Here is a 71,591-nt window from a genome sequence, read left to right on the forward strand (position 1 = left end):
TAAATGCCAGCAAATACAATTCAAGGGGGCCCCCATATCGGTATTTTACCTAGGGCCCCCAAATGGATAGAACTGGAACAACACTCGCCTGCCAGATACTGTGTGCGTTCCAATATGCGACCTTGCTTCCTCCACTTGTGCTTGTGGCCCCGCCCCGCCTCCGTGGAGAAAACAATAAAGTTTCCCAGCTGTCAGCCCAGCCACAGTAACTTTTGGGGGACTGTTTTTCATTCACCATCACAATTGCAAATGAGAAAAATACTTTACAATTCAGCTTTTGCAAGATATTGAAATATAATGCTGTTGTCAGTGATGTCATCATGACGTATTACTTTCTGGTACGAGGCCACAAGCACAAGTGGAGGAAGCAAGGTCGAATATTGGAATGCACACAGTGTGGTTTGCAGTAGTATTGGACAACAAAAAGTTACTGAGATTTTTGAGGATTATGCAAAGAACTTTTTTATATATATACCAGTGTGTAACAGGACAAGGTGTGCTATGTCAACTCAGTCTCTTTTGTGTCTATGATGATGTACACTACATTTGATGTTTTTCTTTCTTTTTAACATGTCTGTATGTTTGGGAAACCTGTCTGTGTGGGGATACGTTAGATCAAAGTTGGAATTAGCCTGGAAATCAAAAACATTAACTTTGGGAGACAAAATCATAATGTGTAGAAGTTTACAAATATCTTGAATATGAAGATGAAGTGCAACTTGATTTTTATACAATACAAATACAATGTTTAATCTCTGTGTTATCTCACTCCTGTATCTGTACCTCAGTTCTTGTATTGCCTTTAATAATTGTTTACATTGTTGTGTCAAACTTTATTAATCTTAAAGTGGCCCATGTCGACTTGAAGAAAAGTAAAAAGTAAAAAATAATGAAGCCGGAGTGCCACAGTTTCCTCGTCTTTATTTTTTGATGTCTACTACTACCCACCAAGACTGTAAGAGCACCTGCTTGAAAAGTGCTGCTGCTTTTCCAAAAAAAAAATATATATATATATTGAGCATCTGTAAGAGTACTTCTATTTCTACTTCATACATTTCTGGAAATTAAGATTTGGAAGTCTGTGGCCTCTGTTGCCTTTGGCATGGCACAGTGTCTCCACATTCTGCAGTTGGCAAATGTGCATCCACACATACTTGTGATGTGTGGGGAGGGGACCCTGGCACGTTGTTTCAATTAAAAACCCGTAAATCACTCTGAAGGGAGAGGTCCCCCTCCCCCGATGTCATTCTAGATCAGGGGTGGCGAACCCTTTTTCATTCAAGGGGCCACTTCAAAGTTTATAAAGTCCTCCAAGGGCCGTACTATGAACACAAACTAAGATTTCCCCCTGCACTCTAGGCCAATATTGAAGGCGGCCACCTTTACAACAAATCCCACTTTCAAAAGGTCCCCCTGAAAATATACTGAATTGTATTGCAAATGAAATTTCTGTAATTTCTTTACAAAACATGTCATATTTAATGTGAAAGTGCATAGCATTGAAATTATGTAGGGGGCCAGATGAGACTGCCTCAAAGGCCATAAATGTCCCTCGAGACATACGGTAGGTTCCCCACCCCTATTAGAGCCTCTGACATCATTTTGCATCCTTAAAGGGACACTGTGAGATTTGTAGTTGTTTATTTCCAGATCTCATGCTGCCCATTTACTAATGTTACATTTTTAATGAATACTTACCACCAGCATCAAATTCTAAGTATTCATTATGACTGGAAAATTTGCACTTTTCATACATGAAAAGGGGGATCTTCTCCATGGTCTGCCATTTTGAATTTCCAAAAATAGCCATTTTTAGCTGCAAAAATGACTGTACTTGGACCATACTAGAAAATATTTGTTTATTACTTAGTAAACTTTCATGTAAAGATCAAGTTTGACAATAGGCAGCCCAGTTTCAATGAGCAGCATAGTTGCAGTACCTTTTTTGTCCATTTCCTGCACAGTGTCCCTTTAAACAAGTCTTTCTCAAGGATGCAAAATGAATTTCAGTGTAAACTGACAAAGTATCGTATTGTAATCGTTGGCCCTTTCATCAGTAATCGCATGATGACTAAGACGGTGGGAGCGTTAGGTGTTTAATGACTCATACGCACACACTCAGACCTTTTTAGACATGTTTAGGTGTTTAAATACCTAACACACACACACACTTGTCAAACCTGGAGTGATTGATTTAATATGAGTGCCCAATTGAAGCCGCTAGCACTATGTAGATGCAAGACAAGACATCCTTCAGCTTGGAGCTCTTCACTCTGAGATATTAAGTGCATTCGATTAGTCATCAAGGCATGCATGCGCATTTAGACAGCAATGCACTCTGGATGAAAATACTGCATGACGGTTAGATAAACTGTCAACCTTCAAAATTTCAGTGATGTTGCGTCGACGAGGTGACATGTCACATGGTGTCAAAACTATCGCGGGATGAATGCGACTGCAGTCAGATCTTGCAACCTCTGCAGTTGCTTACCCCCTTCAACGCTCGTCTGCGGACTGCCTCCGAGGTCACGCGCCCATGAACTGGTTGGTCAACAACTCACTCACGTGTGTATATGAGTCTTGTCTCACACCTCTACACAAGTTTGCGCAGGTCCCCACTTCAGCTCCTCCTCACTGCCTGTCCCCCCACTCCTCACACGCGGTGTATTAGTAGAGCAAACTGGTGCGAGCTCATGGTCTCGTTCATATTTGTGGCCGACTTTAAAATGCGCTGTTGTAATAACACCCACATCGTGACAACAAGTTCTCGCTCACGTGTTTTCTGTCCATTGGTCGACAAAATTCTAAGTCGATCGCACCCACTGAAACTGTTCTGGTGCTGGACCAAACTCTTTTTTTTTTAGAAAAGAGCCCACACCTTGCATATCTTGTGTTTTTTATTGTACAGTGATTAAGATATGCAAGGTGCAGGCCCCTTTTCTGGAACCAAACACAAGTAGTCATACGGAGTGGAAGTCTGCTTGTGGTGCCCCCTTGTGGCGAAAAACACAATAGTGTGCTCAATGTCAACCCAGGCAGAACATCTTCTGGGGAGCCTTTCCCTCGTTCAACATCCCAATTGCAAATGAGAGAATGACCTTTGAATTGTGCTTTTGTGAGATATCGTATAAAACGGCATTGAGCCTGGTATCACAAGGCCACACTCAACAGGACAGTACAGAAGGAACTAGTTTGACTTGCACCCATGAACTACTATGGTGCGTTGAAATATGCGACCTTGCTTCCTCCACTTGCGCTTGTGGCCTCGTACCAGGAAGTAATACGTCATGATGAAATCACTGTCAACAGCATTATATTTCAATACTTCGCAAAAGCTCAATTATAAAGTCTTTTTCTCATTTGCAATTGGGATGGTGAATGAAAAACAGTCCCCCAAAAGTTGTTGTGGCTGGGCTGACAGCTGGGAAACTTTATTGTTTTCTCCACAGAGGAGGGGCCAGGAGGTGGGGCGAGGCCACAAGCGCAAGTGGAGGACGGGAGTGTGCATGTTGGAATGCACACAAAGAGTTGTCAGGAACACTGCTAGAGCGGTGGGGAATGGGTTTTCTATGAGGGGGAAGAAAACCCTCCTGTCTCCTCCTGCAACAGTATTTCTAAAGCAATGTGGGTACTCTGCTGTTGTTTTTTTCTTTTTCTTGTCTTTGTTCTTCCCTGTGTCTGATTTCATTAATTCGTCCCTTGAGATCTTTGTAAAATAAATCTTAAAAATGTCTTGTATGCCAAGGCCTCGTTTTCTCTTCTTCTAGGAAGATTCAAATGTTTCCCTTCCCAAAAGGTCTCTTGCCTGGTTAACACCAAACCTAATCACAAGTGAGATTACAGATCGAAACGATTATGTAGAACTAAAGGCAGTATGGGAGTTCCCAGGCTAAAAGGTCTCTGGACTTGGGATTCATCCAGATCTCTATCGTAAATAATTATACTATGTAGACAGCCACACTCCCCTCCTCAAAATTGACTTTCTGCTCTTGGAGGGCGGCGCAGCAAAATAACTTGTGCCGTACACTCTGCAACCAGATATTTTTTGGTCTTTTTTTCACTTTATTTATGATTGGACAGTGAAGGTGGTGACAGGAAGCGAACGATGAGAGAGATGGGGAAGGGCGGGCCAAGGACCCGGGGTGGGGAAATCGAACCCGGGTCAGCCGCATGGTAAACAAGTGCCCTACCGGTTGGCCACAGCAGGGCCAACATTTTTGTTCAATTGAAGTGTGGTTTTACAGTACTGTGCTGTAGCCACTTTATCACCCCACAAATTTCAATGTTTTTTTGTACTCCCACTGCATTTCCGGCCTGCAAGTTGTGGTTAGGCTGCCCATGGCCATTCTGATTCTGCACTAGCAACTACTTCCCAAACAGTACTTGTGCCGCACTTGTAACCATTACATTACATTACATTACACTTAGCTGACGCTTTTTATGCAAAGCCACTCATAGACATTCTTTTTCGGGGTATTGGTTACAGTTCCTGGAGCAATTTGGGGTGAGACCTACTTCCTAACCAATAGGCTATGGCTGCCTGCCCTCGATACTGAGGTAGATGTTTTCACTCTTACTCTTTTCACACACTGCTCGTAGTCATTATTTTATGATCAAATCACACAGGAGACAGGACTTTCACTTGCAGGTTTGTTTATTTCTTTGCTTGGTGTGCCACGGGAGGAGAGAGGACCCACAGAAGGACATGAAAGCAGGTCTACGGGTTAGTTTAACAGAACATCTCTATGTAGAGAAGGCTCACAGATGGAAGTTGCTCGTTATTGCCAACTAGCTGCAGTGCCACCACAGACAATTGAAAAATTACTGGGTTTCAATGCATGCATTTCTTTTTTTTACCGTTGTATAATGTTTTGCCCTGAAAATATGTTCAAAAATAACATATTGGAGTATTTTTTAAAACATTTTGTGCCACTAGTCAGGAAGGTGAATTTATGAGGCAAAATCCATATACATTAGCAGGGTGTTAGCCAGTAGGCTACAGGTCGGAATGTTCTGCCCTGCTGGAAATCTAAACACCTAAAAAAATTGACAATACAGCCCCTTGCATAATACCAGCCATAGCTTTTTTGCATAGGATTTTTATTCATTTATGAGGTTTATGACTGGAAATTGCAATAGAAGATATTTAATTCCACTTGCCTGCATTCGCCAACTAGGCAGAACTGCAATATTATTGGCTACAATGGGAACCAATCAGAGTTGAGTCTTCTCATCTATTCTACTTTCTCTGGTTTAAAAGCAAAGGGCCACACAACACGACACAACCAAGAACAATCGGGGGGCAACTAGGGGTTGTTGCCATGGGTCAAGGTCATCAGGTCATGGAGGTCAGAGATGAGGATGGGGGGGGTTGACTTGTGTCTTCCTCAAAGGTTGTCATCTGCGGCCCCAGAGATTATTAAGGTTCGTTCCTGTGTGTCACTCTGCATCATGTTCTCATTGGTCTTAACTGTTCTGGGGGGGAAAAGGTCGGTTAAACTCCTGCGGATGTTTGTGTGTGTATGTGTGTGTGCGTGTGTGTGTCTGTGTGTGTATGTGTGTGCATGAACGCGCATACGCAGTGTATGTGCATGTGCTTGCATATGACTGCGTACATTTGTAAACCATGAAACACATTGACAAAAACCATTAGTGATGTGATAAGTGACTGAGTCTACTAAATACTTCCTCTCCGTGCTCTGAAGTGACCAAGCATAAGACATGCAGTACTTGCACTTTGTTTATGTGTGTTAGTGTGTACGTGTGTGTGCAGGGCTCTAAATTAACTTTTTTCATCACTACCCAAAATGTGTGTTTGTGCAATAGATCTCACTGGCCAAACACACACTCACTAATGGGTCAAAGTGGCTTTTACATACTGTAGTACAGTGTTTCCCAACCAGGGGTACGTGTACCACTAGGGGTACGCGAGCACACCTCAGGGGGTACGCGGAAAAATTGAATAATAACAAATATATTGACTGTAGTCACATTGGGATAGAGGAACAGAGCATGAGTGAGGGCGAGGGGGTACTCATCATATCACAAAATGGCTTGGGGGTACACAGGACAAAAAAAGGTTGGGAACCAGTGCTGTAGTACATTGTCTGAATCTGAGTGTTGGTTCACATTGACTGCAGAAGGGTTGTGAGTTACCAACTATTTCTGTGAGACAAATACAAATATTTGGTACATGTAATCTCAGCAAACTCTACTGTGTTTGTGCAGTAGATCTTACTGGCCAAACATACACTCACTAATGGGTCAAAGTGGCTAGTAAGTTTTCTTTTTCTTCACCAGTATTTGACCGTTTTAGGGTGTTAATTTAGAGCCCCGTGTGTGTGTGTTTACCTCATGAGCACGGTCTTCCTCTAGATCACCTCTACGGCCTGCTGCACGGGGAAGGATGAGGAGATGGTCTTGACCACAATCTTGGGCTCCATCTCCACGAAATGACCGTTTACACCGTTTAACACCTCGCTCACACCATTGGACACACCGTTCACGCCATTGGACACACCGTTGGTCACGGAAGCCGATTCAAACGTCAGGCTAGCACGCTTTTCGGTAGCTGACACGATACTTGCACTCACAGATGACGCGCTTTCCAAGGCCATCATGCCAGCGCTGCCCATGAGGGGCAAACTGCTCACCATGCTGTTCATGCGGCTGTCCTCACCCTCGATCAGTTTCCTGCAGGACACAGTAGACACAAGAGCAAATATACAGTAAGAGTATGGCCTTCGTTTTTAATTCAGTGTGAAAATGAATGTGTTTTACATACTGTAGTACATTGTCTGAATCTGAGTGTTGGTTCACATTGACTGCAGGAGGAGGGTTGTGTGTTACCAACTATTTCTGTGAGGCAAATACAAATATTTGGAACATGTAATCTCAGCAAACTCCCAAAAACAGACCGCTTGAGCATCTGCTGTAGATTGCTCATCATGCAGACCTACAAGTCATTCATCGTAACATTAACATGAGGTTACAAGGAGGGCATGGAGACATGTCTGACCTGTAGGTTGTGATCTCCATCTCCAAGGACTTCTTAACATTCAGGAGGTCCTGGTATTCCTTCAGCGTCACTGTGATCTTGCCCTTGATGGCACTCAGCTCCTGATTGAAAGTATCGATCCTGGCCTGGAGGACACAAAGAAAGCTCATCTATTTCAAAGTTGCCAAATGGAAGATATAAGTAGAAGATACAAGTAATTATTATGCAATCCAAATTGTGGTGTATTGCGGAAAATTGAAGAAAGAGGACTATTAATCACAATTTCATTGTGTAACACATACTTGTAGTATAATATGGCCAGACTATTCACATTCTAAAACCAAATGTAAAGCTTGTTTGTTCTACATGTGCTTTATTTTGCCATTTTGCTTTTTCCTGTGAAGAACATTTTATATTATCGGCAATTTGTTATTTACAGCACCTGTTTCCACTGCATTTAAATGTACACTTAAAATGGATTATCAGTGCACCTGCAACCGTTTAATAGTTTAATTGTGTTCCGAGCACCATCGGTCATCTGTCTAGCACCATCAATGCTGGTGGTTGCCGTGGTGACCCTGGGGGGTGGAGCTTACCTGGAGAGTCTCTTCCTCGTTCCTGTAGCGTTCGGTAGCATCACGCAGCTTTGCCTCCAGAACCTCGTTCCTGGTCCTCAGCCTATCCACCTCCCACTCCTGACTACATATCTAAACACACACACACACACACACACACACACACACACACACACACACACACACACACACACACACACACACACACACACACACACACACACACACACAGTGCATGAGGGGACCAAGTAGATGCTGAAGATGGCTTAGGCTGAAGCACCTGTGTATTTATAAATATAGTAATTGCAGATGACATTGCCGTTTTTCTCTAAACAAATGTAATGATTACATTTCCTCAAAAAGTGTGGCATGAAAGCATCAGCTAAGCGTAATGTGATGTGAATGGGTGTTTTGTGCGTTTTTTGCCTTCATTGGACAGGACAGTTTAAGAAGGGGTAAGAAAGCATTGGGAGAAAGAGGAATTCAGGAAACACCAGACCAGAATCGGACCTGGGTCTCCCGTATAACAGTCAGTGCCCAAGGCGCTTGTGCTTTCTAAATATGATCTTTTCATGAATATTTACCAAGAAATAAACTAAAATTTACTACAGTGAGCAAAAAGGCCCATTTCTGGAAATTCAAAATGGCAGAAAATGAGCAGCTCCACCTTTTGAAAGTATGAAAAGTACCACTTTGGCAGTCATAATGAATACTTAGAATTTGATGGTGGTGGTAAGTATTCATGATGAAGGTAATATTGTAGAATGATTAGCATGTATTCTGGAAAAAATGTACTTAAAATATTACCCAGTGCACCTTTAAAGAGAAGGTCTGTGTTGAGAGCCCTGCCTCACCTCTGTCTTCAGCCCTTTGATCTCCTCTCTGGCGCTGCAGATAGATTCCACGCGTCTCGTTGACTTCTGCGACATGCCCTGGAATTGAGTCTTGTACCATGTATCCATTTCCTGCCAAGAAATCAAAAATATTAAATGACGTCCTGTTACTGTTTTTTTCAATGCTAGAGGTCACATTTATACATTTAACTTAAAATCCTTATCCAATTTTCATGTGAACTTTAATATAATAATATATAATATTAAACTTTTCACTTGTCATGATGTAATTAAGCAATATGACATGAGTGAGAGGATTGATATTAACTGACATCCTCCCCGGTGTGGTTCGTCCAATCAGATATCGCAAAATTCATTGACCAAATCTAACTATATATATACTATTATATATTTTTTATTCAATTTTAAACTTCGAATTCGTAAATTCAACATTAAGTCTGTATCCTTGTAAAATCTTTAGTCTCTCAATTTGTCTAGGAGATGTCTGTAGCTCGCTCCATTGTCAATGAATTTCCTCCTGGGGATCAATAAAGTTACTCTACTCTACTCAGGGCCGGTTTTTAGCATAGGCCGGCTAGGCGGTCGCCTAGAGCGCCATGTGAAGAAGGAGCGCCGAAATGGCGCTCTCCTATGCGTAATTTTGCGATATGAAGTTTTTTTATGAAGTCGCAATCAACAAAGAGTGGCGAAAGCGCTCCTCACGGCAAAGCGCCCCTCAGCCAATAGTAATATCTCTTCCAACTGTCTCTGGGAAGTCTGTGAACCAATAAACAGACAGTTCTGAGAAAGGGGGCGGGACGAGTGACAGCGTTCGATCTATTTTGAATTTGGAGACTCACTCGAGAGACAGAGGGGGCAAGCGCAAACAGTAGTGCTGCTCTGCTGTATGGAGATTGTTCTCATTAAACCACTCATTGCATGATGCAGGAGTTTCAGAGGGTGTTTTGGAACTATGTGATGTAATCAGCAACCGTTTGTGATTATGGAAAGCCTAATCGTTATGAGGTTACTATTTGGAATTAGAGAGAAAAAGAGCTTTGTTTTTGATCAGAGAAATCGCTAGTTAGCATGCTAACATTAGCCAAGTATGCCAAGCAATGAAATCCAGTAAAGTAGCTGTTAGTAGCCTACTCACTACTCACTAACACCCACCTGATATCATAATACTTGCTTAGGTTGACAAGCAATGTAAAGTAAGACTGGTGCAATGTTTAAAACAATTTTAGCTGCCATATCTCCTTCCATCCACATGAATTACCTGCTTGTTGTAAGCTTAAAAAAACATTAATTTCCAGACCAGAATGACATAGCCTACATTAATCATGTAACAGAACCATGCACAGCAGACAAGTGAGGCTATTTACTATATTTTGTATATTATGAAATTGAATAGCGTGACAGCTCTTCTCCCTTTCTCTCACCCTGTCCCTCCAAACACATAGATAGCCCCCTTCTCATTTAATTCTCCTACTCACAAATGCACCACTATTTCCAGTCCAGAAATGAAATTGGTTTGGAAGACAGCACAAATGTGTAGCTTATTAAAATTGTTATGCTGCCATGCTTTGTGATGCTGTAGATAGTGTAGATCAATGCAGACCTCCTTGGTAGGCTTATTGTCTACACATGCATTTTACATGCAAATGTACTGTATCACTCTCCTGGCATTTCAATTTCACGTTACAATTCAAACACATTGATAACCTCCCTCTCATCTGGGGTTGGGGGCCCCACCACCATCACATCCAACACACCACACAGTGAAGCTACTTTCATGCGACTCAATCTGATGTGTTGGTCGCCTGTCAAAAAGAACCACAAATCCATTTGATGAAAAACGGTTATTGTTCTTGATGCTATTTAGTTAAGCTTACTAAGGATATTAGTCTTGTGTTCTGTGAGGTATAAGAAAGATTTTTTTTTTCTTTCAAAGGTAAGGGGGGGGGGCGCCAGAACTCAAACTCGCCTAGGGCACCAAATAAGCCAGAACCGGCCCTGACTCTACTCTAAAGGAATATTTTAATTCCTGCAACGCTGCTAGTCTGTGGTGTTTTAGGAAGGTAAGGCTACTGTACCTGTAACTTCTTTGACGCCATGCTGTCGTACTGTGCCTGGATGGACTTGAATGCAGTGCCGAGGTTGGGCAGAGCAAACGCCATATCCCCCTTAGCCATCCAGCTGTAGAGCTGAGCCTTCAGCTCCTCGATTTCCTGTGCAAAGGAGACACTTTTATTTTTGGGGGTTTTACACGTTTATTAACCAGAGAAGGCAGCGAGAGAAACAGGAAATGAGTAGGGAGTAGGGATGCAAATTATCGATTAATTCATTAATCGTTAGTTGATAGTCTTATCGATCGACTTACGATTAATTGATAAGCGGCGTTTTGCCTCCAAAATCTTTTTTCTCAAAACAAATCTTCTAAATCTAGAAATTTAAATAAAAAATTGAGATAAAATACTAAATTCAAATTAATTCTATATCAATTCTTTAATACAAAGGTGATTCAAATCTTCCCACTATTCACACCCCTCTTCACACACTCTTCACATGCCCATTTCACCTGGGTCTCTTGTCAGTTGAATTGGCGATTCATTGCGATTAATGTTTTTTAATCGATTAACACATTCATCGATTTAAGTCGATTAATCGATTAATCGTTTGCATCCCTAGTAGGGAGAGAGACAGAGAGAGAGAGAGAGAGAGAGAGAGAGAGAGAGAGAGAGAGAGAGAGGTTGTGGAGGATCAGGAAATGACCTCAAGTAGGGGATTCAGGCCGACCAGAATGGAGCCGGTGTCGGTGCCCGCACCAGTTACGTTCGGCACTAAAGTGCTTACTTGCGAACTCCCGTGTTCATACCGGGCTCAGAACTTTTCCCGCACATGACTCTGTTACCCGGATGAACCTGCTGACAGCCACGTTGTTGTCACAGTTCGCAGAGAAAAAACAAGTATTTTGCGGTTCGCAAACCATCTTTCCAGTTTGTGAACGTTAATACCTGTGGCATGAACACGACGGCCAGCTCGCGATTTGGTGCAGGAACGGGCTCCAGCACGGTTCTCAGTCGGCCTGAACGCGCTAAAGTTGGAATATAACCTGGGTCCCTTGTGTAAAAGTATGGCGTTCTCTAGGTCGTCCTCAGACGAGCCTTCCATCGTTGCTTCCAGTCATCCCGATTCTCCATACATCTTTTCAATTCACTGGTAGGCCTACTCCCCCCCCCCCATGGCCCCATGCCCCCATGTCATTTCTTGAGTATGTCCACATATATGTATGTTAGTGTGGGACGTCCTCTTAACCGGCACCCTCGTGATGGTTCCCACAGCGCCAGTGAGCTGGCTGGCAATTCTTGGTGCCTTTGGCAGTGTCCTGTAGGTCTCATTCTCCTTACAGCAATCTTCTCACTCACTCTTGGTATTCCCTCATACAGGGTTTCATTGGTTACATATGCACTACTGCTGATGTTAAGCATTGCACGAAGCATCCTGGTGTAGCACCCATCAAGGGACTTCTCTAGGGTTGGCTTAAGGGTCCAGCATTCACTGCCATAATGGAGAACTGACTCTACTGTCGCATAGAAGAAGCTACGTTTTATTTGATGTTTTATTTGGAGGAGATTGTCGTTCCATACAGGGCCCTCCATGCAAGTGCATTCCTCACTTTTAGATCTTGCTCAGTTGAGTTGACCCATGAGCCCAGATATTTGCACTAGTTGCTGGATTATCATCGAGTTTGAACAACATGATCTCCAAAAATTCCGTGCTCCTGGACACGGATGTTAAGGGCACAAAATCCGTGTCCAGGAGCACGGACATTCTAATGAGTTACACAGTGCTGTGGTAATAGCCTATAGAAAGCACTTCCGTGTGCCCATCACAGAAAACAATTCTGTGTCCAGGAGCACGGAAAACAATTCCGTGTCCAGGAGCACGGAGTTTTGGCAAAATCCGTGCTCCTGGGCACGGATTTCATGTCCTTAACATCCGTGTCCAGGAGCACGGAATTTTTGGAGATCAGGCTGGTTTGAAATCTCTGTTCGAGACATAGTCTGACCTCGTGCATAACGATTAACGCTTCCCAAATGGCATGGTTGACCAGCCTCCCTCGGTTTGCTACTGGTCGATGCCATTAAAAGCTTTGTTGAAGTTTAAACCAAATATATTCTTAGTCCCAATAGAACGTCTCTGCTTAAACCACATCACTGCCTTGAACACGCCTCTACCCAGGGCCGCTGTAGTTAATTGTTTTCAGACAATCTGGGTGTTCCCGATTTTTAGCTCAGAAACTACATGTATGTTCCTTTTGGCCTGACTAGAAGTAACGCTGAAGGTGATGCGTCACTAGGAGGGCGTAGCATGGCTAGCACAGTAGCCCACTGAGCTATGTCACCGCAAGGGGGACAATTCCACATGAGCTACTGTATGAAAGCCACCTTACATTCTCATCTTCACTAACCCAGGCAGTGTAGAGGTAGGTACAGTAGGTGGGGGTGGGGGGATCAGAAATTGTATGAGTGTGTGTGTGTGTGTGTGTTTGTGTGTGTAACACCTGCTTGTGGACCCTCTGTAGGAACTCCCGTTGGTGCTCCAGGTTATCCAGCTGTTTCTCCAGGGTGATGCGGCCAGCAGTAGCAGCATCCACATCCTGTGGGGAACAAAGTCACAAACACACAGTCAGAGATCTGTCCATCTGGCTCATACTTTACGTTACCATTACCCTGTACAGTACTATTGGATTTCACTTGCAGGGCAGAAGGCTTTACTGTCCATCTGGGTCATATGTTTAAACGTTGTTGTTGTTGGTTTTTCTTCCAACTTACGGGGCGGACAGCTTCGATGTCCCTCTCGGCCTTCTTGTGGGCCTCCAGAGCCTCACTGTACCTGGCCTTCAGCATCTCCACCTGGACACCCATGGCATCCTTAGCAGCAACCGCCAGGTCCTGCAGGGAAGAGAATATTTACTTGTGCTTACTTGGTTTGAACAGGACTGGCCGCGCACGCCGACGCTGTCAGTGTGAAAGGCAGAGTAGAGCACACCGGCCGAAACTAAGCTGAAAGACCCTGTTCGTCTCGCTTCGGTTCGGTCTTGGTATGTCTGACACCTTACCCTCTGTGCCCACCCATACTACCTGTACCTCTTATCGCTGCACAAGAGACTTTCAGTTGTGATAGCCAAGCCACCCTCACTCACCCTCTGAGCCATCATCTGGTCAGCCACCCTCCTCATCTCCCTCAGTCGTTCCTCGTAGAGCATGTGCAGGCCTGAGGGACTGTTGAAGCGGTTCTGCATCGTTTCAATCTCCGTCTCCAGAGTCTTGTTCTGAGACTCCAGGGAACGCACCTGTTACACACACACACATGTGCGAATTACATACACAAGCATCAGACATACACATGCATGAACACACATCATGCACACACACACACACATATGCGAATTACATACACAAGCATCAGACATACACATGCATGAACACACATCATGCACACACATCATGCGCGCGCACACACACACACACACACACACACACACACACACACACACACACACACACACACACACACACACACACACACACACACACACACAATGGCATGAAAGTGGTAAATTGAGAGAAACTTGGAGAGTTGGGGTGTAGTCTGTTGCTCGCCTCACCTTCTCAATGTACTTGGTCAGACGGTCGTTAAGGGTGATCATCTCCTGTTTCTCGGAGGTGCGAGTGTTCAGGAAGGCCTGGTTCTCTGCAGACGCTGCATCCAGATCCCCAGCCCCAGCCCCAGCCCCAGCCCCAGCGGCACGGCTCAAGTACCGGGCTCTCATGCTCATGAATGTACTGCTTCTGTGGTGAAGAGCATACAGCACATGGGTCACTCACTAGGTCACTATAGGCTAAGCTGGCATGCATCTCAATTCAGGGGGTGCATTTATCAAAACCAAAGTTGCTTACTACATTAGCTACTTTGTTGTTTTCAATGCATTTTCCCACTGGCAAAATTCCAAAGTTGCTAACAACTTCTCTTTTGAGAAATGCACCCCAGAATAGTATACAACACACATTATATTTCTCTCTTGCCTCTGCTGCTCTGGTGGTGAAGATTATCAACTCTGAAGTCAGTATTTGGCTAGTGATCAGTTGTGTCATACACAATAATGTTTTTTTTCAAATAGCAGCATTCTCAGATACATTTCTCATGTTCACACCAATATAAAGAGACGACATTGTCAGGTGCTTCACTAAATTTGGAAGTCTATGCGTTACCCTTATTTTCAAGTATCAGACACAGTAGGCTACATTTCCCCAAAGTACCATGCTTTTTTGGAGGCCGTAAACTGTCGACCTTTTCACACTGAAAACAAGATGCACCTTTGCGCCTTATCTTGACTACAGTTCTGCAGTTCCCAAAGTGACAGGTCACCGAGCTGAGAGAAAAGGTTTAGGCTAGTCTTACCCAGTCACCTGTACCCTGCTGCGGGAACCAGGCAGTGCCTTGCTCCCCACGACAGTATTACGATTGTAGCTCGTAGCTTGATTGTAGCTTGAGAATCCCCGGTTGCTCCACTGAGTTGAGGAGGGGCTGGAGACGCGGCTCTGGAGAGAGGGGGATGAGGAGGCCAGTCCGCTCTCGAAGCGGCGACGGTAGGAGGAGATCCTTTCCGGGTTATAGCTCATGATGACTCCCTGGGGTTGGTTGCTCTTGTGTTCGATGCTGTTCGTGGAGGGCACTGCAGTTGTCTCTCCTCAGAACCCCTTATATACTCTGACCAAAATTCTCACCCAACCTATCGGGTGCGAATCTTGTACCTCAATATGGCAGGAGAGCCAGAGTGCCCCCCTTAGTTATCTCACAGCCTCCCGCGAAGAAGATTCAAAATACTGGGGTGAGTGAGCACAGGAGAGGGGCCGTCTTGGCCCCTGATCGAAGGACAAGTGCTAAGCCCATAGTCATATATGTCACATTGGTATGACTTTTGTTACCTGAACAGCACCAGGCAAGAAGGCCTACATCATTATTCCTATTTTAAGATGTTGTCATCTGCAAAGTTAGTCATAATATTTTCAGCTCCATTACCATACATGTCATAGCTCTGGGGTTCCCAAACTTCACCATGACAAGGCCCCCATATACCAGTAGATTCCAACCAAGACCCCCCTGACATGAGCTTTCTGTGCACCCGCCTTCATAAGTCAATGAATTTGGTGCCTTCCTAAACCCATTCAAGTAGGCTACTACAGAAAGTACAATAATAAGTACAATACAAGTACAATAATAATAAACATTTTAAAGAAGAAAATGATTCCACTGGAATTGTTTAACTTATTTTTGTCTATTTTGGCTACTTAAAGGGACACTCCACCCATTTGCATTAGGCTTTCCATTGCTAGACATCCAGTCATACTTTTGAATGTGCAACACTTTCTCAATTACCCCTGAGACAGGAGAAATCTGTATTCACCTCTTAACAGTTCCTCCTACAATGATGTAAAAATGGTAATTTTGCATCATTGTAAGAGGAAGTGTAAGAGAGGTGGATTTCTGTTGAGACTACAAGCCTTTCCCCCACCCTTTCAACCCCGCCATTAGGGGGTTGGACCTAATGCGCTAACAGACCTATCACAAATCAGTGTGCCAGTGCTTTTGAAATCACTGGCATTGAGGCTTCAGTAAGTCACTAGGTGCGATCGACATGTCGTCAACACATGCATGCGCATTTAGACAGCAATGCACTCTGGATGAAAATGCTGCATGACGGTTAGATTTCCAGTCAAACTTCAAAATTTCGGTGATGTTGCGTTGACGAGGTGACATGTCACATGGTGTAAAACTATCATGGCATGAATGCGACTGCAGTCAGATCTTGCAACCTCTGCAGTTGCTTATCCCCTTCAACGTTCGTCTGCGGACTGCCTCCGAGGTCACGCACCCATGAACTGGTTGGTCAACAACTCACTCATGTGTATATATGGGTCTTGGCTCACACCTCTACACAAGTTTGCACAGGTCCCCACTTTAGCTCCTCCCCACTGCCTGTCCCCCCACTCCTCACACGTGGTGTGTTAGTAGAGCAAACCGGTGCGAGCTCATCGTCTCGTTCATATTTGTGGCCGACTGTAAATGCGCTGTATTTAATAACACCCACATCGTGACAACAAGTTCTCGCTCACGTGCTTCGTCAATGTTGATCGACAGCAACGAAGTCGTACGGGGCTATTGGCAGGGCTGCCTGGGTGTGGCCTGTGGAACTTGAGCATTGCAATGCATTATGGGGATTGTTGACACAAATCCACAAGCACTAAAAAGTCATTTTCTACCTTTTTTCGGCCAAGAAGGCACCAAATTAGAAAAGTATGCTACTATTTTACTATATATATGACCCACTTTCAATACATATTCATGTCTCCACCGGTGGAATGCCCCTTCAATTTATTAAATTATTCATTTTAAATCAGTATATTTTTCTTGCCAACTTGCCGCAGCCCCCCTGGCATACCTTCACGGCCCCCAGGGGTCCCCGCCCCCCACTTTGAAAACGTCATAGTTCATGGGGAGTCTTCAGTAGTATTTCTCAATGGGGGCCTCCTGGGGGTCATGGGAAGGATACAGCTGAGAGGGGTGGTGCTTAGTCGCCAATGGGGGGGAGGTAGTGGCATGATGGCTTATGATGAGGTCAAGGGAGCGTTGGGAGGCTTATGGTGAGGTCCAGGAGGCATTTATATATTTTTTAAAAAGTTGAGAACCACTGGTGTATAGCAACCCTTTTCTTTTTCTTCACGCAAAAGTTGCTTACGTCACATTCGGCCTTTTAAGACAAATGCCACTTGTGGTGTAATTTAAGTAACCTTTTAAAAAGATTGTTGTACCTTTATTGATAGGAAAGTAGAGATTATGACAGGAAGTTAAGTGGGCAGAGAGAGAGACGGGGCAGGGTTGGGACTAGCCAGGCTGTGCCCTCCAAGTGACGCAACAGCTTCAGGTGTTGCTGAAGTCAATGATAATCAGGCTAGGTTGGGACAAGACGTAGGCTCAATTCGAAACAGGGAAGGCAGCTGTCCTTCCAGTGAGCTAACTGGACATCGAGTCGTGAAGTGTGGATCGAAACGAAAAATTGCTTTATTTCCTCCCTCGGCAGTTGACTGCATTTGTGGGCGTAACGGGGATATTTGAGGTCAGCATCAGATGCTGACTTCGCTGCCTTGGTACCCAACATGCTGTGCGCCACCTCCCTGAAACCTGAAAAACAAACATGGCTACTACCCAAGCTACTACCTTATCATACTCTTTATTCTGACACTTATGTATGTAGATATTGAAAATCGAATGGATAAATCAACATTGTAGTATCTAAATATGCTGTCGCTAGATCTATTTATAGCCTATTTTACGATTCCGTCGTCTGACGATCATTCACTGTTCAAATAGCATGCGTAAGCTAAGGGCTAACGTGATGAGCGTAACTCCCGCCATAGAATCGCCGTAACATCAAATGCGCAAGGTAGCGAACTCGTTAGTGCCGTTCGTAACGGCTGCCTCATCAGCTAACTTCACCTATCTGATCAGTGACCTGTTTATGTAGGAGGAGAGTCATCGAGTCACTGCCTCCCGTTTCGAATTGAGCCCTAGGCAGGGCTGTATTATGGGCGTTTTGGATCCCAGCAGACAGGGCTTGGCAAACCAGATATTATAACCAGATATTATAACCAGATACTAAGTAATAAACAAATATTTTCTAGTATGGTCCAAGTACAGTCATTTTTGCAGCTAAAAATGGCTATTTTTGGAAATTCAAAATGGCGGACCATGGAGAAGATCCCCCTTTTCATGTATGAAAAGTGCAATTTTTCCAGTCATATAATGAATACTTAGAATTTGATGCTGGTGGTAAGTATTCATGAAAAAGGTAAGATTAGTGAATGGGAAGCATGAATTCTGGAAATAAACAACTAAAAATCTCACACAGTCTCTCTTTAACGTGTAAACATGACGTGGATAAAAATAAACTTCATTGTTACAGGTGTGTTTTAGCCCCTTAAATGGGACATTTGTTAGAGCAGAATTTTTAAATGCACAGGCCAAAACCAATGTGTTTCCAAAAATATCCATATACTTTTAGTGTAAAACAGCTTTGGAAATGAGAGGTGTTTCAATTTCATTGGTTCATTTGGGGTAACGGGTGTGAGACATCTTAACACAGCAGGGCAATTTTATTCTCTTGGTCTGCGGAGGAACAGTGTCAGAGAAGTTCTTGCACCCTTGAAGGAATTTAACGCATAAGTGATGTGTCAGCTCTGCTTTGCTCTCTGAGTCTGCCAGTGCGAATTTTACCTCCAATCTAGTAACTAAAATTGAATCCAAGGTAGCAGGAGAAAGGTGAACCTCAATCATATAACTCAAGGGGAGGTGTAAAATAAGCTCACTTCCAAAAATGGCACAGTATCGCTTTAAGTGGAGTATGAGCAGAGGCAGTGGTGTAGTCTACTTTTTATGGTGGGCATACTGTATATTGAGCATTTTTTGAAGTGGGTATACTGAATATATTTGTGCTATTCAAAATAATGGATCAATTTTAAGTGGGTATACTGAAATCCCTGAAAATTTGAAGTGGGTATACTCCGTATACCTGCGTTCTACGTAGACTACAACACTGAGCAGAGGGACAACTTCTCACTAGCTCGGCAGGCAGCTGCTTGGGCCCAGCAAGCCCTTGGGGGGTTAATATGAGCTCACGCTTTGCTAGAGTAGTGGAAAATTTCTTTCAAATATTCACTCTTTTGACATTTCGCTTGGGTGCCCCATCTGAGCCTAGAGTCACCTCTTAGTATGAGTAGAGTTGCTGATTCCAAGGGATTTTTTTTTTGTAATTTGTGTAATTTGTCTTTGTAATTTTGTTAGCTTTGTTAGCTTGGATTTTTCCTGAGATGTGACAAGTCAGGAAAGAAAAATATTCATATTCATATTTTAGCTTAAATCAGCATTACACCCCGTATTGAACCGTTTGGTGGGCCGCATCCGGCCCTCGAACCCCTGTTCCTAATGCAATGGGGGGCACTCTGCTGCCGTTTCTGTTTTCATTCAAATAGTCTCTTGAGATCTTAAAAATGTCGTATGACAATGCCTTGAATTGTTTTCTGGAAAGATTGAAATGCTTATACTCCCTTTCCAAAAGGGGTCTGGACTTCTGGTTCATCCAGTTGTCTATCGTCAAGAATCATACCAAAGAGAATGGAATTTTAATAAAGAGGATTCAAAACACGGTCACTAGTGATGTGTCGGTCGAGAACGAAACGGCTCTAAGAACCTGGTCTTTGAAGTGAACGATGGGAACCGGCTCCACAATGGGAGCCGCTTTAGAAGATTTTTTGGGAGCCGTTTTTTTTGTTTGTTACCTTCGCCAGAAGGTTATGTTTTGACGGCTGTGTATTTATTTATTTATTTATTTATTTATTTATTTGTGAATATGTCTGTTTGTTTGTACTTCGTATAACTCTGGTCAAAGGTCAAAGGTCAAGGTCAAAATGTTTGTTTGTACTTCGTATAACTGAGACAGAACTGAGCCGATTTTTATGAAATTTAGTGGGATGATTGGTCATGACCCAAGGAACAATCGATTCGTTTTTGGGAGTCATTGGGTCAAAGGTCAAAGGTCAATGTCATGAAAAGGTCAAAAATGTAAATTGAGCCGATTTTTATGAAATTTACTGGGATGATTGGTCATGACCCAAGGAACAATCGATTACTTTTTGGGAGTGATTAGGTCAAGGGTCAAAGGTCAAGGTCACGAAAAGGTCAAAAACGTAAATTAAGCCGATTTTTATGAAATTTAGTGGGATGATTGGTCATGACCCAAGGAACAATCGATTACTTTTTGGGAGTGATTGGGTCAAAGGTCAAGGTCAAGGTCACGAAAAGGTCAAAAACGTAAATTGAGCCGATTTTTATGACATTTACTGGGATGATTGGTCATGACCCAAGGAACAATCGATTACTTTTTGGGAGTGATTGGGTCAAAGGTCAAGGTCTAGGTCACGAAAAGGTCAAAAACGTAAATTGAGCCGATTTTTATTAAATTTACTGGGATAATTGGTCATGACCCAAGGAACAATCGATTGCTTTTTGGAAGTGATTGGGTCAAAGGTCAAGGTCAAGGTCACGAAAAGGTCAAAAATGTTTTTCTTTGCCAAGCACTATATGCCAGAACTGAACAAAGTGTGCATGCTGAATTGAATAAGAGGTCAAGACTGGGCCAAAAATGTAATATTACGATATTCCGGTCAGATTTCAATGAAACTAACACCAACATTTGGAGAATATTATGCCCCACACTCTGAAGATGGCCAGAAAAAAATAAGTGGCGTAGGCGAAGGTTTGCGCTCTACCGAGTGCCCATTCTAGTTTGTTTGTTTTATCCTTCTCTCCCCCTCCCTCTCATTGTGTGCATCCTCTAAAAGTGACAGTGGTTACAGCGCAGGTCTTACAGACACATGCACAGCGATCAGAAATACATAGTATTAATACCTTTTAAATATACTTTGTATTTGGGTATGTTGGGTCATTATTTAACGACTAATTATAATAAAAGTATGATTCATGAAGGCTTTTACACAGCATGCGCTGTCCAAAGTGCTTCACAATGTCAATAATGAAACAACATGTTGTAAAATAACGTTAAAACTATCAATTTATGAATAATATAAACATATATGTAGGGAGCCGTTTGGGAGCCGAAAGAGCCGGCTCTCCATAGTAAGAAGAGCCAGTACAACCGCATCTCAAAGAAGAGCCGAAAATCCCATCACTAACGGCCACTCAATGCAAAAGCGTGTGCTCAAGTTGGGTCTCCTAAAGGGGCGTTGTCCCCTCCTTCTTCTCTTTTGAGGTGTTTGCACAAGACGTGTGCTACCGCCATCTACAGCGCTAAGGAGACATCATTTATTCTCAACCTCAGGACTCCGAAGGTCTCCTAAATGGCCATTTACCCGACATAAAAGTGGATACCCGAAAAGAAACAAAACGACGTATCTCTGTCTAGAATATCTCTGATCATACCATGTAGAGACACTCTAGTCCAGGTGTTCTTAATTAAAAGTCCCAGAGGGCCAGTTTCTCAATTCCAATAAAGGGCAGATATTTAGTTTCCAATGACAGAAGGGGAAAAAAACCTCTCATACTGGGCCTACCACAGACATCATATATGAAGACTAGATACGTCATCGCGTATTTCAAGCACGTCCGCACAGGTCGGCCATATTAGAGCAGCCTAAACTCTCCACAGACCCTCCGTTACAGCTGAAGTAAAGTGAAGAGCTGAAACGTTGGGATACTTAAAAATGTATTCTGTTGCTTCGCTGAAATATTGACACGTGTTTATAAATGGTAGGGCTCCTTAAAACGTAAGTGTAGACTGGGGTAAAACGGCCAGGAGAGTAATAGGCCTATGCTTCCCACTTAACCTATTTGTCCAAAAAATCAGATAGACCTACAGCTAATACACATTTTAATCATTGCTGTGCATTACGTTGACGGCATGGATATATTCATTGCATCAAATTATAGACGACAGAGATGACGTACTGGAAGAGAGATGTAGCCTACAGCGCAACAAGTTAATTCTATCTGGATGGCTTTAGCGTCACGACTCATTTTGAACGGCCAAGGCAGCTCCAAGGTGGAGCTGTCGAAACCAAAGTAGAATGTAGACTAAAGTGAATGTTTATTTGTTATTTTACTGAAAATATAAAAGATTACTTTGTGCATTTGTTTATGGGGTCTATTTAATTACCTGAATAAGCCTGCTGAATTATATTATACATGATTTTAGACCTATGAACATTATGATATAATGTAATATAATATAATAATAATGTGGATATGCATCACTATGCAGTATCAACATATACTTTCGTTTGGAATTTTTTATACTGTGTAAAAAACCAACCCTTTCGAAAATCGAAATAAATTTGAGGGAATTATGGCCATCTGAAGAGTATACAACACCAAAAACTCACTGCAACTGGTTGAGCCAGCAGGCTGCTCTAACATGGCCGCCATGCGCGGACGTTCGGCTTGCATGACGGGAACGCGGACGACGCATCTAGTCTTCATATATGATGTCTGTGGGGCCTACATTTTCCTGGAGCAGTGTGGGGTGAGGTGCTGCCTTGCTCTCATTGCCACCCTTCAGTATTTTTTAAATGACGTAAGATCATCTCATCTGATGGCCTATATTTGCAGAGTGCATTCATAAATGTTTATTTTTAGTGAGAAAACCAATAAGTCTGAAGATGACACTTTTCAAACAAAGCTCAAATGTTGCTTATGACTTCATTAATGCAGCCCTGACAAGCATACTGAGAATTTATCAGTGTAGCTGCAATAATATGGACCCAGCAAAGAAGAGGACACCTCAGTTTTTGTCAACAAGAAAATGGCACATTTGATGTAATGTTCATTACATGCAACAGCCAATAATACATTTTCAAGTTACTCAAAACTTTGTAATCTTAAAGGGACAGTTTGGTCAATTTCAACATGCAGTTGTATTGCTCACGCTACCCTTGACTTGTCAGTACCTGGTGATGCCACATTTTTCGGCTCAGCCCTTTCCGAGATATGAGCAATTCTAATGGGGGCAGCGTTTGTTTACATTTTTAAAAAATGAAACATAGGCCAACTCCAAATATTTTCCCAAAAGGTACTGCTGTTTGCTAGTTGTCTGCTGATGTTTTATAACCTTTTGGATGTTTTTGGGAATAAATAAAAATGTTTTTTTGAAATGTAAACAAAGCTGCCCCCATTACAATGACCAGGATCTCGGAAACGGCTGAAGAAGAAGAAAAAAAAATCTCAGGCACTGACAAGTCCAGGGTAGTGTGAGCATTACAACTGCATGTTGAAATTGACCAAACTGTCCCTTTAAGAGGGGCTTACTGTAGCATCAAACTATTTGGGACTGTTTAAAAGTGTGAAGAGTTTATCAAGCAATTCGTTTTGAAGTAGCACTAGTTGGGCCATTCTATGAAATGGGTGCCCTTTCAATGTCAAAATTCAAGTTTTTTTTAAACACTGATTGTAATATCACACACATTTACCTATTTGAAAAGGGTATAGAGCCATCTTAAATCCTCTTAAATATACAGTTGAGGACGATATTATTAGCCCCCTTACAAAATAGTGCTTGTTTTCTCAGCATTGTCCAAGTGATATTAACCAGAGCAAAACAAAATGAATACAGCTCTTTTTTTAAACTTCAAAGTTTTATTTTGGATGTGTACACAATTTATATTCCACACAGAAATGAAGATATTGTGCAAAACACAAAAACTATCAGGGTCAAAATTATTAGCCCCCACACCCTAATAGTCAATTGTGTATCCTGGCCCATTCTTCTTTGGAAAATCTCTCCAGGTCCTCTAGAGTTGATGGTTGTCTGGCATGGATGTTTCTTTAGGCCACCCCACAGATTTTCAATTGGATTCAAGTCAGGGCTTTGTGCAGGCCATTAATGACATTCACTTTGGTTGTCTGGAGATAGTTCTTCACCACGATGGATGTGTGTTTAGGATCCTTGTCATGTTGGAAGATTAAGTGACGTCTCAGACCCAGTTTCACAGCCGACTGTATTTCTTTATTCATGATTCCATCCACCTTGACAAGATTCCCTGTTCCAGATGCACTGAAGCATCCCCACAGTTAACCAATTTCAGCCTAAAGGCGGATTCATACTTAGCGTAACTGGCGCTAACCTCATTCATACCTCCCTTGCGACGATGGCGTGCGCTCAAATGACGTCACACGCCCCTCCGCAAGCTGCCGCGGCGCGAGGTCGTGCACCCGACATTTTTTGTAACTTGCCGTGCGCCACCAGCAACCATGCAGGTAGGCAGACAAAGCAGGAGTTGCGAAGAGAGGCTACAGCTACTGTAAGCTACTACAGAATGGACCCTGCATTTTATCTTCTCCCTTAAATGCTGTTCAGTGAAACAATTGTTTACTTTGTTCAGAAGCACGTTGTGTTTGGCGATCTATTTATAAATTCTGCAGCCAGAACAATGCCCTCACATAGTCTTGGAATGATCTGGCAATGTAGGCTACAACAAAAATCTATGTTTCATTGTGGTAAGTCATAAGTCAGACGTTCAGTAGCCCTACAGCAGCCGTGTTTGGCTTTCTATTTTTATACATCTGTAGAACTCACGCTGCGAGTTGCGACAGATGCTGCCGTTTCTCTCATGAACAGCAGAGGGCACACTTCCGAAAATGCAAGCAAAAGCCTGTAAATGCCGCTTTTGACTATGAATGGTCTGCCGCATTTTAATGGTTCTCGCGCCAAATGCGCCAAAGTGTGCACGTTAAGTATGCAGAGCCCTTAAGCCCTTTTTGGGAAAAGTTGCCTTCTCCCTATTAACACCTGCATATCTCAGTCTCTGAAGCACATAGAAACATGAACTAATTTGCATTTAAAAGCTAGAACCTTCATTTTGCACTGGAATGTGTTAATTCAGCTCTAACATACCCACATTTTTAAATAAAACAGCTCAAATCTCAAGAATCTGAATGCAGCGTATATGTCGCTCCAAGACACAATGGGTTAAATACTCCCACCTCCATGCTTCACTGTGGGGATGGTGTTCTTTGGGTTGAATGCCTGTCCTTATTTCCTCCAAACGTAAGCAGTGTCCCTGTGGCCAAAGAGCTTTAGTTTAGTCTCATCAGACCATAACGGCTGTGATACATGCAAGTGAATTTCACCCGCTTTCAACCTGCTCGCTCGCCTCGCGTGGTGACGTAGCATCGTTTCCCGGTCAAATTAGCTTAGCTTAGCAAATGCTGCGGTCAAACAACCGTCTCTCTTAAATCACAAACACTGTATGTACAAATAAAAATGATGAAACAGGAGCGAATATATTGGTCACCTTAACCCAAGTGTCATTTATTTTAAAACCATCTGTGAAAAACTATCGGCAGATTTGACACCACCGAAATCAAAACAGCCTCCATTTGTAATATCCCAGTAGTGCTGGTGACGCACGTGACGTCATGGCGTTGAAAGCTCTCCCATTGGTTAACGCTTCGCGGTGCCGCTACATTTTTCAGCCAAGCTCAACTTTCTCGCCTCGCTCGCCCACCGCCCGCCACCCTCGCTTCCCTACGTCACCACCTCTCGCCTGGCCGCCGCGTCCCAACGGAAAATAATGGAACGCCACGCTTGTAACGCTTTGGAAGCGCCCATGTAAATTGGGCGTAAAGGGCGGGTTATGCTTCCTACTTGTGCCACAGAGTGAGCTTGTCGCAGCCATGATGCAGTTAATTTTGGTTTAAGCCCTGTTTTGAAGCACGGTCTGCGCGATGTAATTCCACGCTCAAACTGCCTTCAATACAAAGAGTAAACTAGACGTGTCGGTTGTTTTTTTAGCATCACAGACTCGACGACAATGAAAATGAAACATTAAATCTTTATATCACGTGCATGTTTGATCACACTGGCAGCCACAGTGGTAGTTTGGAACAAAGAAGTGGCTCATTTGTCGAGGACGAAGCGGAATGTTTCCTCGAACTCGGAACCACTGTTCAACTGTCCAAATAACTTCAGCGTCGTAACTTGCAAGCGCATGTGTTGTCTTTGGTTCGTGTAAATAAATCAAACAACAAAGCACGGGCAACTTATTTAATGAAGAGCTCACAGTCCGTAGACCGACGAAGGTTAGAACAAGGAAGTAGCGCTTGTTCTCGACTCGAGGACAGAGCAGGCTGGTCGAGAGGACCAATCAGAGACCTATTTGCGCCGTCGCTCCCTGCGTCGAGACACAATTTTGGGGAGGTGCCCCAGAGTACCTGCGTGATGGGGGGGGCTTCACTCCGTTAACTGCGCGGCTCACTGCATCACGACGCAGGGACGCTGGACTGGAGGCATAAACCACCCTTAAGGGCCGTACACACACGTCGCTGCTAGTTACTCGCTCAGCGAATTAACTCAATAGAATGTCAATGTGTCCCAGCGAGACTCGCAGGCGAGTAGGCGAGTACTGTACAAGCGATGCGATGTGGGCGGATTCCGAGTTGAAAATATTTTATCTTCGAGCGAGGCGAGTAAGCGAGTAACCAATTGGAATGCAGAGTTCGGTACTTCTCGGCTGTCCATTGGCAGTTAAAGCCGCGGGAACTTTCAGCGAACGTTCCATGAAAGAGTGGCGAGTAGGAGAGCAAGCGAAAAGCTAGCTTTGTGTGTGTACGCCGCTTAGTATGAATAATCTTTCTCCCGGTTGTCCCGAGCATACTGAGGTCTGGCTTGAAGGTGCCTCTTCCTCAAAAGTGGGGGTTTTCTTGGTCTGCACCCTCGTAGGCCATTCCTGTGCAGAGCTCTTATTATGGTCTTCTTCGAGACTATGACTCCTGATGTGGCCAAGTCCTTTGAAAGTGCCTTGGGAGAGACCAGTTTCCTCTCCAGTCTCACTGAAAGCGTTCTCTTTCTCCCTCTGCCAGGCTTGTTCTGCACAGTGTTGCTGTCTTTGAAGATTTGAATGATGCCTCTCACTCCAGACCTTGAGACCTGGAAACGCTTGGATATACCTGCCCTACTTTGTGTGCATCTATTATTCTCATTCTGAGGTCCACACTGATCTCTTTTGTTTTCTGCATGTTGCTTCCTCAACTGCCAGCTCCAAAATGAGGCTTTTATACCATGTTTTGACTTAATTGAGTTAATTAACTTAATGGAATTGAGTGCAATCAGCTGTTTCACTTGATTACCTTCATGCACATCGCCTGTGAAGGTTAGCACATCACTGCACAAAATTGACTTGTGTGATGACTTTAATAAATGGCAATTTCTTATAGGGGGCTAATAATAATGTCCCTGGTCATTCAGCTTTTCCTTACATGATAATGTTTTGGAGCACAAATATACATGTTTTGGTACTTATAATTTCAAATTACATGTTCAGGAATACTCTGTTAGAACTGCCTTGCTCTGCTAGAAAGAATCTTGCCAGAATCTTGAAAAAAGCTTAACATTTCATAGGGGGGGCTAATAATATCATCCTCAACTCTATATTTTTCCTTAAAACAAAATACAGGGGATATTTAAAGAAGAATTTGGGGTAACACTTTACAATAATGGTGCATACATAATAATGGAATAATGTTGGAAGTAATGTCTGATTTCTGGTGAATTAACATGATTTATGTATGCAGTGATGATTATTCCATTAGTAGTCAATAAGGAGTCACTATTGGAGTTATGAAGACTCACCATTAAGTAATTGTGGTACATCAAAGGTCAATTAACATTGTGAATAACAAGTGTTAATATATCATGTATTGACACTGCAGATGAAAAGCCTAGCATATTAATCCAATCATATATGAATGAGACCTTAATTAATGGTAATAATGCAAGTAATAATAGAATAATGTTGTAAGCAGTGTCAGTATTACCACTGTGGATAATAATCCTGCCAAATGGATCCCGTCATATCTGATTCAGACCTCATGGCAACTCCACGGAGGCTGCGTGACTACATTGTGCCAGAAAGAGCAACCGTGACGTTTCTGTGACGTTCAAAGCCGGGAGGGAGGCACGCAACCTTTGTTTCCGTCACCTACTGGCTGTGGCCTAGAAGCAACCTCTCCAGGCCTACTCTCTTAGTGCAGCAGGTTAACCAAAACAATCGTTCAGTTTGTGATACAAGCATGAAATTTGGTACACATATAGCCAAAGGCGTTCCAAAAAGATTTAGATATGGAGCCATCATGAATTTTCAACATAGTGCCCATGGCAGAAATTTGTGAAAATGGCCGCCAGCAACAAGTTTTCTGATGAGTAATGGATATGATACATTTTAGACATATTTACCATTCATATTACTCAGTTAATGTCTTATGGATAATTGAAAATTTGTCATGAATATTCAAGATGGGCGCCATTTTCAAGATGGCCACCATTTGATAGATAACAGCCGTCACTTGTATGATTGTCCCGATATAGGTGATATCGAAGTCAAATAAGTCATTTTTTATGATGCTGATTACAAATTTGGAACTTTGGAATTGACAAGAAGCTTCCTTCTATCTCAATTTATCTTTAATGTTCAGTATAGTATCTAGTGTTGCCAAAAAAAAACAGCCAAAGTTGCTATTGGCTCACTGATAAGTCGCTAGATGACATGGTGACATCAGCAACACTGAACCATTCGATGAATGGTCATGTGATATAGTGTATGTTTAAGCGGGGTCATCCCCGGGTCCTATGTTCCCCAGGTCCTATGTTTCCCTCTACCGCATGGCAAAGCGCAGGTTGTTGTTGCAACTGTGACAGGTTAGGTTTAGGGATAGTTAACTCAGAAACATTGCATTTCTGACAGGTTAGGTTTAGGGATGGTTTGGGAAGGGCACAATTTGAAAACTCGGAAACATACAATGCGGGGAACATAGAACCCTTTTTTAGAAAAAGGGTCCTATGTTCCCCGTTCCCATACAAAGACCGGGGAACATAGGTACGCTCCCTGTTTAAGCACAGCCACACACCACTGCTATAAAACTAAGCTAGTGAAAGTCAATGGATCCGTGTAGCATGCTACAATGCTACACGGATCCATTGACTTTCACTAGCTTAGCGACATATTCCCTCTTTTAACTTGTCTTACAACAAGACAACGCTTAACATGAAAAATAAGACACTTAACCACCTTTATAAACCCTGGCCAACGATTTTAACTGTATTAAGCCCCAAAATAGTGGCATACTCCTTTAACTTGGTTATCAATATCTACTCCTAGCTGTTCCATTTGTGACTTGTAGAGCCGAGGAAGTTCTGCAAGAGCTCTGGCAAAAGGGGACCGTGGAGTGAAATGGCGTAGAACTAAATTCAACTAGATGGTGTAGTCCATTAGAGGAACACAGTCTGTTTTATTATAGGTATCTTCCTTAAAACAATGGATGAAATGTAGTGATTATGCTAACTCTGGCATGTTTACATTGATGTTTAGCTGATGTATTTATTAATGTGCATTGTCCTTATCAAATGAATGAATGCATGAATGATAATAAGGTGGATAGTACTGTAGTTTCACATCTAGATACAACCCATTTGGCATGAATGCGATGCTGTTTTCACACACTGCCCATAGTCATTATTTTCAGATCAATCAAAACAGGAGACAGGACTTTCACTCACAGGTTTGTTTATTTGTTTGCTTAGTGTGCCACAGGAGAAGAGAGGACCCACGGGAGGAAAAGAAATGGGGGTAGGTCTTGCGGGGGGGCAACTAAGTGTCATCAAGGTCAAGGAAGTCAGAGTTGACACTTAGGGGGGGGTGTCCATCGGTGTCATCGGTGACGGCTCCAGAGATTATGAAGGTTCGTTCTGTGTCCCTCTGGATCGCGTTCTCATCGGTCTTAACTGTTCTGGGGAAAACAAAGGCGGGTTAAATGTGTAATTTTAAATGTGTAATGTGTTTGTAGTACACCATGAAACAAAATAAACGTTGATGCTGGTTTGAGTGACTGAGCCTACTAAACACTTAACGTGTGTGTGTGTGTGTGTGTGTAGTATGTGCTTGCATATGACTGTGTATACTGTTTGTAAATCATGAATTGACAAAACTCTGGTGAGTGACTGAGTCCACTAAATACACAGTACTTTGAGCGTCCGTTCGTGTGTGCAGTCTTCCTGCCGGTGCTCTGGTAAGTGACCAAGCCTACTACATACTTGCGCTTTCTGTGTGTGTTAGTGTGTGTGTTTGTACCACATGAGCAGGGTCTTCCTCTAGATAATCTCCACGGCCTGCCCCTCAGAGAAGGAAGCGGTGATGGTCTTCACCACGATCTTGGACTCCATCTCCACAGTGGAGGAGGTCTCAGACTCGCCGTTCACACCGTTTTCCACCTCGCTCACGCCATTGGACACACCGTTCACACCGTTTTCCACCTCGCTAACGCCATTGGACACACCGTTGGTCACGGCTGCCGATTCAAGCTCAGAGGTCACGTTTGCAATCGTTTCGGTTGCTGACACGCTACTTGCACTCACAGGCACGCTTTCCACGGCGGCCTCAGCGGCCATTATGGCTAAGGTGCCACCTGCCATCATGCCAGCGCTGCCCATGAGGGGCAAGCAGCTCACCGTGCTGTTCATGCGGCTGTCCTCACCCTCGATCAGTTTCCTGCAGGACACAGTAGATACAAGAGCAAATATATAGTACAGTAAGAGTATGGCCTTCGTTTTCATTCAGTGTGTACTTTGTCTGAATCTGAGTGTTGGTTCACATTGACTGCAGAAATGTGGTTACCAACTATTGTGCGAGTTACCAACTATTTCTGTGAGACAAAATACAAATATTCTGTGTAGGCTCATCAAACTCCAAAAATAGACCTCTTGAGTATCCACTGTAGATTGGTTACAGTATGTGGACCTACAAGTCATTCATCGTAACAGTAACATGAGGTTACAAGGAGGGCTTGGAGACATGTCTGACCTGTAGGTTGTGATCTCCATCTCCAAGGACTTCTTAACATTCAGGAGGTCTTCGTATTCCTTCAGCGTCACTATGATCTTGCTCTTGATGGCACTCAGCTCCTGATTGAAAGTATCAATTCTGACCTGGAGGACACAAAGTTGCAAATGAAAGATATAAGTACAAGATACAAGTAATTATTATGTAATCATAAAATTGTGGTATATTGCGGATGATAGAACAAAGATTATTACTATCATACTGTCATTGCATAACACAGAGTATAATATGGTCAGACTATTCTCATTCTAATGCCAAATGTAAATCTTGTTCTTCGACTCATGTATTATTTTGCCATTTTACTTTCACTTGTGGAGGAGGAATAACATTTTATATTATTGTGAATTTGTTTTTCACAACACCAGTTTCCACTGCAATTACATGTACACTTAAAATGAATCATCAGTGCTCCTGCAATATAATTTTTGTTAAATTGTGTTCCTCGCACCATCGGCCATCTCTCTTCCAATAGTTTAGCAATGTGGTTCCTAGCACCATCTGTGCTGGTGGTTGCCCTGGTGACCCTAGGGGGTGGAGCTTACCTGGAGAGTCTCTTCCTCGTTCCTGTAGCGTTCGGTAACATCACGCAGCTTTGCCTCTAGAACCTCGCTCCTGGTCATCAGCCTCTCCACCTCCCACTCCTGACTACGAATCTGAACACACACACACACACAGCCACAGAAAATGTTGTGTTAGAGTTAGACCTAAAGACAAACTACAGGCCATGTTCAAAAGCTGATCCGAAGGTAGCCTACTTTAACAAATCCCAGACTCCATTACTGTTAACAAATTTACTTCAATGTCACTTAAAAATACATTATGAAAATCACATAGACTGTCCATTAGAATGTCAAGATTCGAAATTCATAAAAGAAAATGCAAAAACGAGTCAAATAGCACATACGTAACACGAACAGCTTTGTCTCCGTTTCCAGGGAAACAAAAGGCTAAGGTGGTGGTAAGTATTCATGATAAAGGTAACTTTTTAGAATGGGCAGCATGTATTCTTGAAACAATGTACTTAAAATATTACATACAGTGCACCTTTAAAGATAAGGTCTGTGTTGAGAGCCCTCACTCACCTCTGTCTTCAGCCCCCTGATCTCCTCTCTGAAGCTCCAGACAGATTCCATGTGTCCCGTTGATGTCTGCGACATGTCCTGGAATTGAGTCTTGTACCATGCATCCATTTCCTGCCGAGAAATCAAAAATATCAAATGACATCCCCATTATTTTAGTTTTAGGTCTTTTCAATGCTCAAGGTCACATTTATACATTTAACTTTAAGTCCTTAATTATCCACTTTTCATGTGAACTTTAATATTGAACTGTACACAACACTTAAATATGAAACTGTTCACTTGTCAGGATATAATTAAACAATATGACATGAGTGAAAGGGATGATGTTAACTGACATCCTCCCCAGTGTGGTGTGTCTAATCAGATATCGCAAAATTTATTAAACAATTCTAACTATTGTATGCGTAGGTTTTTCGTTTACAAATATTTGTGTTGTGAGGAGGGGCAAGATGCTAAGCAGCCAACCTTGTGAGTTTATTTTTTGACCGCTTTTTCAATCGCTTTTAAACTTAGAATTTGCAAATTCAACATTAAGTCTGTATCCTTGTAAAAACTTCAGTCTCTCAATTTGTCCAGAAGATGTCTGTAGCTTGCTCCATTGTTAAGATGATTGTAATCCCTGTAATGCTGCTAGTCTGTGGTACTTGAGGAGGGCAAGGCTACTGTACCTGTAACTTCTTGGCCGCCATTTTGTCGTATTGTGCCTGGATGGACTTGACTGCAGAGCCGAAGTTCGGCTGAGCAAACGCCATATCCCCCTTAGCCACCCAGCTGTAGATCTGGGCCATCAGCTCCTCAATTTCCTGAGCAAAGGGAGAAGCACTTTGGTCTTTTAATACATTGTACATTTTTGGGGTTTTAAACTTTTATTAACCAGAGAGAGCAGCGAGAGGCAGGAAATGAGTAGGGAAGGTGTTGTGTCACTTGGAGGGCATAGCCTAGCTAGCAAACTAGCCCAGTGCGGCATGTCGCTCCACAGGAGACAATTCCACATGAGCTACTGTATGAAAGCCAGCTTACATTATCATCTTCACTAACCCAGGCAGTGTAGAGGTAATTACAGTAGGGGTGGGATCAGAACTTGCATGAGTTTGTGTGTGGGGGCTTGCATGCCCATGGGGACCCCGGTTCGAGTCCGGCCAGGGTCATTTCCCAGCCTTACCCCATATCTCTTTCCAGCTCATTTCCTCATCTCACACTATCCTGTCATAATAAGGGCCCAAAAGCCCCCAAAACATACTTTAAAAAGAAGAAAAAAAGAGTTTGTGCGTGTGTGTGTCTGTGTCTGCAACACCTGCTTGTGGACCCTCTGCAGGAACTCCTGTTGGTGCTCCAGGTTATCCAGCTGTTTCTCCAGGGTGATGCGGCCAGCAGTAGCAGCATCCACATCCTGTGGGGAACAAAGTCACAAACACACAGTCAGAGATCTGTCCATCTAGGTTATACGTAAACATTACCATTACCCTGTGTACAGTACTATTGGTTTTGACTTGCAGGGCGGAAGGCTTTACTGTCCATCTGGGTCATATGTTTAAACGTTGTTGTTGTTGTTTTATCTTCCAACTTACGGGGCGGACAGCTTCAATTTCCCTCTCGGCCTTCTTGTGGGCCTCCAGAGCCTCCTCGTACTTTGCCTTCAGCATCTCCACCTGGACACCCATGGCATCCTTAGCAGCAACCGCCAGGTCCTGCAGGGAAGAGAGACCATTCAATACACTGTTAAATACTGAAAGTGTATTGTGTCAGTCATTAGCACGCTCAGTATGTTGCAACCTTATTGAGGCAGTCGGTTCATATGCAAAATAGGGAGGCGGAGCACTCGGAGGGTCACAGGCAGCCTCAAAATGAATGGCAGTGAACGAGGAGCCCGCGTATTGAAGGATAAAACTCACTGTTTTGAACTACTAATCGTCCGGGGAAACTTCCTTCAAAGTTCACAGCCTGCCTCGTGAATTCAGGGAAATTACAAAAAAGTGGGATAATCATAGGTACATCCAGATGACCACGAGCACTTGTAGAATCCACAGTCCCCCCCTATCAGCTCAGTTTGACAGCTGTCAGAACTCACCCAGCGAGCGGGGCATTCAGAGGGTACACTATTTACAGCCTTCTCGCTATTTAACCCATGTCTCCAGTTAGGGGCGCTGTCGAGACGAGAGCGCAGCCCATTCATTCTGAATGTAGTCTGCAGTCCTCCGTTGGCGCCCCTACAGTGCAGTACCTGGCGAGGGGAACCTCTCGCAATGGAACTTCTCCGAGAGCGTTGTGACAGCTGTCAAACTGAGCTGATAGGGGGGGGCTGTGGATTCTACAAGTGCTCGTGGTCATCTGGATGTACGTATGCTTGTCCCACTTTTTTGTCATTTCTATGAATTCACGAGGCAGGCTGTGAACTTTGAAGGAAGTTTCCCCGGACGATTGCAAGTTTGCAACAGCGAGCTTTATCCTTCAATACGCTGGCCTCTCGTTCACTGCCATTCATTATGAGGCTGCCTGTGACCCTCCGAGTGCTCCGCCTCCCTATTTTGCATATGAACCGACTGCCTCAATGGTAATCTTCTATTAGTCAGTCTATGCAAGCCACACCCAATATTCACTTCATTTTCAATGAAATCTGGCCGATCGTTGTTGCTGCGCTCGCAAAGCATGTTGGGATTCCGACACAGTGAGTGAGGGACCTGCAGCACGTCAAAGTGTTGGGCTCGCTTGAAGTTAATGCAAATTTTATGCTAACAGCCATGGCAGCCGTACTGCGTTACCCAATGACTATAGAGCACATGAAGATGTCCCATGATACCTGTGGTCATCACAAGGGTGTATTTCTCTCCTTACAAGTAGATTTTTGACAGCTAACGAACTTTTGGATTTACAAAATATAGACCACAAACACCTATGATCCATGTGCTGATGGTCGCTGGGTTCAAGTGCTTATGTTGGATTTCGATCATAAGCACAACAACACAGGGGCAAGCTGTGTGTGGAAGAAAACACATGTCCTGAGGTCGGTAAGAGCACATTGAGCTGTAATTTAGGGGCAGGTGGTTTGCTATATTGATTTTAAAAAACGCCTAGAAATCTTGATGGATATACTTCCTGTATATAACTCCCTGGCCACTCGAGCTGTAGTTGCAACACAGCGACACTAGGGCATCCAATCCGGCGGCCTGCGTTGACGTACTGGAATAATGGATCTTCACTGTTAGTTGCACTGTTAGTTCGCAGATGCTAATGCTATCCTGTACGAAGTAATATATCTTCAATGAACCGGTGATCTCAGGAACGTCCACGTATGAATCCATGGGTTACACAGTATATAGTGTACTAAGGTAGAATACATGTGTGTCCCATGCGTTTTTTTTGCAGCAATCACCAGATCCCGCTGCACAAGACCTCCAGTCGCGATAGCCAAGCCACTCTCATCCTGTAATGCCATGTATGTGGGTGGTGGGCTGTGGTGGATATGCACTTGAGTGTCTCTATGTATGTGTGTGTTTATTGTTGATTTTGTTTTTTGGCGTCATGTGTATCAGTGTTGTGTGTATGTGGCAGCTATGTATGTCCAAGACAAATTTCCTTCGGGACTATTAAAAAGAATCTTATATCTTGAATCTCTCACTCACCCTCTGAGCCATCATCTGGTCAGCCACCCTCCTCATCTCCCTCAGCCGTTCTTCGTAGAGCATGCAGGGATTGGTGAAGCGGTTCTGCAGCGCTTCGATCTCCGCCTCCAGACTCCTGTTCTGAGACTCCAGGGAGCGCACCTGTTACACACACAAACACACATACACACACACAAACAAACACAGAATTGTAAAGATGGAAGGATGGAAGGGCATGAAAGTTGAGAGTTGGGTTGTAGTCTGTTTGTCGCCTCACCTTCTCGATGTACTTGGTCAGACGGTCGTTAAGGGTGATCATCTCCTGCTTCTCGGAGGTCCGAGTGTTCAGGAAGGCCTGATTCTCTGCGGACGCCGCATCCAGATCCCCAGTGGCACCGCTCACGCACAGGCTCATGCTCATGATGGCACCGCTTCTGTGGTGAAGAGCACACAGCAATTGTGTCACTCACTATAGGCTAAGCTGGCAAGCATCTTAATTCAGTAAAGAGTATAAAACATGCTAGCCTGGTAAACCAGCGCCACCCGCTGGACGCCAAAGATTTTCAGCTAGCGAGTGGGTCTGGCCTCGGATCTGAGAACGTTTCAACGCTGTGCCCTGAGTCAGGCAAAACCAATCACAACGCAGCATTTTTTAAAAATCAAAGCGGGCGGGGTTTTGAGGGAGTGACGACGAACCTCGCAACACCGTTGGTAAAGCACATCAACGGCAAAGATCACCGATTGGTCAGAGTGCCGGCATGGTTTGAAAAAACAATAGGTTGTTCTCATCAACAATCTTCGAAGATATCGTTCATCGGGGCCAGACTAAATTACTCTGGTCTCACATTTAGGCTGGTTTATCAGACTAAAAACATGCATTACATTTTTACTTTGCCACTGCCGCTCTGGTGGTGAAAAGATCTTAAACTCAGAAGCCAGTATATGGCTAGAGACCATTTGTGGGATACAATGTATTTTTTTCAAATAGCATACATTCTCGGATACATTTGTCATGTTGGCACCAATGTAAAGAGAGCACCTTGTCACGGTACATGCACACACATGTTTGAGCAGAACGAGTCCGAGAGGCTCACGGGCTGCCTTTTACACTGCACAGTTAACGTCCACATTCTATCCGCGGGCAGCAGCCATTCATTTTTAATGGGAGCTGCGCATTGAACGCCGACGTCCGCACAGGAAAATAGACTTGAGTTCTATTTTAAAGGAGCAACGCGGACATGTCCGGTTGGGACGGACATGCGCCGCACTTACACCGCGTTCCTGTATGCAAGGCATGATTTGTTTTCATGCATTTTAACTGTTTCGGATTGATAACGGACACTTTCTGTGGACGTACTGTGGATGTCCGCGCCATTGGTGTGCATGTACTGTCAGGTGCTTCAATAAAATATCAAACACAATAGGCTATATTTTCCCAAAGTACAGTGCTGTCTTGAAGAACATACTGTATTGACAAGTTTTTAATTCGATTTCTTCGTAAGCTTAGAAGTCTGCAGTGATATGGTTTTACAATAGCAATTAAAGAAGATTTTATTTTTCAAAGCTGCATGTTATCGCAGATATTTGCTATTTCTCACACTGAAAAGAAGATGTGCCTTTGTGCCTTATCTTTGCTACAGTTCTGCGGTTCCCAAAGCGACAGGTCACCGAGCTTATAGAAACGGTTTAGGATAGTCTTACCCAGTCGCCTGCACCCTGCGGGAGCCAGGCAGTGCGACAGCATTACGATTGTAGCTGCTTGAGTGGCCCCGGCTGCTCCAGTGAGTTGAAGAGGGGCTGGAGACGCGGATCTGGAGAGAGGAGGATGAGGCCTCCCCACCCTCGAAGCGGCGGCGGTAGGAGGAGATCCTTTCCGGGTTATAACTCATGATGACTCCCTGGGGTTGGTTGCTCTTGTGTTCAGTGCTGTTCGTGGATGCCACTGCCGTTGTCTCTCCACAGAGCCCCTTATATACTCTGACTGCAATTTTCACCCAGCCCATCAGGCGCACAAGTATGGAGGAATCTTGTGCCTCAATACTGCAGGACGGCCAAAGTGCCCCCCCCCCCCCTCAGTCACCTTGCATCCTCCCGTGAAGAAGGTAAGAAGAAGGGTGGGGTGAAGAACATCAATTAACTGGAGAGGGGTAGTCTTGGCTCCTGATTGGAGGACAAGCGCTAAGCGCATTATCATATGTATCACATTGGTATGACTTTTGTTACCTGAACAGCCCCAGACAAGTAGGCCTACACATCATCATTCCTATTTAAAGATGTTGTCATCTGCAAAGTCAGTCGTGATATATTTAGCTCCATTCCCATACATGTCATAGCTCACAAGGCTACTTCAATGAGTCTTTAGTAGTATTTCTCAACTGGGGCTCTAGAGCAAGTCAGGGGGCATTGAGAGGCGCCTGATGTCCAGGGGGCGTTCATTCAAAGAACGTTGAAAACCACTGGTTTATATAGTAACACTTTTCTTTTCTTAAAGGGGTATGCCACTATTTTGGGGCTTAATGCAGTTAAAATCGTTGGCCAGGATTTATAAAAGTGGTTAAGTGTCTTATAGCTGTTGTCTTGCTTTAAAGGGACACTGTGTGAGATTTTTAGTTGTTTATTTCCAGAATTCATGCTGCCCATTCACTAATGTTACATTTTTCATGAATACTTACCAACAGCATCAAATTCTAAGTATTCATTATGACTGGAAAAAATGCACTTTTCATACATGAAAAGGCTGATCTTCTCCATGTTCCGCCATTTTGAATTTCCAAAAATAGCCATTTTTAGCTGCAAAAATGACTGTACTTGGAGCATACTAGAAAACATTTGTTTATTACTTAGTAAAGATCAATGACCATTTTTTTTTACTTAATAAAGATCAAATTTGGCAATAGGCAGCCCAGTTTCAATGAGCAGCATAGTTGCAGTACCTTTTTTGACCATTTCCTGCACAGTGTCCCTTTAAGACAAGTTAAAAGAGGGAGCATGTCGCTAAGCTAGTGAAAGTCAATGCATCCGTGTAGCATGTTACATGCTACAGTGATCAATTGACTTTCACTATCTTAGCTACATACTCCCCCTTTTAACTTGTCTTAAAGCAATACAACGCTTAATTGGAAAAATAAGACACTTTACCACCTTTATAAACCCCAGCCAACGATTTTAACTGTATTAAGCCCCAAAATAATGGCATACCTTTAACGCAAAAGCTGCTTACTTCTAGCCTGGTTCTCACCGACCATGCTTGTGTGTACACAAACTACCGCTCCACCATGGGGCTCCGGAGCTACACACACGCATCAGGCTAGCTTACTTCACATCCGGCCTAAAAAGAGGAATGCCGCTGCTGGTGTAATATAAGTAACTTTAAAAATATAGGCCTATATTTTAAGGGGCTTTTGTGCTTTTATTGATAGGAAAGTGGACATTATGACAGGAGGTAAGTGGGGAGAGAGAGATGGGGCAGGGTTGGGACAGGACCCAGGCAGGGCAGGATTATGGGCGGTCTGGGCCCCAAGGCCTGAGGTTGGCAAGGACCTCCCCCTCCCCCACACACACCAAGCAAACTCTCCAAGTAAGCACAATGTGTTTGTCCACATTTTTCTGATTGATACACCTCCCAACGTCCCCTGACCTGCCAACCTACCCCCCACCCCCCTACAGTAGAATTAAAAAATAAAATGGAATAATGCCCTCAAAAAGCAACTAAGCACCACCCCTCTCAGCTCTATCCTCCCCAGCACCCCCATGGGGCTCTAGAGCCCCCGTTGAGAAATACTACTAAAGACGCATTGAAGTAGCCCCATGAGCTATGACTTGTCTGGTGCTGTTCAGATTACAAAAGTCATGCCAATGTGATACATATGATCCAGATGTGATACAGATGTCCTTCGATCAGGGGACAAGACGGCCTCTCTACTGTGCTCATCCCACTATTTTGAATCTTCTTCACGGGAGGCTGTGAGATAACTGATGGGATCACTCTGGCTCTCCTGCAGTATTGAGGTACAAGATTCCTCCATGCTTGCACGCCCGATGGGCTGGGCGAGAATTGTGGTGTGAGTATATAAGGGGCTCTGTGGAGAGACAATGGCAGTGTAATCCATGAACAGCATCGAACACAAGAGCAACCAACCCCAGGGAGTGATCATGAGTTATAGCCCGGAAAGGATCTCCTCCTACCACCGCCGCCTCAAAGGCGGGCAGGCCTCAACCTCCTCCCTCGAGATCCGCATCTCCAGCCCCTCTCCAACTCGCAGGAGCAACCGGGGCCGATCGGGCAAGGCCGTGTCTGTTTCTCGCAAGGCACCGATGACTGTGTAAGACTAGCCTAAATCTTTTTTCTTAGCTCAGTGACCTTTCACGTTGGAACCAGGGCTGCCAACCGGTTCAAGGAACGAAAACGAAAACCGAAAACTAACTGAATTTTACAAGAAACAGAAACGGAAACGAAAACAAAATGGTCTTCAACTGTTCCGGAACAGAAACGTTATTCTGAAATCCATAAAATGGGTTAATAGCGGAGTTTTTTTTTCGTTTTCTATATACAGTATCTTATAAAAGTTCACAAAAGCATAGCCTATGGCAGGGGTAAAAAAAAGACGGTTGTGTATTCTTTTAGCCGCCCGCTAGGCTCAATCCGTCCAGCGGTCATGATTTCCTATGTCAACTACCATCTCAGCGAGAGGTGATTTGGAAGCAAACGAACTATTCACTGAGCTATATCAAACATCAACAAAGGTGATTCATTATTTTTGGGCATAGACTAGCTACGGTGTAAATCAAGGGCACATATTAAAGGTACGTCTTTTATAAGGTTAAGTCCACAAAAATAGACTTGATAGGCCCGACAAACATTGCCGGAATGATAAGAGCGAACAATAGAACGAACCGGTTCAGGAATGATGTGTTGGTTGCGGAATGCAAGAATGAAAACGTACCTGAACCATTCGGAACGGAACAATTGAAAAATTATTTCGATTTCAAGCCCTGCGTGGAACCGCAGAATCGTAGCCAAGATAAGGCATGAAGGTGCATCTTATTTTCAGTGTGACAAGCTCGTCATTCCAAATCAGTTGGAGAAGTTTGGGGAAATGTATTGTGTTTGATACTTGAAAATAAGGTTAATGCGCAGACTTCCAAACTTAGTTAAACACATGACAATGTGCTCTCTGCTGCCAACATGAGAAATGTATCTGAGAATGTATGCTGCTCTTTGAAAAAAAAAAATATATTGTTGTGTACGGCACATCTGATCACTAGCCACATACGGACTTCTGAGTTCATAATCTTCACCACCAGAGCAGCAGAGGCAAGAGAAAAATATATTGCAAGTTTTATACTCTTATCTGAATTGAGATATATGCCAGCTTGGCCTATAGTGAGTGACCCAATTGCTGTGTGCTCTTCACCACACAGTGCCATCATGAGCATGGATGAGCTCGATGCGGCGTCTGCGGAGAACCAGGCCTTCCTGAACACCCGCACCACCGAGAGGCAGGAGATGATCACCCTTAACGACCGTCTGGCCAATTACATCGAGAAGGTGCGGCGAGCAACAGACTACACCCCATCTCTCTCAATTTACCACTTTCATTCCCTTCCATCCGTCCACATTTACACTTGTGCGTGTGTGTGTGTGTGTGTAACAGGTGCACTCCCTGGAGTCTCAGAACAGAAGTCTGGAGGCGGAGATCGAAGCGCTGAACCGCGTCAACAATCCCTCAGGCCTGCGCATGCTCTACGAGGAACGACTGAGGGAGATGAGGAGGGTGGCTGACCAGATGATGGCTCAGAGGGTGAGTGAGGCTGGCTTGGCTATCGCGACTGGAAGTCTCTTGTGCGGGGCTAAGAGGTACAGGTAGTATGGGTGGGCACAGAGGGTAAATGAGTGGTGCGCAAACATTCAAAGAATGGACACAGACATTGGGCACGCCATGCGCCCATCGTGACCCTCAGGGTTGCTTGGCTGTCGTGACTGTAGCTCTCTTCTGCAGCCCCACAGGACCTACTACCTGTACGGGAAGGCTCTAGAGTGTGGGGTGAAAGTAGACGGGTGCGCACAGGTGCGTAGCGCCAGTATAAAATGTACTGCCAGTGCACAGTACCGGTAAGAGAAGGTTTAATGCTACCAAAAAACACATTTGAAAAAAGTTAGGTCTACTTTTTAAGTAGAAAACACATACATACATAAGCAGTTGTCTTGCTTTAAGACAAGTTAAAAGAGGGAGCATGTCGCTAAGCTAGTGAAAGTCAACGGATCCGTTTAGTATGCTAGAATGCTACACGGATCCATTGACTTTCACTGGCTTAGCGACATATTCCCTCTTTTAACTTGTCTTAAAGCAAGACAACGCTTAACATGAAAAAAAGACACTTTACCACCTTTATAAACCCCAGCCAACGATTTTAACTGTATTAAGCCCCAAAATAGTGGCATACCCCTTTAAGACATCCAAAGAGACAGCCTACAGATGCATGCAGTGAAATAGATGTGTAGTGCACATGCAACCTACAGATATTGTGCCAAACAGGGCTTACGGAGGTCACACTTAAGGAGGTCACAGCCGGAAGTCATCTCTTCCACACCGACATGTCACATTTAGAACATGCTGGATCTGGCGATTGTTGCTGAAGACGCCATGGGACACAAATCTATATTAACGAGAAGGATTCTACCACATTTAACCCATGGATTCTTACATGGGGGATCTTGTAATTACTGGTTTATTGAAGATATAGTACTTACTTGTAGTTAAGTATTAAACATACGTACCGAGCATAGTAATGACTGACACATTACAATTCCTGTAATTAACAGTGTATTGAATGGTCTCTCTTTCCTGCAGGACCTGGCGGTTGCTGCTAAGGATGCCATGGGTGTCGAGGTGGAGATGCTGAAGGACAGGTACAGTGAGGCTCTGGAGGCCCACAAGAGGTCTGAGGCGGAAATCGAAGCTGTCCGCCCCGTAAGTTGAAAAAAAAAAAACCCCATCAACAGCGTTTAAACATATGGCCCAGATGGACAGAAGAGCCCTCTGCCCCGCAAGTCAATACCAATAGTACTGTACTGGTAACATTTAAACATGACCCAGATGGACAGATCTCTGACTGGGTGTTTATGACTTTGTTCCCCACAGGATGTGGATGCTGCTACTGCTGGCCGCATCACCCTGGAGAAACAGCTGGATAACCTGGAACACCAACGGGAGTTCCAGCAGAGGGTCCACAAGCAGGTGTTGCACACACAGACACAAGCACACAAACACTTATACAAATTCTGATCCCCCCCACCCCCACCTAGGGTAACTACCTCTATACTACTGGCTTAAGCCGGGCATACACTGTGCGATATTTTCACTCGTAGGTCTTAAGCTTCTGCTCACACTGCACGATGGAATTTCACTGTTTAAAAGTTCACAACTCACGACTCACGTCCTCACACTACACGAGCCGACAGTCGGATGCGAGCGAAATGCTTCCACTGTACGACGCGACAGGCATGTTTCCCCCCGGTCTGCAGAGGATGGAACATGCGCACCTGAGGTGGAGATGAGGTCGCACTCAACAGCGAATCGCACGGCCCTATTAATTTGTGCATGTGAAGTGTCAAATCGGGTCGTAGCACTGCTTTAACTGTGCGATTTACGCACGAGCCACGACCAGAATTTCAAACCGTTTTGATTTTCTTGCGACCATGCGATTGCATGATCGTGAGGCGAAATCGCTTGTCGCTACCCCATGTACACTGCACGATGCGAGACTCACGATTGACCGGCGATTGAGCAAGAAATCGGCCCGACTCTCAAAAAGTCGTGCGAGTGCCAAATCGGGGCAAAAGTCGCACAGTGTAAGCCCAGCTTTAGTGAAGATGAGAATGTAAGGTGGCTTTCATACAGTAGCTCATATGGAATAGTCCCCCTTGCGGTGACATAGCTCAGTGGGCTAATGTGCTAGCCATGCTACGCCCTCCTAGTGACGCAACACCTTCAGCATTCCTTCTAGTCAGGGCAAGAGCGACAAGCATATAGTTTCTGAACTCCGGAAAAATTGGGAACTCCACCCAATTTGTCAGAAACCTATCAACTTTGAGCAGCTCCAAAAGCCCTGGGTAGAGGCGTGTTCAAGGCAGTGACATGGTTTAAGCAGATACGTTCTATTGGGACTAAGAAAATGTTTGGTTTAAACTTTGACAAAGCTTTTAATGGCATCGACCAGTAGCAAACCGAGGGAGGCGTGTCAACCATGCCATTTGGGAAACGTTAATCGTTATGCACGAGGTCAGAACAGAGATTTCAAACTCAATGATGATCCGGCAACTAGTGCGCCCTCTCTGGTTAACACATTTTAAAACCCCCAAAAATGTACAATGTATTAAAAGACGAAAGTGTCTCCTTTGCTCAGGAAATCGAGGAGCTAACTGCTCAGATCTACAGCTGGGTGGCTAAGGGCGATATGGCGTTTGCTCTGCCCAACCTCGGCTCTGCACTCAAGTCCATCCAGGCACAGTATGACGGCATGGCAGCCAAGAAGTTACAGGTACAGTAGCTTTACCCTCCTCACGTACCACAGACTAGCAGGAATTACAATAATCTCCTAACAATGGAGCTACACACATCTCCTACAAATTGAGAGAATTTGCGAATTCTAGGTTTAAAATTTAATAAACTAATACAATAAAAAAAAACTTAAACTAAAATAACAGGATGTCATTTGATATTTTTGGTTTCTCCGTAGGAAATGGATGCATGGTACAAGACTCAATTCCAGGACATATCGCAGACAACAACGAGACACATGGAATCTGTCTGGAGCTTCAGAGAGGAGATCAGAGGGCTGAAGACAGAGGTGAGGCAGGGCTCTCAACACAGACCTTATCTTTTAAGACATCCATTTATATGGCCATGGCACAAACAGCTAGGGGACTGACACAGTGACTGTCACAGTGGAGACGCTGGTTCGATTGTGGCCTGGGATTACCAGATTCTCTCTGTCACACACTCTCTTGCCTCTTCTTAAACTGTCCTGTCCAATGAAGGCACTGAACGTCCAAAAACACCCATTTACATTACATTACATTACGCTTAGCTGATGCTTTCAGGCAATGCATTTTGAGGAAATGTAATCATTACATTTGTTTAGAGAAAAGCTGCACTCTCATCTGAAATTGTGGTATTTATTTATCAGAATACTGCAACACACTAGACAGATGTTTCAGCCTAAGCCATGTTCAGCATCTACGTGGTCCCGTCATGTACTGTGTGTGTGTGATAAGATTCGTAGTCAGGAGTGGGAGGTGGATAGGCTGAGGACCAGGAGCGAGGTTCTGGAGGCAAAGCTGCGTGATGCTACCGAACGTTACAGGAACGAGGAAGAGACTCTCCAGGTAAGCTCCACCCCCTAGGGTCACCACGGCAACCACCAGCACTGATGGTGTTAGGGAGCACATTGCCAAACTATTGGAGGACAGATGACCGATGGTGCTAGGAACAGAATTAAGCTATTAAAATATTGCAGGTGCACTGATAAGCCATTACTGCATATTTCGTTGCAGTGGAAACAGGTAAAAAAAGAATTGCCAGTGATGTCAAATGTTGTTCCTCTGCACAGGAAAAAGCAAAATGCCAAAATAAAACATGAGAAGAATTAACAAGCTTTACATTTGCTTTAGAATGTGAATAGCCTGGCCATATTGCACCATTCATTGTCATCTTTCATCAATTTTCCACAATATACCACAGTTATGCGATTACATAATTATTTGTATCTTGTGCTTATATCCTCCATTTGCAACATTGAAATAAATGAGCTTTCTTTGTGTCCTCCAGGCCAGAATTGAGACTTTCAATCAGGAGCTGAGTGCCATCAAGAGCAAGATCGCTGTGACGCTGAAGGAATACCAGGACCTCCTGAATGTTAAGAAGTCCTTGGAGATGGAGATCTCAACCTACAGGTCAGACATGTCTCCAAGCCCTCCTTGTAACCTCATGCTACTGTTACGGTTTAAGACTTGTAGGTCCACATAAGCTGTTATGATGAATGACTTGTATGTCTGCATGATGTGTATGTCTACAGTGGATGTTGAAGAGGTTTATTTTTGGGAGTTTGATGAGATTACATGTACCGAATATTTGTATTTTGTCTCACAGAAATAGTTGTTAACTCACCACATTTCTGCAGTCAATGTGAAACACAACATTCTGATTCAGACAAATAAAGTACGTAAAACACATTCATTTTCACACTGAATGAAAATGAAGGCCATACTCTTACTGTACTATATATTTGCTCTTGTATCTACTGTGTCCTGCAGGAAACTGGTCGAGGGTGAGGACAGCCGCATGAACAGCATGGTGAGCTTCTTACCCCTCATGGGCAGCGCTGGCATGATGGCCATAATGGCATAATGTCATGATCCAGAGTGACACACAGGAACGAACCTTCACTGGAGCCGTCACCGATGACGACCTTTGAGGAACATACAAGTTACCCAGCCTCCCCCACCACCACCACCACCACCATCCTCATATCTGACCCCTCCCCCCCGAAAAAAAATGTGTTCTTCTTTGTCTGTCGTGTTGTGTGGCCCTTTGCTTTTGAACCAATTTTGATCGGAAGATACACATGTGTTATTTTACCTTTCAAGCCGGCTAACGCATCTATGCGTTTTTCCAATAACGCCGGCAGTGACGTTCATGCGTTCTTACCAACGCAGGCACTTTTTTAAATATTTATATTAAATTAAACTATATTGTCTGACTGTCTGAAATACACATTTGTGAGGTTAAAAAGGAGTGTGTACATGTGACTAACAAAATCTTTCCTGGTTGGGTTAAATACATAAACAGTACAATCATTTTTTTTAAAGATGGTAACGACTAATATAAGTGATGGTCGGTAGCGATGTTGAGGGATTTAGACTTGATTGGCTATGAGGATGACGTTGAGATGGAGATACCTGACGATAGATAGAGGTCAGTGGATGTGAATGATGTTTGAAGATGAGCAGGAAAACTCTAATATCTCTACCTGCTAGAGAAACTGAGAAATGAAGGTATAAGTAAGTGTTGATAATGTGGTTCAATCTTTCTGAAAATCAATGTATAAGAATGCCAGGCAGAATATAGGCAGAACTGGCCTTTTTAGCAGGCGCATTCAAGTCAAAATGGGTTAAACTAACCCATAGACCTGCGTTAATTTCCTCCTGTGGGTCCTCTCTCCTCCCGTGGCACACCAAGCAAAGAAATAAACAAACCTGTGAGTGAAAATCCTGTCTACTGTTTTAATTGATCAGAAAATAATTACTACAAGCAGTGTGTGAAAAGAATATGGGATTCATGCCAAATGGGTTGTATATAAATGTGAAACCACTATCCACCTTATTATCATCCATCCATCCATCCATCCATTCATTCATTCAGTTATTTGATAAGGACAATGTACATTAATCAATACATCAGCTAAACATCAATATCAACATTCCAGAGTTAGCATAATCACTAAATTTCATCCGTTGTCCTAAGGCAGATACCCATAAGAAAACAAATAATAAAGCAAACAATATATTATAGCAGAAGACATTTTACCCATACATCACAAACATCAACTACATGCAAAGTATAAAAACTAAAACCATGTTCTTCATACTAAAGAGTAATGGGAACAGGTCTGGTTTGTTCTAAAATTATGCTATTTGATCATTCGGTTATAGGTTGTACAGAAATATTTTGTGTAGGTTATAAAGAAATCATCTCAATTTACTAAAATCTAGTTGTCACTATTTACTGACATCCTTGATTGGCACCTCAGAAGCTCCTTCAGCTACTTGGCACCCGCATGCACCATGTTGGTGATGCCTGGCCTACAGTGGTCTACAGTGGTCTACTCGGCATCAGAACAGGAGACACATCCCACACGTAAGCCACTAAAAGAATGCAGACAGTGACAGTGCCATGCAAGTCTGAATCAGATATGACTGGATCCATTTGGCAGGATTATTATCCACAGTGGTAATACTGACACTGCTTACATTATTCCATTATTACTCATGCACCATTAATTAAGGTCTCATTCATATATGATTGGATTAATATGCTAGGCTTTTCATCTGCAGTGTTAATACATGATATATTAACACTTGTTATTCACAATGTAAATAGACCTTTAATGTACCACAATTACTTAATGATGAGTCATCATGACTCCAATAGTGACTCCTTATTGACTACTAATGGAATAATCATCACTGCATACATACATCATGTATTAATTCACCAGAAATCAGACACTGCTCCCAACATTATTCCATTATTATTCATGCACCATTATTGTATCCCCAAACCGTGGAGCGTTGGGCATGTCATGGTTTTGCGTGCGCCTCCACCGCGTCCCCCGCTGTGTTAGTTCTTTCATGTTAAGGCGATAACTTTTGAGCGGATGGTTGGATTTGTCCCAAATTAGGTGTGTGAATGCTCTAGGGTAGGTTCATGAACTGATTCGAGTTTGGAGGTCAACACTTTCAAGATGGCTGATTTTTTGTTTGGTCCATAACTTCTGACTGGGTGGAATGGATTTCTCCCAGATTTGGTGTGTGAATGATCTAGGGTAGGGCCATGAACTGATTTGAGTTTGGGGGTTACTTTCACTTTTTTCTCTACTAACTCTACTAACTAACTCTAGGCTCAGCTGGGGCCCCAAGCAAAATGTCAAAAGAGTGAATATTTGAAACAATTTTGCCACTACTCTAGCAAAGTATGAGCTCATATTCACCACCCAAGGGCTTGGGGGGGCCAAGCAGCTGTCTGCCGAGCCTGGTGAGAAGATTTGCCTCTGCTCATACTCCTTGAAGCGTAACTGTGCCATTTTTGGAAGTAAGCTTATTTTACACCTCCCCTTGAGTTATATGATTGAGGTTTACCTTTCTCCTGCTACCTTGGATTCAATTTAATTACTAGATTGGAGGTAAAATTTGCACTGCCAGATTCAGAGAGCAAAGCAGAGCTGACACATCGCTTATGCGTTAAATTCCTTCAAAGGTGCAGAACTTCTCTGACACTGTTCCTCCGCAGACCTAGAGAATGAAATTGCCCTGCTGTGTTAAGATGTCTCACACCCGTTACGGCAAACCCGTTGAATTCGCTTTTTTTCTTTCATTTTTTCTTTTTGAAAACTCAATTTTGATGAGTTAGTGGATGACTATGCAAGAGGGAAGAGCAGAAAGAAACTTTTGTTGAATCCTTCGGTACGGTAGTTTGGTGTGTATGTGAGGGTGAAGAGGGATGGTGGGGCTTTGCATTTGATCTGATCTTGGACTCGTGGGACTATTTTTAATAAACATAACTTTCTAAAATGCATCCCATTGTCCTGTCCTACTTGGTGGTGTTCAGTTTGTTCCTCAGGGTAGCTGTTGGTAAAGAGGGGGTGCTGCTTTGTCGATGTGAATTACGTCTTATCATAATCTCCACTTTCCTATCAACAAAGGCACAAAAGTCCCTTAAAATATATTTTAAAAAAGTTACTTAAATTACATCACCAGTGGCATTTGTCTTAAAAGGCAGAATGTGAAGTAAGCAGCTTTTGCGTGAAGAAAAGAAAAGTGCTGCTATACACCAGTGGTTCTCAACCTTTTTTTTTTTAATATACGCCTGACGTCATCATCAGCCTCCCAGCACCCCCTGACATCATCATAAGCCTCCCAACGCCCCCTGACCTGCCAATGCTCTAGAGCCCCTGTTGAGAAATACTACTAAAGACTCATTGAAGAAGACTTGTGAGCTATGACATGTATGGGAATGAATATATCACGACTGACTTTGCAGATGACAACATCTTAAAGGGGCACAATGCAGGATGACGTAGTTTGTGCGGTGCCCGTGGAATGCCTGTGTCAAAATCTACACCGTCATGTAAAAATGCTGTAAAAATATAAGCTCGCTGTTAGAATGTTTTTCATCACAGAATGCCAGCAGTTGATACAAATCTGAATACAGTCAGCGTTTTTTAAAGCGTTTTTTTTCGGTTGGGGTTCTCTGACAGCGGAGCGTGGTTGCGAGAGTGATCGTTCAATTATTAATGGCTCAAATAAGCATTGGCTGACTCGGGACAGTGATTAATTAAACTTTTGATCCTACTAACCCTGCATTCTAGGAGCTTCCCAATATGCAACCTGGAGGGAGCTACCTCCCATGTGAAAGCGTTCCAACTCGCAAGTCAAACATAAACTATTCCTATCACTGTGCACTGCCATTGCGGTGCTGACGTCACAAATTCGAAGTTGGGATACTTCGATGTGGCCCCAGCTTGCGACTTGAACATTCCGCTTCTGGTGCTGTTCAGGTAACAAAAGTCATGCCAATGTGACATATATGATAATGGGCTTTGTGCTTGTCCTTCGATCAGGGGCCTACCCTCTCCTACCCTCTCCTGTGCTCACCCCACTATTTTTAACCTTCGCGGGAGGCTGTGAGATGAGGGGGTCACTCTGGCTCTCCTGCAGTATTGAGGTACAAGATTCCTCCATGCTTGTGCACCCGATGGGCTGGGCGAGAATTGTGGTCAGAGTATATAAGGGGCTCTGTGGAGAGACAACGGTAGTGCTATCCCCGAACAGCATCGAACACAAGAGCAACCAACCCCAAGGGAGTCAACATGAGTCAGGAAAGGATCTCCTCCTACCGCCGCTTTGAGGCCTCATCCCCCTCTCTCCAGATCCGCGTCTCCAGCCCCTCTCCAACTCGCAGGAGCAACCGGGGACGCAAGGCCGGGTCTGGGTAAGACCAGCCTAAATCTTTTCTCTTCACTCAGTGACCTGTCACTTTGGAACCACAGAAGTGTATCAGATCAGGCACATCTTGTTTTCAGTGTGAGAAATGGCCTTAAGCAAGCATCTGAAGCAAAAGAAAATCTTAAGGGTTAGACGAATGGTCACAAGCCAGATCGTGACTTCTGAGTTCATAATCTTCACCACCAGAGCAGCAGTGGCAAGAGAAAAATATAATGCATGTTTTATACTTTTTGCTGAATTAAGGTACATACCAGCTTAGCCTATAGTGAGTGACCCAATTGCTGTGTGCTCTTCACCACAGAAGCGGTGCCATCATGAACATGAGCCTGTGCGTGAGCGGTGCCACTGGGGAACTGGATGCGGCGTCCGCAGAGAACCAGGCCTTCCTGGACACCCGCACCTCCGAGAAGCAGGAGATGATCACCCTTAACGACCGTCTGACCAAGTACATCGAGAAGGTGAGGCGAGCAACAGACTACACCTTACCTCTCTTACTCTCAATTTACCACTTTCATGCCCTTCCATCCGTCCACATTACATTTACAATTCTGTGTGTGTGTGTGTAACAGGTGCGCTCCCTGGAGTCTCAGAACAGGAGTCTGGAGGCGGAGATCGAAGCGCTGCGCCGCGGTCCCTCAGGCCTGTGCATGGTCTACGAGGAACGAATGAGGGAGATGAGGAGGGTGGCTGACCAGATGATGGCTCAGAGGGTAAGTGAGGTTGGCTTGGCTATCACGACTGGAAGTCCCTTGTGCAGCGGGATCTGGTGATTGCTGCAGAAAACGCCATGGGACACATGTATTTTAATGCACGATTTGTTAAAAACAAAAGTTCGAGAGAAGCGTAATGAAATTTGGCATGCTTAATTTACCACCTGCATTCTGTTCAGTGCGAAAAGATAGGCATGCCTATTTAACCAGCTGCATCTCATTCTCCGCTCTGCCGTCATTTGGTGGAATTTTAGGGCACTGGAATTTGGAACACCCCTTAATTAACTATACAGCATTTATTATCCTCTCACCTGTGTCCAGTCTGAAATTTTCTTTCTCACTGTCACGCACCACCTCCCCTTTCGCCTCCTTTCCGCCGCCATTCGATCGATTCATCAGGTGTCTTGCCCTAGCATCATTCCTCTTCACCTTGCTCCATTGCTCTCCAACCATCATCTGCCGGGGGCTGTCTGCTCAGAGTTCGCACATATCTGCAGGCCCAGATACTGCCCGAGCTGTCAGTGGCACCCCGTACTCCAGATCTTGAGAATGTTTGCTGCATAGACATTTCTCACCCGTGGCAGTACTTCAGCACCACAGCCAGCGATCTTGTCCAATAGGCCACGTAATCTATCTTAGCTTCTTCAGTGCAGTGGTCTCTGGGGACCCCGTGAAGCACTTTGATGATCAGTCCACCGCGTGGACAACCACTCTCCTGCGAGAGCGGTATGATCATGAGAAGTCCGTTCTCCAGCAAGAACGAAGTTGTATGCATACATTAATCCACATTTCAGTAAGTGAACTAATGAAATCAGAAATATTCTACCACCCTATATACTGTATAACCCACATACTGTATGTACTGTATAACCCACATATGTAAGGCCAAATTTTTGACGTGCCACAGGTCCCTCACTCGCTGTGCCGGAATCCCAACATGCTTTGCGAGCGCGGCCACAACGATCGGACGGATTTCATTGAAAATTAGCTGAATACGTTGGAGATGGCTTGTGTACTGTAGACTGAATAATGGAAATACACATGGTAACGCGTTCATGAACAAATCGGGCACTCGCTCGCGTATCCTACAGCAAGCATGCCGACACCCTAATGGAGGAGTACCACAAGGCTGCCATGGGAGCAACATACAGAGCGCACTAATGACTGACAATACAGTTTGAGTATTTAACAGTGTATTGAATGTTCTCTCCCTGCAGGACCTGGCGGTTGCTGCTAAGGATGCCATGGGTGTCCAGGTGGAGATGCTGAAGGCCAGGTACAGTGAAGCTCTGGAGGCCCACAAGAAGGCTGAGGCGGAAATCGAAGCTATCCGCCCCGTAAGTTGAAAAAAAAACAACAACAGCAACAACAGCGTTTAAACACATGACCCAGATGGACAGCAAAGCCTTCCGCCCTGCAAGTCAAAACCAATAGTACTGTGCAGGGTAATGGTATTGTTTAAATATGAGCCAGATGGACAGATCTCTGACTGTGTGTTTGTGACTTTGTTCCCCACAGGATGTGGATGCTGCTACTGCTGGCCGCATCACCCTGGAGAAACAGCTGGATAACCTGGAGCACCAACTGGAGTTCCTGCAGAGGGTCCACAAGCAGGTGTTGCACACACACACACGCACACGCACATCCACACACATTTACACAAATTCATACTCAAGTTCTGATCTCACCACCCCACCTACCTACTAGGGCTCCAATGATACACTTGTATCAAGAGTTATGACCTACGGTTCGATACACCCCACGAATTCACATTGCCAACATTATGAAAAAAAATTATGAATAAAAACTGTAATAGTTTATAGATAGAATAAGTTACAAGAGGGTACTAATATTTCTAAAAAGTTTAAACAAAATAATGATAATGATTTGAAGCTTGAAAGCACTATCACTTCATATCATGTGGTTGTTGTCTGGACTGCTGAGCAACAAAACTTTTAAAGGGCGTATCACATTACTGCCTCCTTGTATCACGATACAGTATCGTGACTGTGTAATGCGATTTCTCGGTTCGATACAATATCGTTACAGCCCTACTACCAACTGTACCTACCTCTACACTGCCTGGGTTAGTGAAGGTGATAATGTAAGGTGGCTTTCATACAGTAGCTCATGTGGAATTGTCTCCAGTGGAGCGACATACCGCACTGGGCTAGTTTGCTAGCTAGGCTATGCCCTCCAAGTGACACAACACCTTCCCTACTCATTTTCTGTCTCTCTATGCCCTCTCTGGTTGACAAAAGTTCAAAAGTCCCAAAAATACAATGTATTAAAAGATGAAAGTGTCTCCTTTGCTCAGGAAATCGAGGAGCTGATGGCTGAGATCTACAGCTGGGTGGCTAAGGGGGATATGGCGTTTGCTCTGCCCAACCTCGGCTCTGCACTCAAATCCATCCAGGCACAGTACGACAGCATGGCGTCAAAGAAGTTACAGGTACAGTAGCCTTGCCCTCCTCAAGTACCATTACAGGAATTACAATAATCTTTTAACAATGGAGCGAGCTACAGACATCTTCTACACAAATAGAGAGACTGAAGTTTTTACAAGGATACAGACTTAATGTTGAATTTGCGAACCCTAAGTTTAAAATTGAATAAAAAAAATATTTGTATAGCACAATATCATACAAGGCATGCAGTTCAAAGTGCTTAACAAATAGATAAGCATCAAAGTTAAAGATGAGAAAAAATTAAAAATGAAGTGCAAAAGAGAGACAGAAACAAGAAAGAATAGCAAGAAGACAAAAGAAGAAACTGGAAGGAATAGCGAAAATAGGTAGAAAGGTAAATAAGTAGATGTAGAGAAAATGGAATAAGTTTAGAGAGGAGAAAGAGTAGATGGGTAGATGACGGATAGGCAGCAAAAAACATTTTTTTCACAAAACATTGTTTATGAGGGGAAAAAGTATATGTCTACGTAGTGCAGCAATTAATCTTTCAAAAAATCCAAGTGGTCACAATGTTGGTCTATTCATTGATTATTTATTTACGTTGATAAAGCAATTTGCTGAAAATATGTCCTTTGGTGTGACGTTAAGAAATAAATATATTAAGTAATGTAGAAATGGCTTGATGGAGTTTTATGAACATTGTTACACTCTTCATATTTATTGCAATTTTTTAAAGTCTTAATTTAATGAGAAATTACCATTTAAGTATTTTTTTCCCCATTAGATGTGAGATTATTAGAAACCTTCGAGGAAAAACAGGGATATCTTTCTTTTAAATGTTCAAAATTGTCAGAATTTATACTAACTTTTCAGGAACGATAATTTGTTCTTCCCTAATGCAATATTCAGTGTTTATCAAACATATTGTTTAGCTCAAACAAATATTTGAGCGTTTAAAAGATGTCACACCGTAGGACATTCATGTCACGCTAAAGGACAGAAATGCAAAACTGAGCCAGAAACAAATATATCAACATGATTATTTTGTCTTTTGATCATAATATAATGTTGTAGTCAATAAGGACCTACACTTTACACTTATAAGTCTTTGAATCGTCGATTATCAGCCTATCATAACTCTTAATGACAGCCATGCGGTCATTGAATGTAACCTGCAGAGCTCATAAGACTCATACTGAAGGGTGACCTTGGCATGACCATCACACTTTTGTAGGTATGCTATGACTGTCACACCATTGAACCTGTAGTGTGTAGTGGCCAGTGCCTGTTTGGTATCTCAAGCTGGACAGCACATTTAGGCCTATGCTGTATATTGAGCTCTCCACAGCATACTTTATTCATCTATACTCCTCTATATACTCTCTCACTGGACTGTTACCGTTATATTTTATGGTTTCAAAGCACCATTAATGACATTTTATATCATTTGACAGTATCTAAAATCAACAGCAAATATTCATCAACAATGCATCAAAGTATAAATTCCAAAGGCCAATAAAGGAATAAGTAATTTGAATACACAATATGTATCTAGTCAAACAACAAAACAAAAAAATATGTAAGCTATTTCTCAAATATCTAGTCCATTGGTGTGACCTGTTTGTCCTTTGGTGTGATACTCCAAAGTGTCACACCATAGGACTTTTACCATCACACCATAGGACTTTTACCATCACACCATAGGACTTTTGAGCTTTTGAGTTAATTTAAAGCCATGTCGTTGCCAACTGAAATACAATTTCACCTTTAGTAAGATGCATTTTCATACATCTACATAAGAAAAAAATATGAAAAATATACACTATTGTCAAAATGTATTTTATGGCTGTCACACCAAAGGACTAGAAAACTAATACATCGTGTGGTAGCAAAACATAATTGATTGACTGAAGAACTCTGAGAGAAAAATCTAAAATCCACCCTTGCCATTGGCTTCTTAAGGGTCTAAAGTCACAATTTATGTACCGCTGGAGCTTCAACAATAGATAATTATCCACAGAATTAACCAAAAAAATGATGTCACACCACAGGACATTATTTTCTGCGACAAAGTTTCATAAGTCCATATGGTCTCAGAAAAACAGGAAAAAAATTAAGCATGGCCACTTGCTAAAATAGACACCTTGAAAAACATGCCAGGGTTGTTTAGACAAATGACTGAGCTTTGATTATTTATTTAAAAATGTTTTAATATGGAGAACCAGGCTTGCCTCAGTCACACCATAGGACAAATGTGACATTTGACTCAAAATTAAGTATACTCATTTAAGCTCTGGATTTATTACACATGACTTTTTCACAACAACGACATTAGTTTAATCATTTAAAGCATTGACAATTTTGAAAGCATGAATTTACTTAATTTTAAGAGCCTGCGACAGCCAAATTTACACGTCACGTCATCTACCCGTATATTATAGAGGGATAAGGTCCACAGGGGTTTGGTCCAGGATAAGTGATAAATAGTCACAGTGAATGGGCGTTCTGATGTGGCCCCTGGTGGCAACCAAAGAAAGTCGACACAGAAGAACAATCTCTCCGGGTAAATGCATTTAGCCTGATTATCATCGATGTTCAAATCTCTTCGAGACTTGGTCTGACCAAGAACATAACAATTACCATTTCCCAAACGGCATGGTTGACCCGCCTCCCTTGGTTTGCTTATGGTTGTTTGCTTACCAACAAAGGTGGAGGAGTTCCCGTATGTTCGGGAACTCAGAAAGTACTTGCATTGCTCTTGACCTGACTAGTTGCAGCGCTGAAAGTGTTGCATCACTAGGAGGGCACAGCCTGGCTAAAATGCATTGGCCACGGTGTAGTACGGGGGCGTGGCCTGAGGACACGAGTGGCTGGAAAATTAACTCCCTTGCGCATGGTCAGTGGGTGATGGATACAATTTCCGTTGGATACAATTTCTGCAAAATCCAGCTGATACACATGCACACCGACCTATGACCTGTTCCACACTCCGACCCTCGCGGAAGTGGCATTGCACTTGACCATGCTTCCAATACTGACTGTAGAAGAAGAATTGTACTCCCCTCGCCATCATTCCATACTACGCTGTTATGACGTCAGTACACCCTCTTGTCTCAAGCCTCTTTGGTGGCAACAGGGGCGGGGAAAACTCCCTTTTCACTTGAATGGTTTATAGGGGGGAAAAGCTCAATGAGGTCTGAGAAAAAAACTCATATAGTGAGGAAGTAACCTCAGGTAGAGACCAGCAGCCACCTAGGGGAGCCCCCTGCCAGGGCTTGTTATGAACAGATTAAGGACGCTATGGCACCTAGGACACTGTGATGCCTGGGCAGCTAGGAGTAAACAAGGGTGAAAAGGTGGGTCTTCTTGAAGAAGTCGATGGCGCTGGCTGATCGGATGTTGATGGGGAGGGCGTTCCATCTCTTGGGCGCATAATACACGAATGCAGCGTCGCCAATCTTCTTTCGTGGGGGGGACGGGAATCCTTAGCAGCTTATCGTCAGTGGATCTGAGAGCTCGAGCAGGGGCTTCAGAGATGTAACTGGGGGAAAGTTCATTTAATGTTTAAATACTGTTAGCAGAATCTTAAAGTTGATTCTGTAGGAGAAAGGCAGCCAGTGAAGACCCGCCAAGACAGGAAGAGTGATGCTCTCTCCTTCTGGTCCTTGTTCAGATTCATGTGACCTTGAGCATTGAAAACACCTCAAACTAATATAATGGGGATGTCATTTGATGTTTTTGATTTCTCAGCAGGAAAGTGTTATGTACAGCTCAATATTAAAGTTCACATGAAAATTGGATAAGAATTTTAAGTTAAATGTATAAATGTGACCTATAGCATTGGCAAAAAGAAAAACTAAAATAACAGTACGTCATTTGATATTTTTGATTTCTTGGCAGGAAATGGATACATGGTACAAGACTCAATTCCAGGACATGTCGCAGACGTCAACGAGACACTTGGAATCTATCTGCAGCTTCAGAGAGGAGATCAGAGGGCTGAAAGCAGAGGTGAGGCAGGGCTCTCAACACAGACCTTCTCTTTAAAGGTGCACTGTGTAATATTTTAAGTACATTATTTCCAGAATACATGCTGCCCATTCAAAAAAGTTACTTTAATCATTACATTTGTTTAGAGAAAAACTGCGCTGTAATCCGCAATTGTTGTATTTATTTATCAGAATAGCGCAACAAATAGACAAATGTTTCAGCCTACGCCATCTTCAGCATCTACTTGGTCCCCTCCTACACTGTGTGCACTGTGTGTGTGTGTGTTTAGATTCGTAGTAAGGAGGGGGAGCTGGATAGGCTGAGGACCAAGAGCGAGGTTCTGGAGGCAAAGCTGCGTGATGCTACCGAACGCTACAGGAACGAGGAAGAGACTCTCCAGGTAAGCTCCACCCCCTAGGGACACTGATGGTGCTAGGAACCGCATTGCCAAACTGTTGGAGGACAGATGACCGATCGTGCTAGGAACACGCTTAAACTATTAAACGGTTGCAGATGCACTGATAATCCATTTTAAGTGTACATTTAATTGCAGTGGGAAGTGGTGTTGTAAAAAACAAATTGCCAGTAATATAAAATGTTGTTCCTCTTCCACAGGGAAAACAAAAAAAGGCAAAATAATGCATGAGTAGAATAGACAAGCTTTACATTTGGTTTTAGAATGTGAATAGTCTGGCCATATTATAATACAAGTTTATGTTATACATTGACATTATGATTCATAGTCATAATCTTTCTTCTATTTTCAGACAATATACCACAATTTTATGATTACATATTACTTGTATCTTGTAATTATATCTTCCAATTGGCAACTTTGAAATAAATGAGCTTTCTTTGTGTCCCCCAGGCGAGAATAGATACTTTCAATCAGGAGCTGAGTGCCATCAAGAGCAAGATCACAGTGACGCTGAAGGAATACCAGGACCTCCTGAATGTTAAGAAGTCCTTGGAGATGGAGATCACAACCTACAGGTCAGACATGTCTCCAAGCCCTCCTTGTAACCTCATGCTACTGTTACGGTTTAAGACTTGTAGGTCCACATACTGTAAGCAATCTACAGTGTATGCTCAAGAGGTCTATTTTTGGGAGTTTGATGAGCCTACATGTACTGAATATTTGTATTTTGTCTCACAGAAATAGTTGGTAACTCACCACATTTCTGCAGTCAATGTGAACCAACACGCAGATTCAGACAATGTACACACTGAATGAAAACGAGGGCCATGCTCTAACTATAAATTTGCTCTTGTGTCTACTGTGTCCTGCAGGAAACTGATCGAAGGTGAGGACAGCCGCCTGAACACCATGGTGAAGAGCATGTCCCTCAAGGCAGGTGGCATGATGGCCATAATGGCATAATGTCATGATCCAAAATGACACACGGGAACGAACCTTCAGAATCTGGAGCCGTCACCGATGACGACCTTGGAGGAACATACAAGTTACACCCCCCATTCACCACCACCATCCTCATCTTCTTTGTCTGTTGTGTTGTGTGGCCCTTTGCAGTTGAAAGCATTTTGACCGGGAGATGCACATGTGCTGGTTAACCTTTCACGCCAGCTAACGCATCTGTGCGTTTTTACCATTAACGCCGGGAGTGACGTTCATGTATTTTTATTAACGCAGGCAATTTTTGTTATTTGGCAAATATTAGGCCGATATTGCTCGACTGGTGAGGTCAAAAGGGGTGTGTACATCATGTGACTAACAAAATCTTTCCTGGTCTAAATACATGGATTACAGTACAAACATCCGAGCCTTTTTGACAGTACATATTCTCAGAGTATTGTTTTTAAAAAGATGGTAACGACTAATATAAGTGACGGCCAGTAGCGATGAGGATAACGTTGAGATGGAGATACCTGACGATAGATAGAGGTCAGTGGATGTGAACGATGTTTGAAGATGAGCAGGAAAACTCTAATATATCTACCTGCTACAGAAACTGAGAAATGCAGGTTTAAGTACAGTAAGTGTTGACAATGTTGTTATTTTTTTCTGAAAATCAATGTTCAGGTTTTAGGAGTCTGTATAAGAATGCCACATTGGCAGAATTGGTCTTTTTAGCAGGCGAATTCGAGTCAAAATTAGTTAAACTAACCCATAGACCTGCGTTCATTTCCATCTGTGGGTCCTCTCTCCTCCCGTGGCACACCAAGCAAACAAATAAACAAACCTGTGAGTGAAAGTCCTGTCTCCTGGTTTTAATTGATCAGAAAATAATGACTATAAGCAGTGTGTGAAAAGACTATCGGATTCATGCCAAATGGGTTGTATCTGTGAAACCACTATCCACCTTATTATCACCACAGTGACAAGTTTCCCGGGTCTGCAGAGGAGGGAACATGTGCACCTAAGGTGGAGATGAGGACGCGCTCAGCAGCGAATCGCACGACCCTATTCATTTGTGCTTGTGTAGTGTCAAATCGGGCCGCTTTAACTGTGCGATTTACTTACGAGGCACGACCAGAATTTCAAACAGTCCGGCTTTAAGAGTAGGCCTAATGGGAACAGGTCTGGTCCGGTTTGTTTTCAGCCACTGTAAGGGCCATTTTGAAGGTGTTGATGTTGTCACACGTGTGTCTGATATGAGCTGGCAGTGTATTTCAGGACTGTGTTCCTCTAATGGACAACACCATTTAGCTGAATTTAGTTCTATGCCATTTCATTTCACGGTCCCCTTTTGCCAGAGCTCTTGTTTACTCCTTAAGATTTTGTCTTTATTATCCATGGTTACAAGTGCGGCAGCAGTGCTATTTGGGTAGCAGTTGCTAGTGCTTCATCATTCAGAAGAGCTGAGGACAGCTAACAGGAAGTTGCAGAACGGAAATGCTATAGGAGTAAGAAAACATTGAAATGGTGGAGTTAGTGGGTGATGTAATAACGTGGATACAGTATAGTAGGCCTACATACTTCAATTGTACACAAATGTTATAGGTTACAGAGTGAACGGCACAAGTTATTTTGTGTGTGTGTGTGTTCTGTTGCAAAGCTGTGCGGAGCTACAGGTCGGGCAAGAGCCTGGCAATTGCTGCTCTACAGGGACAGAAAATATGAGTGGATATGAGTGCTCCTCATGGGCAGCGCTGGCATGATAGCAGGTGGCATGATGGCCATAATGGCATAATGTCATGATCCAGAGCGACACACAGGAACCAACCTTCAGAATCTGGAACCGTCACCGATGACGACCTTTAAAGAACATACAAGTTCAGAATCTCTGGAGCCGTCACTGATGACGACCTTGAAGGAACATACAAGTTCAGAAAAAAATCTGTAATATCTACTTAGTTAGAATGCTTAATAACCTAAGTTACAAATGCATTATAATGACCTGGATTTTAGTGGTATTCAGTGTGGTGGGTCAGTAGAAACTATTCCTGGACCTAGTTTTTAGACTGCATGCTGCCAAAAACACCTCCTGGACGGGACGTGAAAAAGTCATGACTCATGAGCTTGATTTACACTGTAATAAATTGCCAGATCCATATTTAGACGAACAGTTCTTTTGGCGAAAGTAACTAAAGTAATGCAAAAGTAATGTAATGCCTTACATTTTAAATATAGTAATATTGTAGTGTAAGGGATTATTTTGAAAAGACAGTAACATGTAATCAGTAATGTATTTCAGTTTTTGAGTAACTTGCCCAACACTACTCATTTCATACCTGTCCCAATCATAGGCGCCGAAACCGTGGGTGCTCCAGGGCCCGGGCACCCACGGGAATCTTTGGGCACCCATCGAGCACCCACGGACAAATCCGAGCACTAGACTAAAGCAGTATTATTCACGAGAGAAGTTTAAAGATGAAATGGCGTTTGCATTTTAACTGTCTTTTTGTAACTTAAGGTAGCCTATTATAATTTCTCATCTTGTAACGTAAGCTACTTCACGCGCCGATCCTCCCCTGTGGTCAGGTGCGTTCATTGAGAGTAAGGCCGGAGATCCATTATAGCGTTACGTTATCGCAGCTCGACGTACTGGATGTCCCAGTGTCGACGCACTGCTACTACAGCTCGCGTGGCCCGGAGTTATATACAGGAAGTATATCAATATACATTTCTAGCCGTTTTTATCCATATAGCAAACCAACTGCCCCTAAATTACAGTTCAAAATGCTCTTACCGAACTCGGCACATGTGTTTTTTCCACACACAGCCTGGCCTCGTGTTGTTATGCTTGTGGTCGAAAACGAACATAATCATTTGAACCCAGGCATCATAAGCACATGCAACATAAATGCTTGTAGTCTATATTTTGTACATCCAAAAGTTCGACAGATGTCAAAAATCTACTTTTACCGAGGGAAATGCACCTTCGTGATGACCACAGGTATCATGGGACATCTTCATGTGCTCAACAGTTATTGGGTAACGCAGTCCGTCAGCCGCTGCTAATTTGCATAACTTTCAGGAGAGCTCAACTTTTTGACGTGCCACCGGAGCCACGCTCGCCGTGCCGGAATCCCAACATGCATTGCGAGTCCGGTAACGACGATATGCCGCATTTCATTGAAAATGAATTGAATGCGTTGGTACGGCTTGCGTAAAACTGACTAGTGGATGGGCACCGTCAATGGGTGCGTTGCGTTGCTCTTCTACACAATCAGACAGTAACCATAGAAACATGGTTGGTTTGACCATATGGCAAACAGGGATTTTGCCCAATGGACTGTAACTCCCCTCAATCAGTCCTTATGATGATAGCAGACCTCTTCGAGATAGCAGATATTGCTAAAACATGTTGGGTGTTAAATTCCGAAAAGTTCCATTAGTGAAATGCCGTTGAAGCTGTCGCTCTAAACGCCTCGTGGACTAATCTGAAAATGCCCGACATGAATTTTCAGAACAGTGCAGCGTCTATGCAGACGGTTCAGAAGCAGAGTTCTATCACAGGCTATGTGTTAAGCTATTTATTATATTGCGCTATTTCACAAGTTATGGAAGTTATGGAAGGATCTAAATATTTCAGTACAAGCTATGACTTCTTACAGACAAAGGTTTGCAGTCGGAAAGTTTAGCCTACAAAATGGTAAGTCACTGACTGTCATCATCCTGCGATATCCCATGTGTAGCACCGCCGTGTGCCTGCCGTTTTCTGTTATGGTCATTTTTGTCTACACTCTGGGTCTAAGTCCTGGGATGATCAAGTTGAGTCACTACATATCCATACTTTTGTTGGACGATTTTGCCATTTCATTTTGCTGTTCTGGCTGCACTGTTGGCTTATACTATATATATATAGGACTTCATGAAGACTGAGTAGCCTAGTTTGAACATAGCTAGCATGAAGTGCATGGCTATGCGCTGCGTCATGCATTGGACTCAAACCTAACATTTCAACATATTTCTGTGACACGTAGGCTATTTGTGTGTGATATGAACGTTGCATTCATGTTCTAAATCTAAAGTGCGTGGCTGAACGCTAGTCTGAATTCACTGTGGGCGCACGCGTTGCTGCTGTTGTTGTTTATTATTATTTTATTGATATCCTGTTTGGACGCAGTCTGGCTACTGCACAAAAATGATGTGCGATCTTCTGGGTCCGTGTAGCTATGAGCTGGTCTTTATTCATGATGCCGACTAGGACAGAAAGAGGCACCAGCAAACGTGGCCTGGGCTTTGCGTGCGTTCAATGTACACCAATGATGTAGACCTCCTTGATGTACACCAATGATTGTAATGTAATTCAATTTTCAATTCAAATATAGGCGATTTTATTGTAAATTATTGATTTGACACCCACAAGGAAAATACATAGGATAGGCCTGCAATTATTATTTAGCCCTACACATTTTTTGAAATAGAAGTGACCAACTCATGATGAAACGATTATATTATTGAAAAGCAAGGTATGGCAAACAAACGGGGCATTCGGTGGGTCGCGACCCCCGGTTGGGAACCCCGAGCACCCACGGGCATAAACAAAAGTCGGCGCCTATGGTCCCAATGCTAAAACACTTAAACTTATCAATGAAATATAATGCATACAATCCTTTTTGTGCTAAACACTTTTTACACTTTTTGTGTAATTACATATTCCACATTTACTTTACATACATTTAAATGTAACAAATTAGATGATATTTCACAATAAGCACTTAAAGGGACACTCCACCCATTTTGCATTAGGCTTTCCATTGATAGACACCCAGTCATACTTTTGAATGGTCTTTCAAAAATCTCTCAATTCTCCCTGAGATGGGAGAAATCCACATTCATCTCTTAACACTTCCTGTGTCAATGATGTAAAAATGGTCATTTTGCATCATCGACATAGGAAGTGTAAGAGAGGTGGATTTCTGTTGAGACTACAAGCCTTTTTCCCACCTTTTCAACCCCGCCCATAGGGGGTTGGACCTAATGCTATAACAGACCTATCACAGATAAGTGTCCCAGTGCTTTTGAAATCACTGGCATTGAGGCTCCAGTAAGCAGTGTTGCCAGATTGGGCTGTTTCCCAACCAATTGGGCTGCTTGGGATGGCCGTCTGCGGGTAAAAATGGCATTTTACAGGAAAACTCGCCCCAATCTTTCCCATCGACATCAATAGAATTGGGCGGGATTTAGTGCTTCCAGGCGGGTTTTGAGCATTTTTTGGGCTGGAAATCATCAGCCTCATCTGGCAACACAGAGACACACATTTCAAGACTTGACATTCACAGGTGATCCTACTTGGTTTGGCTAAATTGGTCTCATCTCATTGCAGGTAATTGACCCCACCCCCCAACACCAGGACAAGATTGCAGACAATTAGACAGAGAGGCTTTGTGGAAAGGCATTTTGGATTCATACTCTAAATTCAGTGGAGCCTCAGGGCATAAATGAGGAACACAATATGTCTTGCTCTCTGTAACAAATTGTTCCAGCATCGCGGCTGTGGTCTTCTAATAATTGTAGCTGTGGTTTTATTGACAATGTTCTTTGTGTATTGTTTTTTTCACTTTTTCATTTTGTTTTGGGAAGTTGGCAAGCTGTCTAATTGTCTACAATCTTGTCTTGGTGTTGGGGGGTGGGGTCAATTACCTGCAATGAGATCAGACCAATTAAGCCAAACCAAGCAGGATCACCTGTGAATGCCAAGTCTTGAAATGTGTGTCTCTCTCTTGCTATCATTTGACTCTGAAGAAGGTGTAGCAACACAGAAATGTTGGTCGTGTGTGTGCACAAAATAAAGTAGAGGTGCTCCGATTGCTCGGCAGCCGATCATGCTCGGCCGATAATGGCCAAAAATAGCCTGATCGGTGATCGGAAAAACATGCCGATCAAAACACCGATCCAGAGATATTAAATTCCTCACGGAACCATTTTGCCTTTACACCTGGCGCTGCCTGCATGTAGCCTAGGTGCTGGCTCTGCACAGCTGCTGCACCAAAATAAGGCATCTTTACTTGTCTTTAACTTTTTGGAATTCCCTCCTTCATTTTCACCATTTATAATCATATCTGCATCAATAATCTGATATTCCGATCCATGCGCCGTTTACATGACGCTTGTAATTTGCGAATGACTGTCAGTCTCGCCATGTTCGCTATTTTGAGTTACAGCCTGTCAGCACGCAACAACTAAACTTTTCCAAAACAATCATCAACGGTATTGTTTTCAAAGTTGTAGCCTAATGCACAGCCAGGTCATTCGTTTGTAGTCGCTGCAACACCAAACAGTGCAGAGGGAGAGTGGACGGTGAAACTCAATTAGTCTGTGCAGGGAATTCTACAATCTATGATATGACAGTTTTACAGAGAAAGAGCTTTCCTCGCAGACACGCTGTGTTGTGCGTGTTGCCTGTTCTTTCAAGTGAAGTTTTTTTCTTGTTTTGTGTAGAATCTCAAGTGTTTCAGTCACAATGTAATTTGCGATAGACTAGGCCTACTTCTCGCCAGTTAGCCATGTTACGTTATAACCTGTGTAGTTGCCTCGGTTAGCACGCGACAAGTTCACGTTGTCCGCACAAGCATGCCAACGTTATTGTTTTCAAAGTTGTAATTGACAGTCAGTCGATTAGTTTGATAGTCGCTGAAACGCCAAACGGCGGGGAGAGGGAGAGAGTCAGAACGGTCGCGGAGCACTGCAGCTGTCCTGTGGACAGTGAGTAACAGAGAGGGGAGGGGCTCTCCTCACGAGGCTGCTCATTTAAAGCGACAGGGTTTTTTCTCGTATGCAGAAGACGAGAGACTGAGATCCAGGTGCCTGAGCTTCAATTCAATCTTAAATAGTTTAGTAATTATATGCAATTTAAAGCGCTGTAATGTTTCAGTTTCAATTCAATCTTAAATAGTTTAGTAATTATATGCAATAACTTATAAATTGATTAATACTGTAGACTTACTTGTAGGCTATATTACCAACACTAGTCTGAAAGAGCTGCAAGATAATAATAATAATAATAATAGCCTAATAATAATAATGATAATAATAATAATAATAGCCTAATAATAGGCCTACATTGTGAAAGTGACATGTGCAAATTAAGATTGATTGTTTTATGGGCAGAAATGGTATTCAATAAGGATAATTAATAGGCTATTAAAAAAAATAGGAAATAATTTCTGTGATCGGCAATGATCGGTGATCGGCAGATAAAGATTTTTGGTGATCGGTATCGGTGATCGGGCCAAAAAAATGGTGATCGGAGCACCTCTAAAATAAAGTCTTGAAAACTAAGCTGCAGTGTGCTCCAGCTTCTCCTTTCCAGTGATGTCTGTCCCACTGTGATGCACCTGCAAGCAGGGTTGCCAGATGAGGCTGATGATTTCCAGCCCAAAAAATGCTCAAAACCAGCCTAGAAGCTCAAAATCCCGCCCAATTCTATTGATTTCTATGGCTAAAATTGCTAAATGCCATTTTTACCCACACACGACCATCCTAAGCAGCCCAATTGGGCGGGAAACAGCCCAATCTGGCAACACTGCCTGCAAGCTGAGGGAGGGATGATGCATAGAGTCCCAAATAACTGGGTGTGGCCTGTGGAACTTGAGCATTGCAGTGCATTATGGGGATTGTTGTCACAAATCCACAAGCACTAAAAAGTCATTTTCTGCCTTTTCTTGGCCAAGAAGGCACCAAATTAGAAATGTATGTTACTATTCTACTATACATATGACCCACTTTCAGTAACATATTCATGTCTCCACCGGTGGAATGCCCCTTTAAGTCGTCCACTAGTTTTTCTCTGTCCTGTTACATCGCTGCTCTAATTTTTTTATTTTTTTTATTTTCCCTAGTCACATATTCAACAGTTAGTTACATCCCTTCTGCCATTCTGAAGGACATGAAAAGAACAAAAGCATGCTCTCTGATGACCTGTGCTATATTTAAAGTTCTGTATTTTATTTTATTAGAGTGGTCACTCTTGGTACTCAGTCCCGTTGCTTAAATTATGTCTTTGTGGATTTTAAAAAATCAGTAAGGGGCTAAAACGCTCCTGTAACGATGAAGTTTATTTTTATCCACATGTTGTGTCAACACGTTTAGAGATTTTTTTTTAAATCGTCATTTTACAATTTCTGCATACGTATAGCCACCACGATAATGTGGGAGGTTTTATGGCTTAAGTGGACCAGCCTGGTGGTTAATCTTCATTATTTGTACATTGCATCAGTAAGAGCAGAATGTGACGCTTCAATTAGCAGACGAACAGTACAGTTTTGCTCAAAATATTGCAATGCACACATTATGGGTGATATATCAGAGTTCAAAAGAGGACAAATTGTGTGAAGTGTAGGCCTATGTCGCGCTGGTGCATCTGTGACCAAGACAGCAAGTCATTGTGATGTATCAAGAGCCACGGTATTAGGGGTGTAAATAATAATCGAAATGTATCTATGCATCAATATATTGGCCGGCGATTTAATAGAATCGCATCGTATCGTGGAGCATTTTTAAGTATCGAAAATAATTGAATCGCTGGCATCTGTCCAATGCCCTAGCTGCATAATATAATATTAGTGGAAAACTAATTGGAAAAAATCGAATTGTATCGCATCCTATCGTGGGGCATTCTTAAGTATCGAAAATAATGGAATCCCTGTTTTAAGAAATTGATAATGTATCGTATTGTCATGGAGGCTATGATTTACACCTCTACACATCCAGGTTAATGTTAGTGTCGTAAAAAAAGATATAATAAAACTGCAGAAATCACCACAAGATGTTCAGATTTCTTAATGTTTAGCCCACATTAGCATACCACCAAGAAGGATGAACCACATACAACAGGATTAACTGTGGACGCAAGAAGAAGCAGTCTGCAAGGGATCAAAGTAACGTCCCTGTGCACAACCACTGTCCAGGTGCTGGTGATGTGCAGTAAGAGTAATCCAAGAAAATGAAGGATGAATCACCGCACACTGGTATCTTTGCTGGTAGTTTATTTGGTGAATAGTCTGCAAGGGATGTTCGGGTGCTAACCCGGACTGTATCCAACAAATCCGACAGGCGGACGACGATGCATCCAAACATTTGTTTATTATCATTTTGAAGCAGTGGATGCAAGAAATAGCAGTCTGCATCTGATCTGATCTTGGACTCGTGGGACTATTTTTAATAAATATAGCTTTCTAAAATGCATCCCATTGTCCTAGCCTACCTAATGGTGTTCAGTTTGTTGCTCAGGATAGCCGTTGGTAAAGAGGGGGTGCTGCTTTGTCAACGTGAATTACATCATATAGGCTACTAATCTCCACTTTCCTATCAACAAAGTCCCTTAAAATATCTTTTTAAAAAGTTACTTAAATTACACCAACAGCGGCATTCGTCTTCAAAGGCCAGATGTGAAATAAGCAGCTTTTGCGTGAAGAAAAGAAGTGTTGCTATACACCAGTGGTTCTCAACCTTTTTTTGAATTAACTCCCCCTGGACCTCATCATAAGCCTACCAACGCCCTCTTGACCTCATCATAAGCCTGCCAACAGCCCCCCATAAGCTTGCCAATGCTCTAGAGCCCCCGTTGAGAAATACTACGATAGACTCATAGAAGTAGCCTTGTGAGCTATGACATGTATTGGAATGGAACTGAGTATATCACGACTTAAGCTGGGCTTACACTGTGCGACTTTTGCCCCGATTTTGCCCCGATTTGGCACTCGCACGACTTTTTGAGAGTCGGGCCGATTTCTTGCTCAATCGCAGGTCAATCGTGAGTCTCGCATCGTGCAGTGTACATGGGGTAACGACAAGCGATTTTGCCTCACGATTGTGCAATCGCAGGGTCGCAAGAAAATCAAAACGGTTTGAAATTCTGGTCGTGGCTCGTGCGTAAATCGCACAGTTAAAGCAGTGCTACAACCCGATTTGACACTTCACATGCACAAATCAATAGGGCCGTGCGATTCGCTGTTGAGCGCGACCTCACCTCCACCTCAGGTGCGCATGTTCCCTCCTCTGCAGACCGGGGAAACATGCCTGTCGCGTCGTACGGTGGAAACATTTCGCTCGCATCCGACTGTCGGCTCGTGTAGTGTGAGGACGTGAGTCGTGAGCTGTGAACTTTTAAACAGTGAAATTCCATCGTGCAGTGTGAGCAGAAGCTTAAGACCCACGAGTGAAAATATCGCACAGTGTATGCCCGGCTTAACTTTGCAGATGACAACATCTTAAAGGGGCGCAATGTAGAATGACATAGTTTGCGTGGTGCCCGTGGAATGCCTGTCTACACTGTCATGTAAAAATACTGTTAAAATAATTTCGCGGTGAGATTGTTTTTCATCACAGAATGCCAGCAGTTGATACAAATCTGAATATGGTATGACAAGCAATTTTTGTATGAGAAGTGTTTCCCACGACACTTGTAGCGGGCCGCTCTGTCTAAAGTTACATTTGGGGTTCTCCGACAGCGGACGCGAAAGTGGTCGCGAGAGTCATTGTTCACATACTACTGACTCAAATAAGCATAAGCTGACTCGGGACAGTGATTAATTAAACTTTTGATCCTACATAGAGCCCCTTTTGAAATAGGAATGATGATGTAGGCCTGCTTGTCTAGTGCTGTTCAGGTAACAAGAGCCTTCGATCAGGGGCCAAGACTACCCTTCCCCTGTGCTCACCCCACTATTTTTAACTCCCTTCACGGGAAGCTGTGAGATGAGGGTGGCACTCTGGCTCTCCTGCAGTATTGAGGTACAAGATTCCTCCATGCTTGTGCGCCAGATGGGCTGAGTGAGGACTGTGGTCAGAGTATATAAGGGGCTCTGTGGAGAGACAACGGTAGTGCTATCCCCGAACACAAGAGCAACCAACCCCAGGGAGTCATCATGAGTCATAGCCCGGAAAAGATCTCCTCCTACCGCCGCAACTTCGAGGGTGGGCTGGCCTCCTCATCCTCCTCTCTCCAGATCCGCGTCTCCAGCCCCTCTCCAACCCGCAGGAGCAAACGGGGCCGCTCGGGCAGCTACAAGCGTAATGCTGCCGCGGGGCGCAAGGCCATGTCTGGGTAAGATGAGCCTAAACCTTTTCTCTTCACTCATAGGGCTTTCAGGCCCACCAGAACGGAGCCGGTGCCGGTGCCCGCACTAGTTACGTTCAGCACTAAAGTGCTTATCTGCAAACCTCCCGTGTTCATACCGGGCTCTGAACTTATTCCGCACGTGACTGTATTACCCGGATGAACGTGCTACACGGATCCATTGACTTTCACTAGCTTAGCGACATGCTCCCTCTTTTAACTTGTCTTAAAGCAAGACAATGACACTTTACCACCTTTATAAACCCTGGCCAACGATTTTAACTGTATTAAGCCCCAAAATAGTGGCATACCCCTTTAAGGGTTAGATAAATGGTCACTAGCCAAATACTTGTTCTGAGAAAAATATCATGCATGTTTCATTCTCTTTTCTGAATTGATATACATATACCAGCTTAGTCTAGAGTGAGTGAGTGAGTGACCCAATTGCTGTGTGCTCTTCACCACAGAAGCGGTGCCATCATGAGCATGAGCCTGAGTGTGAGCGGTGCCACTGGGGATCTGGACGCGGCGTCTGCAGAGAACCAGGCCTTCCTGAAAGCCCGCACCAACGAGAGGCAGGAGATGATCACCCTTAACGGCCGTCTGGCCAAGTACATCGAGTTGGTGAGGCGAGCAACAGACTACACCCCACCTCTGTTTCTCTCAATTTACCACTTTCACGCCCTTCCATCTTTATAATTCTGTGCGTGTGTGTGTGTGTGTGTGTGTAACAGGTGCACTCCCTGGAGTCTCAGAACAAGATTCTGGAGACGGAGATCGAAGCGCTGCGCCGCGTCAACAATCCCTCAGGCCTGCGCATGCTCTACGAGGAACGATTGAGGGAGATGAGGAGGGTGGCTGACCAGATGACGGCTCAGAGGGTGAGTGAGGATGGCTTGGCTATCGTGACTGGAAGTCTATTGTGCAGCGGGATTTGGTGATTGCTGCTGAAAACACCATGGGACACAGACGTATATTAATCAGAAATATTCTACCATAGTATATACAGTCCCAGGAAAAAGTTTGCACACCCTTTGAAATTTCTTACATTTCTGTCAAAATTGGTCATAAAGCATGGTCTGATCTTCCCGGAAATCACAAGGAACAACCAGAGTCTGCTTTAACTAATTCAACCCAAACGTTTACAAGTTTTCATATTTTCATTGGCCATAAGATGTAAACATTCACAGGACAGTAAGGCATAAATAAGTACACCCTTGCATTCAATAGGTTTTAACCCTAAGTTTGTCGCAATAACCTCAACCAGATATTTCCTGTAGTTGCAGATCAGATTAACAAAACAATCTGGATGTATCTTGACTCCCTCTTCTTTAGAAAACTGCCTCTCTTCAGAAAGGTTTCTGGGATATCTGGAGTGAATAGCTTTCTTGACTTCATGCCATATCATCTCAAATATTTTTTGTCAGCGCTTTGACTGGGCTGTTCCAGAATGTGTATTTCATTGTTATGAAGCAATTCAAAAGTCAATTGCCTCTAAAATATGGGTTGTTGTCCCATTTCAGCACCCATCCTCTTGTGTGCCTCAACTGTGTGACAGACTACTTCACATTTTTTCTGTAAAATATCTCAATAAACTTCTGAGTTCATTGTTCCACTGA

General features: G+C 43.4%; 5 protein-coding genes across 5 annotated transcripts in view; 3 read left to right on the forward strand and 2 right to left on the reverse strand.

The window, feature by feature from the left end:
• Positions 1-6,371: 6,371 nt before the first annotated feature.
• On the reverse strand, positions 6,372-15,433 carry LOC134468237 (glial fibrillary acidic protein-like). The gene is made up of 11 exons (XM_063222180.1): positions 15,429-15,433; positions 14,874-15,131; positions 14,080-14,245; positions 13,615-13,764; positions 13,244-13,363; positions 12,973-13,068; positions 10,502-10,636; positions 8,427-8,537; positions 7,594-7,704; positions 7,019-7,143; positions 6,372-6,693 (listed from the first exon to the last, which is right to left on the reverse strand). The coding sequence occupies exons 1-11, from the start codon at positions 15,431-15,433 to the stop codon at positions 6,372-6,374; spliced, it is 1,599 nt and encodes a 532-aa protein (XP_063078250.1).
• A 14,183-nt stretch (positions 15,434-29,616) lies between these two features.
• Positions 29,617-37,501, reverse strand: LOC134468238 (desmin-like). Its single transcript, XM_063222181.1, has 11 exons — positions 37,314-37,501; positions 35,890-36,046; positions 35,634-35,774; positions 33,582-33,701; positions 33,308-33,403; positions 32,682-32,816; positions 32,014-32,124; positions 31,474-31,584; positions 30,893-31,017; positions 30,164-30,580; positions 29,617-29,817 (listed from the first exon to the last, which is right to left on the reverse strand). Exons 1-10 carry the CDS (start codon positions 37,499-37,501, stop codon positions 30,184-30,186), a joined length of 1,581 nt encoding a protein of 526 aa, XP_063078251.1. The 3' UTR covers positions 29,617-29,817; positions 30,164-30,183.
• A 2,218-nt stretch (positions 37,502-39,719) lies between these two features.
• Positions 39,720-46,021, forward strand: LOC134468239 (desmin-like). Its single transcript, XM_063222182.1, has 10 exons — positions 39,720-39,934; positions 41,034-41,160; positions 41,267-41,413; positions 42,464-42,583; positions 42,755-42,850; positions 44,019-44,153; positions 44,352-44,462; positions 44,890-45,000; positions 45,443-45,567; positions 45,928-46,021. Exons 1-10 carry the CDS (start codon positions 39,720-39,722, stop codon positions 46,019-46,021), a joined length of 1,281 nt encoding a protein of 426 aa, XP_063078252.1.
• Positions 46,022-50,261: 4,240 nt separating this feature from the next.
• On the forward strand, positions 50,262-58,886 carry LOC134468240 (desmin-like). The gene is made up of 10 exons (XM_063222183.1): positions 50,262-50,383; positions 50,699-50,855; positions 50,967-51,107; positions 52,325-52,444; positions 52,626-52,721; positions 53,425-53,559; positions 57,416-57,526; positions 57,795-57,905; positions 58,374-58,498; positions 58,796-58,886. Exons 1-10 carry the CDS (start codon positions 50,262-50,264, stop codon positions 58,884-58,886), a joined length of 1,209 nt encoding a protein of 402 aa, XP_063078253.1.
• Positions 58,887-69,781: 10,895 nt separating this feature from the next.
• LOC134468241 (desmin-like) overlaps positions 69,782-71,591 on the forward strand; it is a 12,633-nt gene continuing 10,823 nt past the window's right edge. Inside the window, exons 1-3 of the mRNA XM_063222184.1 lie at positions 69,782-69,960; positions 70,440-70,596; positions 70,707-70,853. Coding sequence (XP_063078254.1) covers positions 69,782-69,960; positions 70,440-70,596; positions 70,707-70,853 — 483 coding nt within the window. The remainder of the gene's footprint in view (positions 69,961-70,439; positions 70,597-70,706; positions 70,854-71,591) is intronic.

This window comes from Engraulis encrasicolus, chromosome 18 (assembly GCF_034702125.1).
Source record: "Engraulis encrasicolus isolate BLACKSEA-1 chromosome 18, IST_EnEncr_1.0, whole genome shotgun sequence".
Lineage (NCBI taxonomy): Eukaryota > Metazoa > Chordata > Actinopteri > Clupeiformes > Engraulidae > Engraulis > Engraulis encrasicolus.

Bases quoted from the DNA above. Each gene is read 5' to 3' on its own strand.
- LOC134468237 (XM_063222180.1), bottom strand. The intron at 13,765-14,079 runs GTGAGGCGAGCA...TGTGTGTAACAG, and splicing joins TGACCAAGTACATTGAGAAG to GTGCGTTCCCTGGAGTCTCA. The intron at 7,705-8,426 runs GTGAGGCAGGGC...GTGTGTGTTTAG, and splicing joins TCAAAGGGCTGAAGACAGAG to ATATGTAGTCAGGAGTGGGA.
- LOC134468238 (XM_063222181.1), bottom strand. From the start codon at position 37,501: ATGAGTTATAACCCGGAAAGGATCTCCTCCTACCGCCGCCGCTTCGAG. The intron at 33,702-35,633 runs GTGAGTGAGAGA...TCTTCCCTGCAG, and splicing joins ACCAGATGATGGCTCAGAGG to GACCTGGCGGTTGCTGCTAA. The intron at 31,585-32,013 runs GTGAGTGAGGGC...GTGTGTGTTCAG, and splicing joins TCAGGGGGCTGAAGACAGAG to ATTCGTAGTCAGGAGTGGGA.
- LOC134468239 (XM_063222182.1), top strand. From the start codon at position 39,720: ATGAACAGCATCGAACACAAGAGCAACCAACCCCAGGGAGTGATCATG. The intron at 39,935-41,033 runs GTAAGACTAGCC...TTCACCACACAG, and splicing joins CGCAAGGCACCGATGACTGT to TGCCATCATGAGCATGGATG. The intron at 41,414-42,463 runs GTGAGTGAGGCT...TCTTTCCTGCAG, and splicing joins ACCAGATGATGGCTCAGAGG to GACCTGGCGGTTGCTGCTAA.
- LOC134468240 (XM_063222183.1), top strand. From the start codon at position 50,262: ATGAGTCAGGAAAGGATCTCCTCCTACCGCCGCTTTGAGGCCTCATCC. The intron at 57,527-57,794 runs GTGAGGCAGGGC...GTGTGTGTTTAG, and splicing joins TCAGAGGGCTGAAAGCAGAG to ATTCGTAGTAAGGAGGGGGA. The intron at 58,499-58,795 runs GTCAGACATGTC...TGTGTCCTGCAG, and splicing joins ATGGAGATCACAACCTACAG to GAAACTGATCGAAGGTGAGG.